This window comes from Clytia hemisphaerica, unplaced genomic scaffold, assembly GCF_902728285.1.
Source record: "Clytia hemisphaerica strain Z4C2 unplaced genomic scaffold, Clytia hemisphaerica genome assembly, whole genome shotgun sequence".
Classification (NCBI taxonomy): domain Eukaryota; kingdom Metazoa; phylum Cnidaria; class Hydrozoa; order Leptothecata; family Clytiidae; genus Clytia; species Clytia hemisphaerica.
Window position 1 is genome coordinate 270,905 of NW_027103463.1, and position 72,089 is coordinate 342,993.

The 72,089-nt window shown below is 35.0% G+C and overlaps 2 protein-coding genes and 1 long non-coding RNA gene across 7 annotated transcripts; 1 reads left to right on the top strand and 2 right to left on the bottom strand.

Moving 5' to 3' along the window:
• Positions 1 to 8,343: 8,343 nt before the first annotated feature.
• On the bottom strand, positions 8,344 to 45,080 carry LOC136798280 (solute carrier organic anion transporter family member 4A1-like). Of its 5 annotated transcripts, none has more exons than XM_067054863.1 (8): positions 44,889 to 45,080; positions 32,558 to 32,731; positions 10,915 to 11,829; positions 10,316 to 10,709; positions 9,880 to 10,057; positions 9,552 to 9,708; positions 9,202 to 9,353; positions 8,344 to 8,921 (listed from the first exon to the last, which is right to left on the bottom strand). In XM_067054863.1, the coding sequence occupies exons 1-8, from the start codon at positions 44,961 to 44,963 to the stop codon at positions 8,483 to 8,485; spliced, it is 2,484 nt and encodes an 827-aa protein (XP_066910964.1). In that variant the 5' UTR covers positions 44,964 to 45,080; the 3' UTR covers positions 8,344 to 8,482. The 5 variants fall into 5 exon arrangements, with proteins under 5 accessions (XP_066910964.1, XP_066910965.1, XP_066910966.1 ...); XM_067054864.1 differs by lacking the exon at positions 44,889 to 45,080 and adding an exon at positions 39,132 to 39,190; XM_067054865.1 differs by lacking the exons at positions 32,558 to 32,731; positions 44,889 to 45,080 and adding an exon at positions 21,398 to 21,504.
• On the bottom strand, positions 27,118 to 28,164 carry LOC136798257 (putative leucine-rich repeat-containing protein DDB_G0290503). The gene has a single exon (XM_067054837.1). The coding sequence runs from the start codon at positions 28,001 to 28,003 to the stop codon at positions 27,263 to 27,265; it is 741 nt and encodes a 246-aa protein (XP_066910938.1). The 5' UTR covers positions 28,004 to 28,164; the 3' UTR covers positions 27,118 to 27,262.
• Positions 31,123 to 31,703, top strand: LOC136798258 (uncharacterized). The gene is made up of 2 exons (XR_010845371.1): positions 31,123 to 31,301; positions 31,436 to 31,703. It is a non-coding gene; the product is annotated as an uncharacterized lncRNA (long non-coding RNA).
• Positions 45,081 to 72,089: the final 27,009 nt, after the last annotated feature.

Here is a 72,089-nt window from a genome sequence, read left to right on the forward strand (position 1 = left end):
ACTCATAATATTTGAGAAAAAAGGGAAATTCCCACGAAATCTTATAGCCGCAAACGATTTGGAAGCGCCAACTTAGGTTGGAAGGGTGTGCTGTGATACGGCGTTTTCATTTAATTTAACTAAAAACATTAACTGCTAAAAAGAGGAAGCCCATTTGGGGCTAACGATTTTTTTACCAAAAAGATCAACATGCGCAAGGAGACCCTGGCATGGAAGAAGAGGTTGAAAAGATATACTACGTAAAAAAGATAAAGAAAATGAGAAAGAGGAAGAACAAAAGAGAATGGAAGGGATACCCTGAAGAAGAAAACACATGGGAACCAGAAAATCATCTAATCATAACTAGTGCAAACTTTTCTACAAGAGGAATCAACCCAAAAATGATCGACCGGTTTTGGCTAGCATCACCGTCACCCAGACGAAAGGAATAAAACCAAAAATCGTCACGAAGATCTTCCGAGGGACAAATTGTATCCACGACGAGTAGCTCTGTTTCCAAAGAAGAAAAATAATGTGGTTGTTATCTGCAATCACTGGTATCGTAAGAAATCCACGCAATTCGACAGTTCAATTTGGTACATTATATGACTGCCAATGCCTTACTCCTCAAGGTGTCTTTCGTTTCCCATCTATTCCAAACTGCAACTAATGAGTTGTCATCAGAACATATCGGACGCAGAAATCACAGAAATCAGGATGTTGAACGTCAGAGTCCACCGCTACAGCCCTAAAGCAACGAAGTTCGAAATGACCCTCTGTAGTCTGGAGAAAGAAATACGAACGTGTACCAGTAAAGGACTATTCTCTGGCTTTCGAAAAAGCACACACGTGGTCAAACTGAAGTTGTCAGTAGAAGATTGTGTAGCAGCTATAGTAAATAAACCTCTCATGTATTCCGCGATGACACTCTCTGCAAGAGTTTTACCAAAAAATCACTTTGAGGAAGCAAAACAATCACCACTGGAAAAGCTGGGCTGTCTCAGATTACCGATGCATCAGATTGGCGTCAATTTCGACAGTCTCATACAAATTCCAAATGCACCAACACTTAGGACAAATTGTGGGAATAAATGTGGGATCGAGCCCCCCTCAAAAAAGTCTTAAAAACCTTCATACTTTCGAACTAACCACACGCGGTTGCGTCGCATAAAAGATGTCACGGAACCTAAGGATTGGCCGAACATCTATCAGACATGATCAGGGAATACGCGCAGAATCAAGAGATGAAATAACAGCACCTATCATTCAAGTGCATATTATCAAAAGACTGTTTGAACAACGAAGACAATTGGTGAACGAATGGAAGATATCTTGCTTCCTTCAAACGGAGATAACTTGCATCCACCAGTTTATGTTGGCAACAGATCCAAAAGGTGCCGCCAAGTTCATCCACAACGATCCTGGAACAATAGTACACGTAGCCGGTGATACCCTGGAAATGTCAAAGTGTCACTCCGTAAACAACTACACCATCTACTTGAACCACACGTACCAGAACGAGTGTTACCACCACTTTCCCGTTCTTGTCCACGAAAAACATGCAACTTCGGTTCTTACAAATAAACAACCGACAGTTGGTCAACTTGCCAACGAAGATTGCTTGTCGAAAAAGACCTGAACGGACGTATTTGAGGGACAAAAATGGAACGTATCACCTCGTTTGGAAAAACGGTACTACACAATGTAGTAGTCCGAGCGATGATACTTACGAGCAGCAGGAGAATGTGGAGCTCAAACCACTACGAGGGTACGACCCTAGACTTCTGACTAAAGCACCTAATACACTGGAAGCCTACATTATGGTTAGGATTTTCTCAGACATCCAAGATGGCCTGCAGGAACTGAAGTCCCTACAAGAAGAACACGTAGATGGAAATGTACTAGTGGGTATTGGAATGAGGTTGAAATTGAAACTCATCTGGTGAACAATTCACCTTAGACGTTTATGGCTTTGATGTGTTGGAAGAAGAGACACCAAATGTGGACAAAACTACTCTGTCTTTAATGAAATGAAATTTCTGACCTAACAGTCGAAGGATGATGATGATACAAAAGAAGAAAAAAATCAAAACAATAAAAAACACAAAAAATAAAATAGTAATAACAATAATAATTTTTCCAACTAATTTGTACACAGAAAATCTTTTAAGGTAAATAAACATTTTACGACAAAATTGGTGTAAAGATGATGCTACCAACATGAATTGAACAGACTCATCAACATCAATGCGATGGACTTGAACTGATGAGGACACCAGTATGCTATGATTGGGAGGAGTTTTCATTTAATTAATTAGAAACATTAACTACTAACGACACTTCCGCTAGGCCCCAGAACGACATTACATTATCACACGAAATGATTTCCGTCCGGGTCCTAACGACCATTCACCACGAGATTGCCTACCCAACAAATAGTATAAGAGGACAAAAAAATATGACAAAGAAAGGAAAAGAGAAGAGAAGAGAAGGAGACACCAAGAGTCACCGAGAAGCACCAGCTTAACATCCTTGTCGTTGCTGTCTCTGGAAAAGATTTGGTTAACGTCGAAACCTGGGGGGTGGGCACTAGGGCAAAATGGGTGACGGGGATGTGCCGCTGGTCAGGGTACCTTTTTAAACTTCCACGAGTCCCAGGTAGGGTCACAAAAACACCAAAATAGACAAATCAGTCCCTCGTAGGGTGCCCTTTTTGGAAAATTTGGAGAAAAAGTAGAATATTTGAGAAAATTTTGGAATTTCAGTCCCATTCAGAGTCACTTTTTTTGCAAATTTCGGCAAAATTTTTGAAAAAACGAGTCCCACGTACAGTATGGTCCATTTTTCGAACCTCAGCGGAGCACCCCCGTCGGTTGGCAAGGATGGTACCCCCCGGGACGTCGAAAGTATATCTTTATTGAAATATGCTGAAATTTTTATATGGTGTTGGTTTATCATTTGAATCCCATGTAGAGATTTTTCACACAAAGACTTACTAATGATCGTTGGGAAATGGACACCAGTATTTAGTTAAACCTTGACTATAAGTAGGATCAATTTTATTTTCTATTTGTGATTTTTCATAACCATTTCTATGACTAAAATATACTCAAAGTGGAGATCAATCTTGACAGTTTCTTGTGTCTTGGCCTTTCTATATCTTCATCCCGGGGGGGGGGAGGGTACTTAGGCAAAAATAGGTGCTGGGTATGTGCGGACGGTAAGGGTCGGGTTTTTCACCTTTCAAAGTCTCTCTAAGGGTTACAAAAATCAGGAAGTTTCAAAGTAGTCTCTCTAAGGGTGGGAAAAATCACGATTTTTAGAAAAAAGTTTTGATTTTGAGAGAAAAAATTACAAAAAAGTCTCACTAAGGGTAGGAAATTTTTGAAAATCAGAGAACATTTTTCGAAAAAGTCTCTCTAAGGGTCGTTTCGGAGGTCCCGTCCGCACATACCCCTCATTCACCAACCCTAGTACCCCCCCCCTGGGATCTTCATATATAGATCATGCGAAAGCTACCTGTTCGAACCCGGGTTGCATGACACCAAAGATTTATTATACACTGGATAAACGACTCATAAAACGATGGAGAGCGATCATTGTATTTTCATTGTTTCAGAAAACAATTGATGTTCAAGCTTTGTCCGCAAAGGACAACTGTCATGGCGGCTCGAAGATGTCTGATTTAAAAAAATGTTTATCAGTCTTATTTAAAAAAAGTTCTCTAGCTCTTTCTTTTTGTACATTTGCAGAAAAAAAGTTTGAAAGTGAGGCTAGCATACCAAGCTGGATACATTTGTGAAATCTGGTGTGAGAAAATCATCATTAGACAAGAAATTCAGACAAAATGCTTATAGTGACACGAAATTTTCAATTGGAAATATCTTTCCAAGACTGTCCCCAGAAGAGCTGAAATTAGCATACATAAGACTTGAGTGTCTTGGCTCCACTGTGGTATGAAAATCCTTTGGAGACACGTGGTGGCAAGGTGGTTTTTTTGAGGTTGAAGTTTGAAAATTTCCGGTGTCAACATTCAATTTCTTATACACAACACGTCTTTTGCATCTTTCTCACAGCTTGAAACGTCATAACGACTTATAGTTATCAATTAAGTGGAAGAATCTGACTCTCACAGGAAAGTTTTAAGTCTCTTTTGGGAATTGAATGAGTGGTTTTCGATAAGAAATGCAATAAAAATGCTTCGAAAAAATATTTAACGAGGGAAGGAGAGTGAACAATAATATCATTACTGCGGACATAACTAGTACACGAGAAATCGGAAAAAATCTGTTACTTGTATATCCAGTGTATAATAAATCCTTGATGACACTTTAGGAAGAATTAAGGCCTGACCATTTAGTCTTTCACTTCATAGTTCCCACCCGTGTCACAGAGCCCACATAATGATATTTGTTTTCAAAATCACGCTGAACTTTAAAATCCCTGCCATCACGTTGATCGCTCCTTAGTGAATTTCGCAAAAAAATTCAAATATGATTTCATCTGAAACTACATTTTCGATTGCTCTAAAATGTTTCAACTCCTCAAACCTCAAGTAGAAAAGCTAGCCAGTAGAAAATACAAAATCTTCCATCCTCTTTAGATTTTTATTTTTTACACGATGGCCTTAACAAATGATATTTTTTGCCAATTCTAGTGTATTTGTGTTAACGTGTTGTCATAGGGTTTTGTTGAAAGAAAATTTCATCTTATTTCATTCACAGATTACTGTATTTGCACTTCTTTAATATTTGTGAAAGATTAACACAACTGCCTACGGAATAATGTTACTGTTAAAGCTAAAACCTAACAGTCTTTCTTACTGCATTTTTGGTTACCCTTTCTTTTAAGATGTTCGAGCAAGGCTTTAGAAACCCGAAGTTAAATAAAAGGCACTGTTCACTTTAAAGGAGTCAGCAGCAATAAGTTTTTTAGTAAGCTTTGCTTTGCAAGTAAAAAACTACCTCTTTCGGGTAAGGTATCCAGGTTTGACGTAAAAAAGATCCCCTTGTCGATGGTAGCGATTTTCTACTATTTCGACCTGGTAGGGGCGGTACAGGATCGAGCCCACTTGAAATTCTTATCCGGTTCGGAGGGGGAGGGAGTAGTAGGGTTGCGAGCTGATGGGTATGTGCCATCCGAATTTCGACCCTCGGACCCTTAGCGGGAATAAGGAAAAAAAATTCTAATTTTACGACCCTTATTTGGACTAAGTTGACCAAATTTAAATATTTTTAGAGGCAAAAAGTTGAAATTTTCGATTTACGAGGATTATAAAGTATTTCAATTCATTACCCAAATGAGAAAGCAATGAAATCATCAAATCAATTATTTTTTTATTACTTTCTATAGAAGAGACAAGAAACTATTTTGGAATTCGAAATGGATGGTCTAATTACCATGATGGTCTCAAAATAATTGGTTTGAAATTCAATCAAAACATTCCGTTTCAGGCTTCGAATGAACTTTTTGAGTAGTAAGCCTTGAGTAGTAAAATGTTCTCATTTACTGTGAGTATTTTTGTGCAATTTCTTAAGAAATTGGATGTTTTAGAGTCCATAAAGGCCTTTAAATGTTTTTAACCATGTTCTTCATAATATTTTGGCGGGATTGGGTAATTTTCGCGCCTACTGCCTTCCTTAGATGTGGTAGCCGTTTCCTGAGGCTCCCTCTCCGGAATCGAACCCTAATTCTGCGTCATGGCCTCCGAAGCCTTATGTTCTTATATAGTTTGTTCTTATGAAATAGAACATATGTATACAGAACAATGAAATTGTTATTTTCTGCAGAATTGCACTTTTTCTTTATGAATTATTTTTAGAATCTCGTTAGCAAAATATATCTCGTTAATTATTATATGTCATTTTACAAAACAACTTTTTTTATAAAAAAAACTAAAATAAAAATCTCAATCCTCTGAGTTTTGATGAATTCATCGCACAAAAAACTTCTTAAAAGAAGGCTTTTTGATGTAGCTTTGAAGTCGAAAACCTTCAAGAAGAAGGTCGAGATTACAGCATGCATTTTATGCAGGATTTCTTAAGTTAAAATGCCATAGTTAAAAAATGACTCTAAATTTGTACTGGTGGTGGCGGCCTCCTTATCAAGACAAGCTCTCTATCTTAAAATATTTTCATAGACTCTAGTGAGTAGGGCCACAGCTATCCATAATTTAGTAGAAATTTCATACTGACAAACAAAGAACTAAATAAACAAAAAAAGTAATCTAAACAAACTATGAACAAAAGTCAACAACTATAAACAATATTTCTTTTAATAATATTTAATATTTTCCAAAAAAATATAAACAGGGATGTAAATAAAGAATAAATATTTCGTCTTTATTACAAATTATGTACTTTTTACTAAAACCAAAAAATAGTGTATTTGACGTGGCATTTGCAGTGATTTTCCCTCAAACAGTAATTCGAACCGCTTGTCACTTCAAGCGAGATCCCAATTCTTTACTTTACCACGGTAAGACTCATCAGAATAAGACGAGAGAACAAAGCACTATGGCTTATACTATGTTTAAACCATGGAGCTTGTTAAATATTTCCCGCTTTCCAAAAGGGAAATATTTATTAAAACGGGCTTTCTCCATAATTTCCCGTGTCAAAACGCCTTCCGTACGCCCTGACTGACGCCCGTTTTTATTTTCACAGCGAAAAATGCATCCAGTGAATTATAAGTAATGCATCATGATTCAAGTCGACTGATAAACTATATATATAATATATGTTACAAGTTCCTTACGGATTCTCAAGCCCAGTTATAATAAAACTATTACATGTTAGTAGCAGACCCGACTGGCTATTGTTATGTAGCAGGTTGAAACATGAGTATTTGCTGCTAGAAAGATGCAGTTTGTTTTCAAGTTAAAATCTTTAAAATAAATCAAACTGTGTGGGTTTCTTTACTTCCAAACAACCTACCAATAGTTTTGGAACACTCCATAATAAAGGGAGATGGCTGTTCTTGTGGATTGACTTTCTGGTTACCCCATATAAACACGATGTGACATGAAAGTGAAGAGACTTGTTGGTTTTTTGATTTGTTGGTTTTTGTTTGATTTCTTGACTCATATATCTCATGGCAAATGGGATAGCAAATGACTTTTCATGTATTGCTTGGCTTTACATATGATACATCTAACTTTGAACCCTCCAGAATGTTGAAAAAAGCATTTATGAGATAAGTGTAATTTTCATGGAAATTTTTAATCGACAGATTTGACTTGGCGTCAGTTTTGTTTGGTTGATAAATCTTTAGCTTTACCATGACCGTGGGATGATTTTCAATAAACTTTTGTTGTTATACACAGTTTTGTTTCCTACACATGATGACTCCAGCCATGATTGGTATCAGAATTTTGGAAAAAAAACATCTTACGACGACGAGAAATTGTTGATAGAAATTATATTGACTTATTTTTACAATTTTGGTGGTGTGGGTTTTGTTGTTGTTTACACCGAGGGATCCTGTTAGGGTATCTTGATTGTTGTTTGTTGGAATTGATTACCAAAAAAAAGAGAACCTTTTTTTGATAAATACTTTATTTTTTTCATGAACCGTGTGGATGGTTGACATCTTTCTCTAGTCTTGTAAACCAATGCAGTGTCTGTTTTCAAATCTTGAATTCTCTATACCTACTGAACTGAATTGAAGCTCTGACTAGCTCTGTTTAAAGCTATTTAAATGCTTTAAAACTTTGAGGCATATTCTTTTCTTTGTTGCTATTAAAGATAGATTTTTACTTTGTCCTAATGTAAATTTATTGTAAAGTTTTAGTTTTTGAGTTCAGTTCATCTGCAGTAGTATTTTTTCAGTAATCCTTAAATCTTGTGAATAAAGTAACATTTAACCAGACTTATTGCCCTCATTATATTCAAATTTTTATTTTTTTTAGGACTGATGAGTACATATTTTTAAATACCAAAACAAAGCAAACAACATGCCAGTTCTTTCTGGACAAATATATATGTATACTTTATTATGTGTGCTTTGATTTCTATTTTAATCAACCCTCTCAACTGCTGATCTTTCAACTATCATTTAGGAGTATAGAATGGGCTTTCATAGTACCATTTTCTCTAAGTATTTTTTACCACTTGCGTGGATTAAAATATTATTTTCTCACGATAAAAGCTCACCCTCAATAGGGTGACACGACATTTGTAGAGTTGTTGAACAACTTAAGACTTGGAATTGTAACTTGTAACTCTCACCTTGCTTTCTTTTACTAGGGCTAATTATCCCTTTTTATATATGTCAATAATGACCTTCATTTTTAAGGAAATATTTAGTCGCAATTTTGCGATTCTTGTTTTCTCCTTAAAACGATTGGTTGAAAAGTGTATAAAGTAGCAAATAATCAGATTTTAGCAGGACTTTGTAAGTGCCACACCACTGCAAATGTCACCTCAAAGAACAATTCAAACTAAAGAGTATGTAGAAAACAACAAAAGAATCGAGTTCGACAACCAACATATATCACCAGTCATCATAGATTATCACCATTACCACTGACCACCACATTGACAGGTGTGATCTTGCTTCCTTTTTCCTGATCCAAACTTTCCATCGAAGTTTCTTCACAAGAACTTTCAGCAAAGTTTTTCATATCATAACTACTGCTATTACTGCTATCTGCTGATTTTGAAACCCCTTGCGGCAGTTTGTAAGTTTTGTATGCAGCAAATATAAAAACAAATGAAAGAAACTTGGTAATAACACCAAGTAAGAATATATAGTATCTGAAGTTTTCGTTTTTGTATTCTAAACAGCTCGTCGTTTCACCCGTACATTCGTCTTTATGCCATAATTTACAACTTTCATCGATCAATCGTCCGAACATTGTTGGAGCAGGTATGAAGCCAAGGAAACGAACGAAAATTTGTTGGAAACCCATGGCAAACGAACCTTGGCCTTCTGGAACAACCCTGCAATGAAAACAGAGAAATTGATATAAAACAGTCAAACAGAGGTTCTGTTCAAAAAAGAGCTCCTTAAATTTGACCTGATAGGATTAATAATAGAGTTATACATGTTATACAGATTTTTAAATATCAGGCCAAATTGGCACAAGCCTTTCTCGCTTCTGATGTTATTTTAAGTACCTTTGCAACTATATTTTGGCAAATCGACTACTAGTATTTCTTTCACTGAAACCAAGACTTTATGATGAATATATCATGGATACGCATATTTCAAAGCGCTTACCTCAGTGTAGCCATCAACATCGGTACATTATTCATGAAGGTGAAGAACATCATCAGAAATGCACAAACGAAAAACAATGGAAACAAATTGCATTCAGGAGTACATCTTCCATCCTTCACCAGACTGGCGACGCATGAGCAGTTCTGAAAATGCTGGAAATGAAAGAAAATGTGTATACATTTCTTGGAATAATCTTAATAACTTTTTCGGTAGTTTCTTTTCACTTATTTGATTAAGATACCTAAACCAATGCAAGACATTGGTTATAAAATTTAGGAATTAAGAAACTTGTATAGACAAACTTTGTCTGTGAGAAGGCTGCCAGAAAAGATGGGATGAACCATTTTTACCTTTTCTCCGTCAATGGTGACAGTGTGATTATTAGAGCATCCAGCGTGGCAAGGTGAAAAATATGTCTGTTGGTCGACCACTGAACAAACTGGTTTATAATATCTTATGGAACATTGACAATATTCATTGCACCCTGATTGTAAAGATATCGTTGACCTGAAAATATGAACAGAAGACCCATGTCATTTTTATCAAAGCTGACAGATATTTACATTGGTGTAACTTTAATCAATAAGGAAACGACAACGATTTATTCTAGACTTTGGATTTACTATCTGAGAAATTTCTCACTGAACGATGAACAATAAATAAATCTGTTCCACTTACGAATTAGCATAGGGTAGGTCACCACCCACCACTTCACGCCCTTTACAACCTATCAGGGTGGACGCCACACATACTGCTGCAACAAACGCCATCATGCTAGCCGCCCGAAGGATTTGTTTACAATTCCATTTGTAACGATTGATGAGAAATCCGCCCAAAAACATACCACCAGCAGCACCTGAGCATAGATGAAAATGGGTTACGTATAGAAAGGAAACGCATAGAATATACGAAAATTAAGTAGTAAAAGAGAACGAATTTATAATCTACAAATTGAAATCTCGCCAAGTCACATGTCACAACTCTAAAACAAACGAAATGCGAAAAATTAGTGTGATTGAAAAGAAGTTAGAGGTTGTAGTCAAATTATGGAAGTTATGGATCAAGCATGGTCAGAATCTAGTCTTCAGTTGAAAAAGTAGAACAATGTTCTTACCAGGTATGATAATGACACCTGAATAAAGCGATGAAGATCCCGAAGTCACGTGAAATTGTGTTTCAACAAACTTTGAAAAGAAAGTTGAAAATCCACCAATGGCTAAACTCTCGGTTGCACTCGCCAGACAGATACACACAAATGGAATATTTTTGAGCAGCGATTTCGTTGCAGGCCAAACAGACTTGAAATTGTGATTCAAGTTCTTGTCTTCTTCAATTGTGTCTTCAAGTTCACTTTTTGCTTGTTTGACTTTCTCAGCGTTGGGGAAGAGTTTTGGGAATCCCAGCATTGGAGCAGCAGGGAGAAGCATGATGACAGCACCAACAAGGTAACCAATCCACCAAGCACCAACCCAATTCCTATCTTCAGGTGTCAAGTTTGAGTTCGCCGGCTAAATTATGAAGTTAATTCATGTTAGCATTTTTTTATAACTTAAAATTGTTAGATTCACTTTCCCACAAAGGATATGAGCAGCAATTCAAATAAAGTTTTATCACATGCTTTCAAAAATCTTAATTACATCGTAAAGGTTTAAACTGACATTGACGATGTGAAACCACTTAATATTACAGAGATCAATAGAGAAAGATTTTTACCTGTTCCAGATCCACCCATGTGTTCAAGATAGGAAGACCAATGATGAAACCTAGGGCTGGTCCCAGAGCTGCGCATGCGTAAAAGATGCCCGTATATAAAGCATTCTGTCCACGGTGGGTGATTTCGTCCAAATGTGATGGTCCCAAAACGTATAACGGAGTTGCTCCGATGCCAATCATTGCGTTACCAGCAAGAAAAATTAAGGTGTAATACCACTCCGCGGAGCCGCCGCAAATCGGTGTATGTGTCGACGTCACTGAAAACCGACAGAAGTCCGTGTCGCGTTCAGTACCTACGTCATAAGTCCCAATAATGTATTTCGGTACGGAAGTCAACACAGCTCCACACGCCATTATGATTAATCCGTAACCAAGGAAACGTGGTTTGTGGCGATGACCAACATAACCAATGAAAACGCAAAATATACCGTACGCCGTATCGTAGACGGTTCCAAATAGCGCCACGTGTGAACTTGAAAAGCCGAATTGTTTCTCAATAGAGGTCAATATAGTAAACGCAACACCGGTGACAACAAGTCCTTGCGCTACACCTGCCACACAAAGAAAAACTAAAAACCATACAGGTTTGTTCATAAATTGTAAGAGTTTGGGTGTCAGTTTGCTCCAACCATAGCGGTAGTGAGGGTTGTTGAACGACGCAGAAGATCCATTCTCAGAAGAAACAACACTTTTCTTGTGGTGGGAAGGCGGAAGGACGGTTTCCTTGACTTGGATGTTCCGCTCATCAACATCAGGACTGTCTTTGCGGTACGCTGGATTCTCCATTCGTTTCGTTCGATACGATGAATGTCGATCAAATTCGAATCGTATCGGGCTTTTCGGCGGAGGTAATCGAGGATCTGTTATATAGAAATCAGACGGTTCGTGTTCGTTGACCAATAACGCTGTGTAGTTCTGCAAAAACAGAAGAGAAACAAGGTTTATAGAAAGTTTGGGAATATAGCAATGCATCGATATTAAATTAACAAAACCTCTTGAAGATTTTTAAGGAGTGTTCAATTTTAACTTGTAAAGCATTCCCTTAACAGTAGCACTCTTACTGAAAGAACAGTCATCTAATCATGAATGGTCATTACACTAGCTTACAAACTTGCTTGGATATTTCTAGCTATTAAGTTCAAAACATTTGTGAATAAAAACTCTACTTCCAATCCCAATATGCAAATTTAGTTTCAACTGTCACCCCATCAATATAACACTCCCATACAAATGAATTATCAATCGTACGAGCCATACATGACAAAAAAAAAACTGATAAAGGAAGTTTTTGATGTAAGTTTTAATAAATGAAAGGGTTTTACATAAGAAATAAGCACTTTATTATCAAAAAGAATCTTAAAGCACAAATCATTCGAATTCCGCAATCCTGTGGTAAATTTGTGCCAAACGAATCAAAAACAAAAAAAAAAATGCTAAAATCTTTCTCTGTATAAACCAAGACTAGAATAAGAAAATGATAACATTTGTAATAACGTTGTAAACTCCGTGGTAAATTCAAACAGCAAAGCAGCAAGACCGTGTTATACTATGTGAGCGGTAATACATTGCTCGAAGTATGTGGTATTAAAAAGAAAAGGGAGATTAATTAATTCGTCATTTTTAATCACATACTAATGCTTTTGTGTCACAAGTTTTATAACTGTCATCATGCTGATAAAAAGAGATGTAAAATACAGAACGAAAGAAAGTGGCAGCTTCGTCTCTCTTTCTGATGTTCGGATGTTGTATTTAACACTTCTACGAAAGGACGGAATTCCATCATGGAGGTTAGACGTAAACAGAAGAGCTTGTGCTGTACATCTTTTCTTACTGATTTCGCAACTCTGAAGTCTACAGAGCACTGTCTTATGGGTCAAAGATTGGGTGAAGGCTTTAAAGATCTAATCAAAAGTAATATACTCCAGGGTCAGTCCTTACATCCAACAAACTACATAATAAAGTGTCATCCCTGTATCATATTCAATATGACATTCCTGTGTCATTTTCAATATGACATCCCCGTGTCATTTTCATTAAAGACACCCCTGTATCATTTTCATTAAGATGGCATCCCTGTGTCATTTTCATTAAGATGACACCCCTATATCATTTTCAGTAAGATGACACCCCTGTATCATTTTCATTAAAGACATCCCTGTGTCATTTTCATTAAGATGGCATCCCTGTGTCATTTTCATTAAGATGGCATCCCTGTGTCATTTTCATTAAGATGACACCCCTATATCATTTTCATTAAGATGACACCCCTATATCATTTTCATTAAGATGATACCCCTGTGTCATTGTCTAATCTTACCTCATATTCTTCAGTGTCTAAAGAAGACATCTTGTATTCAAAATATTATACAATTTCCAAAAATTATCCGAAAATCTTTAAAAAGTCTCGACTAGTAATTTAACAGTACAATCCGATCGAGCCTTCCTTCAAGGATTTCAAATGGATAAATAATCACTGCCCGTCAATTTTGTTTTTGCTTTTCTTTTTCTTTCACCGTAAAAATACTATATTTCCCATGCGTAAACAGGATGCAAACATTTCGTGCCCAAACCCTCTTTAGGTTGAGCCTCCCAACACATCAGAGGTTTAAGACTTATTTTGTTTTCGTGAAAGTTTTAGAGCTTGGTTTCCTAAATAATTCATTTTTTCCATTTACTTTTCTTTTAGTCTTTTTCTTGCTCGCGCTATGCTGGCCTTTTTCCTTTCTTATCTTCGGGTAAATTTCATTGTGAAAAACTTGCTTTATCTTTTTGAACAACAAAAGTACTATTACAGGCTTTCCAAATTAGCCAAATAAGACCTCCCACGAAGCTTTTCAAAGCAACTAAACTTTTGATAAAATTTTCCCTTTTCCGTCAGTTTTTTTACCGAATTAGGACAGGGAATAGGATCAAAGAAGCGAACTTCACTGCGTGACTGTGTCGTTATCTTTGCTGTGTTAGCGTGACTAATTGAGCCGAAAGAAATGGAGAGCGATAAGAATCTTGAAAGTTTGGCTTCCAATGGAATATGGATTTGAAATAAAGAAATAAAAAGCTACTCCAATTAGCTAAGTGAAAATATCATAGAGCAGAAGAGTTCCGACTCCGAAATAACTTTAAATGGCTTGTACAAGGAACTAATTCTCACATTTGAGATTCAACAGAAGGATTTGGTAAATAAGGGTAAAAATCCACGCATTAGAAACTTACTTATTTTTTATGGTGCAACCCATTTCACGACCAAAACAAAATTCAACTTTCACTAAACAACTTTAACTTCTTCAATAGAAATGTCCATTTTCTTCAAATTTAACAACCTCATCGAAAAATTTGGCCATCAAATAACTCAACAAAATCAATATTCCTGATCAAACATCATCGATAAATAAATCCTTCACGTTTTCCCTCCTCTATATCTTTTCAGACAACCTTTCGTATTTTGACTTCTTTTTCACATAAACATTTAAAAACTATTTCAATAAATTATAGAAATTTCTATTTCAATGAAAAATGAAGTTGTCATAGCAACAAGCGGAACGAAAGTTATGAATCGATTGGGAATCGATGTTGCAGACATGACATTTTTTACTCAATTCCCAACTACACGTCTTTTTATAAGAACAAACTACCGGGTGACCCACGAAAAAGTTCAGACGTTTCCCGACGTCTTGAGGCCGTACAAATGTCCCAAAGTGCTTGGAGTTTTGATATTTAGAAAGTAGATATCCTAACTTAAAATTTGAGCTATCACTTTTTAAATTTGACCAACTTGTTCTCTGCTTATGAGCTTTTAAAGTCAAAATTCACTTTACGGAAAGTGTAAAGAACACGTAAAAAAGGGGTATCAAATTTGGTATTTTTAGACGTTTTTGATATACAGTTTTTGAAAAAAATCTATGAAAGCGCCAATTTTTATAAAAACTAGCCTTGTTTTAAACAAAAACTACTTTCAAAGGTGTTTTTATTAATTATTAATGTCATAAAACTGGTTAAATAAGTCAATTTGTAAGTGATTTTCTAATTGATTGCATGAATTTAATACCTCTTTTTTACGTGTTTTTTACACTTTCCGTAAAGTGAATTTTGACTTTAAAAGCTCATAAGCAGAGAACAAGTTGGTCAAATTTAAAAAGTGATAGCTCAAATTTTAAGTTAGGATATCTACTTTCTAAATATCAAAACTCCAAGCACTTTGGGACATTTGTTCGGCCTCAAGACGTCGGGAAACGTCTGAACTTTTTCGTGGGTCACCCGGTATATAAGAACATAAGGCTTCGATGGTCAAAATATTAAGAACAAGTTAAGAATATTTCATGGCTTATAATAGACTATATAACACCCGGTTTCTTAGGTGAATGTTAGGCTTAAAACTCAAAAAATTAAGAACATCCGAAGGCTTCAAAAACTTTGGTTGTACGCGTTTTTGTATACACGTTTTTTTTTTCAAGCTAATCAAGTTTCTAAATCTCAAAGAAACGCTGAGACGGGTGTAATTCTCGGACGGGAGTTTTATACACTATACGCATCCTCTATAACAAAATATATCAGAGGGGGTGCATACAACATAAGAATTTACTGAACCGGCTTTGAAGATTCTATGTAAACGACGCAATTCTCAAAGTTTTTTGACATTCTGACAAAATAACGTATAAACATCAAGTTTCAAACTCGAAACGTCTCTCTATATAAGGAAAAAGCAGAATTCAAGTAATTTGCAAATAAGTTTTCCTAGGGTATCTTTATCACGAAAATTGCCGATGTTTTTTACAAGAGGTTCGATCACATTAAAACTCAGACCCCTGAAAGCTTGCCCATTTTACGCTAAGAGCTACCCCTTTTACGCAACACCATAGTATAAGAAAGCCGCGATTTTCTTATACTATGGTAACACACAATATTTCACAAAAGTATTATTTATTGTAAGACTTTTTTGTCTTAAATGCATTTAATAAAAGAAAGTACTCTGACCAACGAAAAATTCTTGAAAGTCAACTCACCTATGAAAACACCTTCTCTTTCGACTAAAAAGGGCCTATGTTGCTGTATCGCACACAGAGAATATGATGTTATGTGCCCACTAAATATGATGTTTGCTTGGATAAATATTGAGATTTCACGGGATGACTTATAAAAATCCCTGATTTACTTTTATGTTCGATTGATAAAAAGGCCAACTATTGTTAAACGTATCGTCTCACCTTACATTTAGTGAGCGAGTCAAATATCAATTTAAAAGAATATACTTGTCCCATTTCGGGAGGTTTTCAAGCCGCGTCTGAACTCGTACTTATCAGTTAGCTGCTAAATCAAAGAAAGGCAGCAAGATTAGACTGGAGTCGTTTATAATGCATGTAATACTAATAATAAACACAAATAATGATACGGGATTTAGTTTGTATAAACGACTGGAAGAATCCGGTGTTCCAGCCTTATAGATACCGGGCCTAGCTACGCAGAAACTTGCGTAGCGAGAAAACAATTTATTAAGCAACAACAAACTCTCAAAATAAAATCAACTCAAATGAAACATTTTTAACACACAAATCCACACACATTTTATTTTCAAGAATTTTTTTTGAGCGAGAAAAAATTTTAATTGCGATATTGACACTTTTTTTTTGTTTGGAGTTAGTGCACAAAGGTTCCTAGACGACTAAAATTTACTTTTTTGCTTTATTTCTAATTTATGTCTGAATTAGTCGTCTAGCTTGCTAGACTACAGCAAGATATGAAAAGAACGATTTTAAAAATAAAAAAAAACTTTGGAGCAGAAAATAAACAATAACATTTTTTCTCATCCCCATTACTTTTTCAGCACCAGGTCAATGGTAAACTTGTAGGGGTAATCTGAAATCAAATGCCCGAACACATTTTTTCAAAGCAAAAAAGAAAAATTTACTAATCAAGCCAAATTCAGTTTAATAATCTTAAAACAGACCTGTTTTAGAGGATCTAGAAATGCTAAAATTCAAAGCCAACCATGGTGGCGCCTCCTTAGCCAACTTATTGTGGCCCTATCACTTTCAAAAGGGAGCCGCGGCCCCTGGAAATTGCTTTAAGGAAAACAGAACCTTTCGCCACGCCCTAAATGTTCCTGATCCTTTAAAATCACGCTCAGGGTCGATGAAATCACAAAACTTTCAGTCCTTTAAGGCTTAAAAAGAGTCCCGATTTTTTTCCTTTAACAGAACTGCTACCATTGGGTATTACCTTGGGTTATAAGGAGGTTTAACAAGTGGTCTTACAAGTTAGCAAGGCAAAAGGTCACAACAAAACCTTCACATTTTATTTGACGTTTTTTTCCTCTCTACTATTCTTCTTTAGGGGAACCGCCCCATGCCTGCTCTCAAGACGTGTAAAAGGTTGTTAGCAATTACTTGACATCGTGCAGTCAGAAATGAAAAAGGTCAAAACTTTTTTTACTTACCTAAAATCAAAGTAACTTTCAAAAAATCAAAAACGTTTCTCTACAGTTTTAAAGAAATACAAATTTTTACTGAACTGACACTTTTTATCCTTTATTCCTTCGAAAGCAATAACACAAAAAATGACAACAAACTTTTTTTGTTTCGATGAAACAGGAAGCAGTATCGTTGAAATTAAAAATACAACCAAAACATTAATTGCTTGCGTTGTCATTGACGACCATTCAAAAGACATAATGATTTGTATGGATTAGATCATTAAGATTATTCGATAACAAATTGACAAGGGGATTAAATTTCTAAACGTTATACTGTATGAATTCCCTTGAGCACGTCAGTAAAATCAAATTTATCAGTTATGAAACAAGGGGCAAAAAAACCATGAATTGATACAGCAGATAATTTTTTTTCTTAAGAATAACAAGGAATTTTTCTGATCAATTTAAAGGGGTAGGTGACAAAGATTTTTCACGTGATTGGTGAATTTTTCTTCAATAAAAATTCTACTTGATGAAAAGTTGTTTCCGACAAAGTTTAAAGTTTTCTGATAAAACAGTACCATTACCGTTAACTATCCAGAAATCTTCTCAACAATCAAATCACTGATTGGTTGATTTGGCTCAATCATAATTTTGTAATTGAACCAATCGGATCGATTTGATTTTTGAGCGAACTTTTGGATTGTTGACGGTAAGTACTAATAAAACAATACTGCTATCACCGATAAACATCTTTTTCTTTGCCAAAAAGGTTTTTAGTTTTTAGTTGCGACTTCTATGAAAAGAACGAATCAGACAAAAGAACTCCACTGTATAACCGACATTTTGTATTCAAAACATTGTGTGCCCAGAAAGCTTCCCTTCCCCACAAATTTGAAAAAGTTTCAAAATTATTGTAATCATTGAAGGAAGGTATATGGAAGTACCCAGGCATTTTTGATATTGAAAAATGCCCAATCCTTACCCATTTCCCTAAAAATTCTTTTATTCTGCGACTTACCTGAAAAACGTATAAACATCAACTAAATCTTTTTTACCACAACTATTCCATAGCACGTTTTGTTATACATCATCATCTCATCAAGACAAAATAAATAAACAAAGCCAGTCACGTGACAGGGTAAGGTATTTCAGGTATGAGAAACCGATGACGCTGCCGTAATTGACACTCCATTATTATTGATAAACTTGGTAAGGAGGTATAATCAAATTAATAAATGCTCTAATTAAAGAAATTTATCTCAATTCTTTCCTAGTTTCGATAAGGAGTTTCGATATAGTCTTCCGTAAAGCAATAAGGTATGTTGTTCCCCAAAAGGGTTTTCAACCACCCGCCTTAGGATTATCTGTCCAATATCATACCCTGGTCTTCAAATCAAAAACAAAACAAAGCACACCTTGGGAGCAAAAATCCCTGGATATCAGGGATAAATTGGAATGTACTAAAATTGTACTTGATTAAGAAAACTCTATCCAAAGTTATCATTTATTGTACTTAGCTTAGATTTTACAAGATTGGGCTGCTCCAGATTGTCCAGATTGTCCATAGTCTATATCATTATTCTTAAAAAATTAGGGATAACCAAGTGCACCTTGGTTTTCCATAGTGTACTTAGTTTTGTCCTTGATTTGAACACCAGGGTAGGCTTTTAAAAGGCATTACCGTAAGTTGGTCTAATATCGACATCCCTCGTCTAATTTCGACACCCTTCTTTAGAGAAAGGAATAATATGAAAGCTTGAATCATTGATTGAAAAAGGATCATTCCTCTCTGACCACTAAGCAAAGAAAAACAGTTTCGACCTTTCTATAAATTTCAGCTGATAAAAGGGTGTCAGAATTGGAGGAGGGGTGTCGACATTAGACCAAGTTACGGTACTAACGATCTAAAAGAAGAAAAGGTATATTATAAAAGGAATTTCCCTTCTTTGGATGATGGGGAAGGAATAAACCCCACCCCTTCTCTCCTTCACATCTTAAAAGATTTCGGAACACGCGTTAACGTGTTTCAAAAAAAAAAAATCCAAACGTACAGCTTCATTTTGAAGCCATCAATCATTAGCAATACAAACGGTGGCAAACAGGGGTGATACTCTTTTAAGCTGATAAATTTCTTAGTGATAATAGTGGTATTCCTCTAAAAGGAGCTGGACTTATTCGCACTTTTACAGCTAGGTTTTTCTGATATTTCAGATTAAATCAAATACCTTAAGTGGATAAATTTTCGCATGGACCGCAAATTTTGGCCATTTTCGCGAAATTTAATCCACGCAAAAATCTTAAAGACCCTTGATTTGCGAAATTTAATCCACGCGAAATCTTTAAATTCTCGTGTCGCGAAAATTAGTACACGCGAAAATTAATCCACTTAAGGTAAGTATTAAACAACTACTCTCTCATCTGCACTAATTTTGAAAAGTTGCATAATTAGCAGCAATGCAAGGACGACAGATCATTGACAGATATCCCAAACCACAAATATCCTTTTTCTTCAACGCGCTATCCGCCCTGCACATAGTTCACTTTCCGGTGAACTTCAGACGAGTAAAATGTAAAAGTTGTGTAACTAATTCTTATATGCATATAAGTCTGAGAAATAGTCGGTTGAATGGGTGGCCCAGGCACTATTACGCCAACAATGTAAGCTATGTTTATGCCCATAAACGTACATTCAATTGCCGCTAGTGTTCCATAGCGTCAGCCCCCCTGCTGATTGGGGGGGGGAGGGTGGGGTTACACCCTTAATTTTTCCCAAAAGAGGGGGCTGGAAGTACATCACTTTTTTGGGGGACCTATGTACTTGGGGGAGCTAAAATCTTATCACTTAACGTGGGGGCTAAAATAATTCAGCTTAAACCCAGGCTGACACTATGTGTTCCCTACTATCAAAGAAACACCCAGATCCGTAAGAAGGTTGGGTATTTGAAAGGAACCCTGCTTATAGGCTATGCAAGACAACTTAAAAAGGTGTAGATGTCAAATAAGTATAGATTCTTCTAATAAAGACTAGTATTTGAGAAGGCGCTAGGTGTGTTCTGTCTTGCGCAATCTTTCACCAACATCAATTATACCTTGTTCATTAGAAGGATCACGAACAAAGCTTGTGGTCTCAAAAATACCTCCCCTTTTATATCATGTCTAATTATGTTATCATTTATAGTTGCTACAAAAGAACATCCCCCTGGAATGGAAAAAGGTAGCACGCGAAATTTCTGAAAACCATACTACCAGAAAAGGAACTGACAGATTTTTTACGAGACGGTGAAGGCACGCGACATCAGACAACCTTGACAGCAAGTCACACATTCTCATAAAATTAAATGTTTCCGCTTTGACTCCATTAACGTAGACAGTTAAAGAATGCAAAAGCTCATGAGCTCTCTGGTGTACGCTTTTGGAAATCATTTTATAAGAGTTAAATGAGTTTTTTAAATCTATTAACTCTATCAAAAGAAATTATACGTTAGTTCCACAAAAAGTGATCCGTCTGCAAAGAAATTGCCATTTGTCCAAAAACCACTATGCAGAAAAAAAGCAATTGAAACTCACTGATGATTAGAAATTAAACTCCTCAAGCTATATTCAGAAAGCTGAACGACCAGACTTCCTGTTTTCTGAGGAGAAAAATGTACTAGTAGGAAATAATTTTGGCATCCCTTCAGACGCTCTATTGAAAACTTCAAGTGGTCAACAAAAGTCAAAAGTTTAGACTGTAAGTAAAGAAAAGGAACTCCAGTCTATCTATCTATCTATCGAGTACGAGTAGTTTCGAAGAGAGTATCTGTGTTCAATATGAATAGTTTCACTATAAGAGAAAATAGAGTAGTGCCCTCATCAATTAACCTGGCAAAAGTGAAGTTTTCCAACGGAGATGTAATTTTACGGTATTTCTCTCGCTGAGACGACTTTTTAGGCGAGTATTGTGACGCGGTCATGTCTTTTCAAAGTCCTAGCTAGCGAGAACTTGTAAGTTCTACCTTATAAATGTTGGTAAAATGTATCGTTGGTGACCCCATTAAACAACGGGAGAGTTTGTCGGTGCGAGTGAAAATAACTTACATCAGATAAATGATCATCTTCTTCAAAGTCCTCCATGTTGCTTCGGTAACAAGAACCCAACGTCATTGATCCTTCCAATCTTTCTCCATTTTTTATACTTTTTATTCAGCTCTATATGTATGAGGTCGATTTGATGGTTAGAATGATTTATGAGAGGTTTTGTTGACGAAAAACTGAGGAGAACTGAGGTCAACTAAGTTGAAAAGGAATGAAACTTTTGTCAAACCCACATCAGAGATCAAAACTATAAGATTAAAATCGAGAAAAGAAGTTTTCGTCTTAGTTTTATGTCTGCTTGATTTTTATGGGATTTTGACCACAATTTTATTGGGTCGTAGGCAAAAAGTTAAATTTCTTTGCAGAAGCTTAGTCATTCTAAGAATTTAGAGACTCCACAAAGTGAGGTCATAAATTTGAAATATCTCATGAGTAAAAAATCCCAAAAGTTGATGTGGTATAACAATTCCAAAGAAAATGCGAATCCAGAGTAAAAATATCCGTCCCATAGTCCACCAATAGTACAAAAAATCTTCTCATTCCAGAAAACGCTAATGTGTTCAAAGTTCCATGCTTTTAGATTATGTTGAGTAAAACGTTACTATTTATTCGAACTAAAATATTTGACACCCTATTTTCCATACGTTGAGACCACCCCTTCCACCTCATTATATGAAATTTATCCTATGCAAACTACGATAGTGGCGGCTGAAATTCTCAACAACAAATACTCATGGAATAGTGTATAGCAAAATCATCTTGGCTGAATGAAACAACGATATTCACTTAACACATCAAAGAAGTAGATGAAAAGAGTTCGGCCCCGGGGGGGGGGGTACTAGGGTTGGTGAATGAGGGGTATGTGCGGACGGGACCTCCGAAAACCGACCCTTAGAGAGACCAAATTTTAGTGAAAAAGTGACCCTTAGAGAGACTTTTTCGGAAAATTTTCTCTGATTTTCAAAAATTTCCTACCCTTAGTGAGACTTTTTTGTAATTTTTTCTCTCAAAATCAATTTTTTTTTCTAAAAATAGTGATTTTTCCCACGCCCTAAGAGAGACTACTTTGAAATTTCCTGATTTTTGTGACCCTCAGAGAGACTTTGAAAGATGAAAAACCCGACCCTTACCGTCCACACATACCCAGCATCTATTTTTGCCTAAGTACCCCCCCCCCGGATGTTCGGCCCACAATTTGAAAAACCATTTTTAGAAAGAAAGAATCATTTAGCCATTTTTAGACAAGCGAAAAAGAGACTTCCTATATCCATAAGCATTTCACGCACATAAAATTTCTCCAGTTATCAATATTCATTAACCAAACAAATAAACAATTCCAACCAAAAAATCGTTACTCACAAACAACAACATCCCCATTTTCAATTGGTGGTAAACAAAAAGTGACGAAGTTGACCTTTCAAAGAATAATTTATCATTTTCAAGAAAATTGATGAACTTCACACTCCAAACTCCCACGGATTTGACCAGCTATGGCGAAGTTCCATTGCTTGGTAAGTGTTCACCAAATAAGTCGCACTGTGGGCACCATCTGAGAGGTTTTCAAATACGTGAGAAGCGAACTGGATATTTAAAGGATTTATCCTCACCTCATCTTACCCTCAACAAAAAGTTGTTCGAGTTTGAGAGCGAGAAAAAAAAGGTTTTTAGACACTATTAGTAAGGCTTTGAATAAGGGATTAATTGAAGAGGCTAGATGATGGTGTAGAGCGAAAGTAAACCACGACATCAACAAACCAATCGGTTTTGGATTATTTGGAGAGTGAAACGATTGCTCAATTCTGTGATTGATTGATGTGATTTATTTGGATGAGGTCAGGTCAAAGAAATTATTTTCCGTTCATAATAAGCAATTCTTAGAGGTATTATATAAAAATGATTCAGCTAAAAATCACAAAAAAAAAGTCGATAATCTTCTCAAATATAAAAGCAAAAAAACACCTTGAGTGCAGTCAGAGCATTCTTTTTTTCGACCAATCAGCCGCAAATTGCAAAAAAGACCAATAATCCTTTTCGAATATGAAAGTGAAAATACACCTTCAGTGCATAGACTTAGATTTACTTAACTTTCCATTCATGCTATCAAGGAAGAAGGGGAATCTCAAAAATGAACAGCAACAGCTCTGTGAGGAAGCCTTTTTCACTAGAATATCCAGGTTCCACAATTCCTTGTCTCATCCAACCAACCAGTATAGAAAAATGTTCATCAGAAAGGGCAACAGTAACAACGAGTGGAAAATATATCAATTGTTTTTATGATTCAACGTCACGATAGCAACGTTCGAAAATGTATCCATGACTGAAATCCTAATCAGTTACAAATTAGCTCTTAATTGAAACATTATCAAATGAAGCCTTAGAGAAAATCCAAACATCACAAATTCCATGTGATTCATCCACACTGAGCTTCATGTAGAAGAAGACTCGACGACCACCACGATAAAGGCTTTTGTCTCATATTGACATTCCCTTCAGAAGTGACGACTCTCTTATTTCGACACCATTACATAAAATATTCCAACTAAAACTTTCTTAATCAACGCAAGTTAAAATTCCACTTGTTGCACTTAAACCTTTCTTAGACGTTTAAAATCTCAACGTGGATTTGAATTCTCTCCTCCCCATTTCAATACTAAAAACAAATAAAGAGATCAAGGGAACCATGAGGCTTGATGTCAGATTTAGAAAAAACAACTCATCCACTAGTAATCCGCTATAGCATAATTAGATTGAGGCCTAATTACACACAATGTCAATAATCTTGATGGATAAAGAAAGTGGGCGGTGCACCCTTGGGCGATGACAGAAGAGATTTAAACAGCTCTTGCTCTTCACAAAGAGAGAACGGTGATTAATGTAACAACATTAGGCTTCCGACACATTATGACAACAACAACACTACAATTTCATTTTGGGAACACTTATATATGCGCCACAACTACCTATTCTATAGGATGGAATCCTAAAGCTCGTTAAATCAAATTACTTCCTCTTTTCATTCAACGAATAGCGGTTTCCAGCCAAAGACAAAAATAGGATAGATTTTCAGTAGAGTGTCACTCTCCCTTTACTTGCGTACTCTCTGAAAAATGCTTCCCAAGCAAGAGGGCGTTAGAAATGCCTATTCCGTCAGTTCTAATTGAGCCAAAATGCTAATACAACGGTACATCCCTGATTCCCTAACTAAATACCACTGATACGTTCAGAAAAAACTTTGATATGTGAAAACTAGCTAGATTAAAACAATTGTTTATCATTTGTATAAATTAGCATGCTTCGAAGACTGAACAAACGAAACGCTTTAAAATTGGATCACAGAATGAAATTCTGTCTATATTATTTCAAAATAAACTCTGCTAACCTCTTGGGTTTGATCCTCAAACACAGACACCCTGTTGAAAGCAAAATTCAAACAACTAAACCAAAACATAGACCAGATTAAATAATAAATAAATTTCCAAAATTTCCAGATAAAAAATAACAATATGCAGATCAGAATCTTCAAACACACGCAGAAGCATCACACATGAAAAAAAAATGGCAAAGAAAAAACGGACAGCTTTCAATGACAGAAGACCTCAGCACGTTAATAAAAATAACAGTTTAAAAAGAGCCTTGAAAAAAGAATTCCTTAAACTTTAACCCGCAGCAGGTTTTTGTAAGTTGATCCTCTCAAACACTGACAAATCCTTCAGAAATCACACAAAGATTTAATCCCTAGATTATGCAGGACGATCAATTTGCGTGTTAATTAATCTCTAAAATCCATTAATTATAGTCCATCAATTTTCTGCGTGAATTCACAGTTTGAGAAACCACAGGACCGCTTCTAGCGTAAAAATATTTGCATCTCGAGGGAATCGGGAACCGGGAGTTCTCTGCGTTTTGTTCCGGTAACAGCGGTACTGTGCTTTTGAGGACTACCGCTTAACGGAAAATGTAAGGTATGATCAAACACCGTCCACCGCCTTTGATACGTATCAAGTGAAGACTTTAATCGAGCTTTTCATTTTAATATTACATATATGATTCTACATGGACGACTTTTTGAAAACAGTTTGTATATCGTATGAATTTACATAAGTCAACTTCAAGCCTCATTCTTTATATAAAAATGTAGCCTGCAAACGATCGGAAATATTGTATTTAACAGTGCCTACAGCTATAAACGATCTTTCTAATGTACTCACTCCTTCAGTGTAACATCTATTACATCCATAGTTCTCCTTGAAGGCATTTAAAACCAGCTTCTTTCCTCAAAGTTATACTCTTCCTCCAATAGTAAGAACTAGAATTTCCGAAAATGATTGCAGTTTCTATGAGATTTTTTGTTAAAAATGCGACAGATTTTGGTTGTATTGCATATAATTACAACTTAAACAGTTCTTTAACGTGCTGACACATACATGAGCAGAATATCCATACAACTTTCTTAATATTTCAAACAATATCTATCATAAGGCTGAAAGCACATTCAAAAGATCAATGATCGATTTAAAATTCTCCCTTACATCTACATATCATTTATACGGAGAGCAAAACTTCATGATTCTTCCGAATTTCAATTTTATTCACGTCTTTCTTATCGACATAGAAAATTGAACAGACAAGCTATTTGACATGATGATGGCGCGACTGTCAATCTTGATTCTCTTATCAAGGGAAAATTGAATTGTCGTTCGTTTATCGGTCAGATTATTATCAGGTCCACTGATTCGTTCACAGAGAAGAGATTTTTTATCAGTTCAATTTATCGATCTCTTTAGCGAGCAGGCAGAATTGCAAAACTATCTACATTATCGGGGAAAAAATGTCAGAGTTTTATTTAGTCGGGTTTTTTTTTTTCGTCTCACCTAGAGGCATTTTCGTCACTTTCCCCCAACCAAAAGTTCAAATTCGTCACTTTTCCCCGACGAAATTTACAATTTAGTCACTTTCACCCAACTAAATTGTCCAAATGAAATGGTTTCCTTCACTAGCTTTGAAAAGATCTTGTAATTCGACGTTTAAAGCACTAATTTCGGTTAATAAAGGTGTAAAAATTTAGATTTTAATTTTGGTTGGGGTTTAAAAAATCGGGTAAAAGTTTTGGACGGGTGATACAATATCGGGGAAAAAATCCATCGGGCGAATATTTCGTCACCCCCTCAAAATTTTCGTCACTTCCCCCGACATTTTTTTCCCCGATAAGGTATCAATTTTCAAAGCGTCCGCTGTATTTGAGAGTTAGTTTGCTGTATTTTGATAGAATTTTATGCTCATTTTTTTATTTGATACATGAATTTGAGCTTTTTGTGTCTTCTTATTTTCTATTTCGAATTTTCGAGATTTTATAGGTGAAATTCTATAATGAAGATTTTTGGTCAGGCAGAAGAATTTTCGAGTTTCAAGTTTTTGCTGCCTTTTTAGGAGATTTTATAGGTGAAATCAAATCCTTGGAAAAACTACCAAAATGAAATTTTTTGGAATTTCAGGGTCGGTCGGGCCCGTAAAACAGTCAACTAATCAAATGAGGTCTTGCCTTAGTATATTTTTAGTTTGTTTTATCGTCGCTAAAGCAAAAGAATTATTTTTGAAACATTCTGAGACAGTGTTGTGAAACCTTTGAAAAGTTCAATTCTAAGATTTTGAGCTAACATTGAAACCCTTTACTTGACTTGAGACTGTAATTTTGCAACATTGAAGTATTCTTAAAGTTGAGTATGGCAAAATGTGAAGTGGGCCTAAAATTCATTGTAATTGCGATCGGGGTTGAGGAAAAGGGACGACAGTTAATTTTCAAGGTTGGTTGATTTAAAAAGTCATACTATTCGTAATGACTTGTACGGATGGCACATCCTACAAAAAATCCTATTTACAACAGGTGTAAATGTGAAGCTCAGCGTACGGTCCATATTGACCACATGATCCATGACACTTGATTTGAGAATTACCGAATGTCATTGCTTTGATGTATCGATTATCAGCCGAGTATGTTCGGATAGCATTGATGTAGCCGCCTCTTGCCACAAACCCAGGAGGACAAGAGCCACTTCTGAAGATGCAATAACTTCCAGCAGGCCATGTGGACGGTTTGGAAACCTCAGATGATAGTCTGTTGATCTGTTGGTTTTGCTGGGAAATTTTGTTTTGGAAGACGTTGGCTTGATTTTGAAGTGATGATTTGAAGGATAATTCGAGTTGTGTTTTCATTTGTTGTGAATCTTGTTTGAATTTGTTTTCCAACTCATTGATCTTCTTCTGGAAATCGTTTCGAATGTCAGCATTGAGGACCACCAGTTGACTTTGAAAAGAAGACAAATTCTTTTTGAGTTCAGAGATCGCCTGATGTTCATCATCAAAAATGTCCCACACTTCAGCCAATGCTTGATTCATCTTTGTGGATAATTTCCCTAATTTGATTTTCCAGCTTGTAGCATCTGTTGTGTTGCTTCCTTGTTGGATTTTCTTGTTAAAGTCTTGTTGCTCTTCTCCAATCTTTTCTTTCAGTTGATCGAACTTGGCGTTGACAGCACCTTGCAAATCGTTGACATCGTGACAAGTTACAACGACGAAAACGCAAACAGCGAGAAAAACGTGTAACGTATTCATCGCAAGAAGTTAAAAGTAACTGTTGCTCAAAAGTGAGAAATCTTTATTAAAATCCACGAATTTAAATGCAATTTTAAGACCAAACGAAGGAGAGTTAAGTTCACCAAATGACGATTTGAATTTCAACATTACGCAAATCAGCTCTCCTAACCCGAATTATTTTTGCTTCATTTCGAAAAAAAGGCTGGATCAAAAACAAGTATTATAAATATTAGCTTGAAAGAAGTTTAGACAGCCTGCTTTGAAAGTTGGTCAGCTTTATAGTATCAGCAAACATTAACCACGAGCTTTCAGCAATTGTCTATGGAAACGCGTGCGCGAATTAAGCGAATGGCTATCGAAAGAACTGGTAAAAATAAAGGTCAGCTTCTGATAAATCACCATCCTATTGAAGAAGCTAGTATGTATTCCAATAAGAGCCTCTATATTGCAATTCCATACTTAACTTTTACCTAATATGCACCTATGCTGTCAAGAATACAAGAACAAGAATACGCTTTTTTTATAAGAATGGTGTAAATCTATTTCATCATGGATAAAATCATCCTAAAAATATTCTTACAACATTCTTAAGTTAGGGTTGAAAATCAACCAAAATTTAACAAAGAAATACACACCTGAAGCAGAAAATGGCATTTTTGTGAAAATTTTGAGCCTCACTGGGGAAAACTGGCAATTTATATAGATTTTGTTGCCTAATTCCACACGATGGCAATATCCTTACGATATTCTTAATTTATTTTCACCATGGCCATTCTTATGAAGTGTATTCTTATATAAAAAAAGCGTGTATCGACTTGCCTTCTCATTATCAATGTAGACTATTTACTGACGTTATAGTAGAGGGCCAAACCTTGGAATCCGCGACAACTTTTTTAGGACGCAACCACATGAATTCCATTCGAAAGTTGGATGTATTTGAAGACATTTTCGCGAGGGGGGTCCGCTGCTAAGGCCTGGCAAAATTTTTTAGGGCCCAAATTGGGAAATTGGCCCCGTAAAAAATTGACGTTAAGGGCGATGTTCGAAAAACACGGGTTATTATATATCGTTGGAACGGAAATCTTTCGCTGATCAAGAATCGATTCACAACTATGGCCTGAAAATGAACGTATCTCGAGCTATGACTCTATTTGTGAGGATAGGTAAATTATCTGCTTGAAAAGAATTGACGTCAAAACAGAGAAATTCTTAATTGTCTCTCGCCCAGATAAGGTAGCTTTACTCAAAAGACAGAGCTTGCTATTGCTTTTGATTTCTAAAGAAAAGAAGCCCATGCATTGTATTGCAATGGCATTGCTTCTTTTAAACGGCTGCATCGATTCTCAAAGCTCAAGAAGTTTTCTGAAAAAAGCTCTCATTTCTTTGGTGAAATCATTTTCTATGAGATGGACGGTGTTCCGAAAGACACTGACGTTCATCTTTGTGTAATATGCAATGAATTGTGCACTGAGAAACAAAAAAAACCTTCAGAAGAAACGTGGAAATCTTTTGAAGAGACTGCAAAACTCTGGCAAGATGTTGAGAGTGAGTATAGCGAGGTTCACGACAAAATAAATTGGGAAAGCGGTGCGATAAGGTGGTTTTGGGCATAAAAACTGCAAGTTGTCTTTGATGAACAGAAAGTCGTTTGAAAAAGCAAGCCGCAGACTAGAAAACTTGCAAAATAAACAAAATGAAGAGCCACCACCAGTTCGTCGTAGAAGAAGAAAGAAATACAACTTTGAACCACGAGACACAAGAAAGAGTAATGGCGTAATCCATAGATCAGATGTGTGTATTTGGTGTGGCAAAGGTAAGTGTTTTTGCATTATTATACGAGAACTATGATGGATAAATACTCTAAAACATCTCCCGGCTTATGAATCTTAAGGGAGGCATATTTGTTGAGATTCGCAAAAACTTTGTAAAATGTTTTTCGTTTACAGGTCATGACCCCAAGCATAAAAGGGTTTTACAACTGATGGACACGCCCGAAATGTGGGACCGATTTAAAAATTGTATTGCACTGGATAAGGTAAAAGCAGTTATTACATACGATAAAGTTATGAAATGTTCTTGTTACAATTCAGCAATTAAGTATAGTAATAATAGATCAACAGATTCTCAAGCATCCCTGTGATGAAACTTAAGATTTGGAAAAATACCGACCAATCCCAATTATCAGTATAATCTCTGATCCAGTATTTCTTTAGTATTTTTTTTTCTCAGGATACCACCGTATAACCGATTATTGTCTACCAATATTCAACGTCAATGGTACCATACGCAAATGCCAAAAATCCAAATTAGTTGACATGTTGAAGTTTGTCGAAATAAAACCCACTTATTACACCGCCATCATAGACATGGGATTCATTTGGAGGCTAGCTATTCCTAATAACGATGAACGAGATAAAGGTGATGGTGCTGTATACACATGGTAAATGTTTTTTTACAGTATAGTATCTCACTACTTGTTTTCTCTCATTTACTAACCATAGTACAATAAAAAAATAATCTGATTGACCCAGTTTCACCTTGGGTTTCTTTTTTCTAGGTCTGACTACGCGAAAAGAATCTTTAACTTAATCAATTTGCGACGTCAGAACGCCAGAACAATAATTTGCGTGAACGATTATTATGGCTCAGATATCATCAATACCAAAGATGGAGAGCATGATAAAAGGAAAAATTTCATAGGAGGAGAAGCACCAAATGTTTTCATCTCGGCTTCGAAGAACCTTCCTCTGAAAAATGAGCTCCAGAAATTTTTCAAAAACAAGGCAAACAAGACAAGACTTCAGCAATTTATCAAATCTCAATTCAAAGAGCATCTGATCAATACTGAAAAGAGGTTCTTTTACAGCACAAGAAGCGAATGCTGTGAAATTACAAAAGGTGGCGAGGTAAGTGTAGTTAAGAAATTATTGTTAGAGAGGGAAAGACAGAGGGAGAAAGAGAGCGTGTGTGTGTGTTTAAAAGAGGAAAAAATGAAAGATTTATATTTTTCTTGGTTTACAGACACGAACTCCAGATTTCGAATGTACGCGCGTGGAAGCGGATGTTATAATGTTTTTCATATATTCTCAAATTCGCAAATCTTCTTCTGATATAACGGTGGTAATCGATGCAGAGGACACGGATGTTATTGTTGCAAGCTCTTATGTATCGAACATCTTGCCAGGTACCCTTGGAATCATACGGAAGAAAGCAATCTTCGATGCAAAATGCTTAACTACTCCTGAAATGTCAAAAGTTATAATTCGATTTCATGTGATGACTGGTTGTGATTCAATTTCGAGCTTTTTCGGAAAAGGTAGGTATAGAATGTTTTGTCGTTTATGAGAGACATGGTTAAAATAAGTTTCAAAGCCTAAATTGCGAGTAAAAGGTAATAGGTTGAATAGTGCATAGAAATTTCGATTTTTGTAATAATTTATTTTTTTGTAGGGAAAAAAGCAGTTTGGAAAAGAGTCGATGGATGTATCGAAGCAATAAACCACTTGCAAAAAGCAACACCTGATTCACTTGAAAAATTTGTCATCAAGTTTATATACAATGACAAGAAAAGCAACACTTTAAAGGAAATGAGAAAGAACATTTGGCGGAAAACAAAACTTAAGAACAAAAAAACACTTGCGAGAATCGGACCTGAAAAGTCCTCGAATGACCTTCGAACGACAAGAGTCTTGTATCAAATAAAAAACCTAGAATCATTTGCAAACCCTTCAGAAACGGGAACCCCTCTGGATAACGGCTACACTATAATAAACGGCGTATGCCGTCCAAAAACAAGTCATGAGCCTGCTCTTCCAACGAAGCTGAGAATGTCTGTGGAAGAAGGCAATAAGGAAGAAAGCAAAGTGGTCGAAGAAAAAGAAGAACAAGAAAGTAGTGATGAAGAAGAGGATGATTATTTTGACGAAGAAAATGAATCTGATTCGAGCGATGACCATTCTGATGCTGAAAATTAAAATTTACAAGTTCAATTTATAAATTGCTAACGAGTTTTGTTATTTTTTTCTTTGAAGTTGAAGAAAATATAATTGGTTGGTTTAAAGATGAGAAAAGTTCTTAGAGTATTTTTTGACGTCAATTCTTTTCAAGCAGATAATTTACTTATCCTCACAAATAGAGTCATAGCTCGAGATACGTTCATTTTCAGGCCATAGTTGTGAATCGATTCTTGATCAGCGAAAGATTTCCGTTCCAACGATATATAATAAGCCGTGTTTTTCGAACATCGCCCTTAACGTCAATTTTTTACGGGGCCAATTTCCCAATTTGGGCCCTAAAAAATTTTGCCAGGCCTTAGCAGCGGACCCCCCTCGCGAAAATGTCTTCAAATACATCCAACTTTCGAATGGAATTCATGTGGTTGCGTCCTAAAAAAGTTGTCGCGGATCCTAAGGTTTGGCCCTCTACTATTACTTATTCTAGCTAGATCTAAAAAAATGAAGTTAAAAGGACGTAGCGGTAAAACAAGATAAATGGGAACGTTGGCCGCTAAGTATGGAGCTGACCGTCAAAGTCAAAGTGTGAATGCAAACACCAGACAAATATGAAACGTACTTGTCCGAACTTGCCACTGTCTGTCGCATGTACCACTATATTCATCTTTCGTTTGTTTTGTGGTGCTTCTTGACCATCGGTGTAAGCCATCATAATGTTGGAACGGTGATTTTCATCCAAAGTTTCCTCAACTTGGTGCAAAGTCATAAATTCTTCGTCACTTTTGTCATTCTTCTGAAACAACAAAATTAACTATGATGAATATGAAGAAAAATGACGTCTTTCCATCAAAACCCAGATTTAAACTTGTCCATCAATGTTAGATGGAGGTTAAAAAAAAGTTTTTGCAATCATTCTTTGTCGCAAAATGATGTTGTTATTTTTAGTAAATTTTCATATTTCTTGCCAATTTCTTCATGATAATATCCTTAAGGGCTATCTTATAATAAGAAACTTGTAACACTTTTTATCTCTAACTCCAAATAGATAGAATGCAAGCACTAAAAGTCAAGTAAGAGAATTAATGCTCTTAGCATACAAAGAAAGTATAACAACAAAAACTTTACGATTTTTTGTAATATCGAGAACAAGAGTTCCATAAAAAGAAAACTTTTTTTCAAGAAACTCCCTGACAGAAGAAACACATGTAGGAAATGATGTATTCATTACGTTTTCCGCTGGTCGTGAAATTGAATTGAAAACAAGTTATACTATCCATACAATAATAGTAAAAAGCGGGTTTTGAAGCAATAAATAATTTTCAAAAAAAAATCTTTGTAAAAAGCTACCACACAAGCATACCGATGACGGGAAAATAATATTTAGCCCTTTCAATAAAAATATGACGATTTCATCGCAATATTGAAGGGAAGCAAAAATGCATCGAACATAAGTAACCACTGAAACCAATCATCAGAACACTTTGCTAGTTATAACACACAAACTTTCAGAGATTTCTTTTCATATCGGCCAATCAATTTTTAAATCTACTAGCTGTGGAGAAGTATGAGAGAGGCGTAGACAAAGCCAAGATCCAGCCTATCCAGCCTCCCTTTTGACGTTCAACTTGTAAGGGAAAGATACATACAGATACACGCTTTTTATAGAACGCGACGTGAAAAACCTTTCGGCAGACGTATAGGGAGGCCATCTCACACAGTTGGATCGCTGTTATAACATCATTTTCTTTTATAATAAAGACTTCCTCTTGCTAGCACCGAAATATTTCAAATTTCACTATATAGAGATCCCTGCGACAAAATTTAATACCTCTTTGCATCAGAATACCGATACGTTACCAAGCTTAAAAGCTCGCTGTGACCAGCAACTATTAAAGGACACAGGACACATCCCTGTAATTTCAATCAATTTTTTAACTTTCCGAAACTTAAACTCCAGTAAAAGGGAGGGGTAAACCAACGATAGAAAGAAATGTTAAATTCTTCTAGATGTGTCAGAATATAATTACATACGTCTCGTTCCCAGACCTCATATATTTAAACGCGTTATCAGAAAAATCTTGTTGAAACAATAACAGTCTTTGTTGAATGAGGTTTGAATTGACAGAAAATGTTACCACCTTTTAACAGAAAGAAAAATTTTGATGTCTGCAAAATATCACAACTCGATCTCAATAACAGCTTAGAGAAGTCAATCCAATTGGCATATGTAACAAATCGTTCCTTTGTACGCTATAAATGGATTACCCAATACAAATGTCTCTTTTTCTGATCATCACCAAAATATCGTTTTGATTTATTACCCTGGGTAAAAGGTCGTCGTCGCATTGAATGTTCATCTGCTTATAAAGTATTAAAACTAAAAGTAGCAAAATCTCCAAGAAAGATGTGGTATGGATTAATAAAACTGGACATTTTGTAACTCATTCTTCTAAAGGTTATGTGTCGGAATTTCTACCTTTATGGGCCTCTTCTTAAAGGCTCAGACCATAGTCAAAAGATTGGTTATATGAGCATTTGAAGATAAAACTTGTGTTTTGAAGCTCCTTATAAGTTGTTTGTTAATTTATACTGTCAAGAGTAATTAGCAATTTCACTAAAAAATGATGTTATGAACCTTAAAAAGACTTTAATAAAATTTTATATTACCCTCTTTACAAAAAGTGTTTAGTTTTAATGGGTAATTAATCTTTTTGTTTCTATTTTTTTTGATTGTCTGCAAAAGATTGAACTATCTAAAAATTTTCGGAAATTTTTCTAAATTGATGTATCAAAAGTTACGACTCTTTTTGTACGAAAAATTGGGATGAAAAATTGGGATGAAAAATTGGTTAAAAGCCACTATTTTCAAGATTTTGAGACAAAAAAGCTTTTTAGAAAAATTTATTTTTATTTTATTTTAATAAAATCTATTTCTTTCTTTCCGAAAATCTATTGTTAGTTTGGTTAAAGATACACTATCTAGCGCAAAAAATATTTTCAAAATGTTTTTTTTCGCCGAAAATAAGGTCCTCAAAGTTGAAATACTTGTCTTCGCAAATGTCTTCATTTTCTTCTTCATCGAATTTATTCAATGCAATTTTTGAATTTTCATATTCAGGAATAGTTGGCCTAACAGAAACTGTATAACATGCCAAATTTTTGTTGGTTACATCAGTCAGAAAAACACATTTTATTTTATACACGACAATTATGAAAAATTCGCTATGGTCAGAGCCCTCTTAAGGTACAAAAACCTTCTTTTTGAAAACATCTCTCTCAAGGTTATTTTTGATCAATAATATCTCTCTAAGGGTCACTTGTTTGCAAAAGCTTAAAATCTCTCTAAGGATTGATTTTCGGAGTGCTCTACAATACCTGACATTCTATAAACACACCTTTTTATTTAAATGAAAAGAAGGCAAGCCAACTACTCCTCTTTATGTAGAGCTTCATTTTAGGCAAATGCCACGTCCAGAAGGGTGTTCACCAAGCACTTTCTTACCACCGTTAATCGGTTGTAAAAACTCAATTTCAGAGTTCAAACTCAATTTTGCGAAATAGAAAAGTTAAAAGTTAAATGATGTAAAGTAGAGAAATGACGATACAAAAACGAAGGAAAGAGACTCAACTAAGGTAAGGATCCTTACACCATTCACATCAGAATCCTCCAAAATATTTCAAATAAAGGTTATTTTCTCATAATCAAGTTTGAATTTTGAGGCTAAGATGCTTAAGGACGTTTAGAGGACAAAAATCTTATTCGTTGCCCAACCATGGTGGCCGACATTTAATAACGCTCCATTTAAAGTTAATTTTTCAGGCCAAAACGGTGGTAAGGAAAAGTGCTTGGAAAATAACCTGCTACGTAAAATATACATTGTCTACATTGATCCCTTTTTGTCTAGAACTCAGCGCATTCAGTTCCAATAATCGTTCCAAAAACCAATGTAGTGAGAATGCAGAAACGGTTGGAAAAAGATGTCCCCTCTCGCGATTTCCATTCCCGTCAGAAAAAAAACTAGAAACTTTGAAATACGATATTTCCAACAACCATCGAGCGAGACCATCTTTTCTTTTGCTAGAGGTGCGAATGAGACATGAGCTTTTGATGAAATTCTGTAACATTCCGTTTGACATCATAAAATCCACATTTCATCAAATTGAAAAGAGTTTCAAACAACTGATTCAATTTAATGCTTGAAAGTTTCCAAAAGGTTAAAAGTAATAATACAAGGTAGAAAAGAAAGAAAAAGTAATAAATGAACGAAATGAGATGAAAGGAGATCGAGTTGAGGGATTTAGGTGCGTGAGCTGTGGTTTGCAAATCTCTCGTTACCTTTTGTAAACAACTGACCGCAACTGTTCTCACAAAGACATAGACACAAATCAACGAAGCTAAATCGATTCGATAAGTCTCCTCTCTCTTACAAAACCAACCTTCCTCAACAAAGGATTACATTTTTCAAGTAGGTGATGTTTACGTTTTCAAGCTTAATCCTTTTCACGCGAAAAACGAACGTTTGACCAATCCACCTTGCTTACAACAAACTTAGAAAATAAAGTCAAAAGTTCCACCCTTGATTGTTATGCATGCTTACTCTCGGGTACCTAATAGCCGGGGGGTTTGGAATAAGCGGGGGGGGGGGGGGGTTGGAATAAAAATGTCCTGGGTGGAAAACTTTTGAAAAGGAGGCTAGAATACAGCAGAATTAGGACAAAAGAGGGAACTTTCAAAAACATTTTCCCAAAAATTAATAAGCGGGGGGGGGGGGGGGAGTTGGAATAAGAATGTCCTTGGTGGAAAATTTTCGAAAATTAATAAGCGGGGGGGGCAGCTATGAGGTACCCGAGAGTAGAAAGTGAAAACTCCTTCACTTCCTGTAATACAAGGAAGAAGTGTCGCTTGCTTTACACGAGATTTTCCCTTTAAATTTTCCCATATCAAGGTCTGAATCTGGGAGAGATTGATTGCATCACATAAAATCACTCAATTTTTCCAGTCTTAAAAAGGTGGACGTTTTACCTAGGAGCACGGTCCGCCACCCTGTTTTTTTTTTGCAGCGCCACAATTACGGTGTGATTGCAATCAATAAATTAACGAGTTAGCATGACTGATATCGTTGTGAAAATAATCAAAAACTGCTTTGACCGAATCTCCCTCAATTCAAAACATCAGAAACACAATAGTACCTTCTTTTGTATCTGACCTTTTTCTTTTTTCCAAAGGACTTACCTATCTTACTTGACTTTTTCAAAAATGCTTTTTATATCCCCCATCATATCAATGGATTGAAAGTAACCTTGACAAAGTGTTTGATATATTTTGACAATAAGAGTGTGTGACATGAAAAGTGAAATTGAATAGAAACAACAAGTGTTTTTCAAATGTTTGCTCAATTTTTGTCAATCCCTTCTGTTGGACAGTTTGACAGAGAAACATACTTATATTTTGTACAGGATAAAATAAACAAATAACCCTTAAAACGAACAACTGCCAGGTGTCAAAAAGTCACTTTGTTTTTATAACGGAATAAAGTCATGTGAGAAATAATGAAGCATTTCTAGGTCAAATAAATCACCAATCAAACTCAAAGCCTAAGCAACCACAACTTTCCAATGTTACTTCCGAATAAATCTCGAAGTCTGAAAAATTACTCATCGTCTTGGTTTATAACCAACACTTGTATCCTGTACCCAAACATTTTTAATATGGAGAGAAAGTTTCTTTCTGATCTTCTATCTTTCCTTAAAAGCCATACCATCTTCTTAACAAGAATACAACAACCGACGTATATTAGTAAAGGGAAAATCGAAGAAAATATTTTTTTGTTATGAAATCTCCGAGGAGGTACACATACGGACACGAGATTTGTTTGAGTTTGTTTTCTTTACTACGTTTGGATCATGTCGTGACTTTCTGCCAAACTTCTTGAAGCACGCGCACCCCTAAAGGAAGAGCGCCGTTAAAGTATTATGACAAACTATGACGTCATGTTTCGGTTCGATATTTCATATGACAGAAAGGTCAAACAATAACAAAGGTTGGGGAGGCATCGAAAACAAACAAAGTTCAAACAGAGTCCATATTAAATATTTCATCAAAAACTAACCACCTCATCACGTAAAGATATAAGGCGCATTCTCAGTTGGCGACGCACTGTGCTATTTTAACATTTTTCGTTCATCTGACGTTATTGAGACGTTACGGATGCTAGATAGCGTTATTTTGGTGTTCTGAACCGGTCGGGTTATCCCTGGGGCTGAGTCTGTTCTATAATGACTTTAATACCGCCAATATCTCTCAAAATGTCAAAAACTCTATAAATTATCTATTTTGAGATTACATGCGGGAAACTGTGGTACCTTATCGGCCCTTTTTACGCCGGCCCTTATTGGTGTTATTTTTGGGCTCGTGGCGTAATAAGGGCCAGTGTTAAAAAAGCCGGCGTAAAGGATTTTAGGCATGATTAAAGGATGAAAACTATCCATTTTTTACTCTATATCCAAAACATCACGAGAATCAATGATTTTCGCGGGGCCGCCGTTATATTAGGGCCGGCGTAAAAAGGGCCGATAAGGTAATTAAAGAGACAGCAATGGTAATGATGATGTCATAAACAAACAATCGAGCGCATGAACAAGTTGCTTCAGAAATAAGGAGTGTCTAAAAAGATATTCTTAGCCGGCGTGTCATGACAAATCTGGTCATGAAAAGATATCAAAGAAATCTATTTGCTTCAGATGTATTTTAAGGGCAATGCAAGTCAAACATTCCAAGAATTACTAAAGGAAAATATAAAACATTAAGCCCCTTTTTTGGGCATTTTAGTTGAGAATTCCTTCATTTCAATATTGAAGCCTGAAAATCTTAAAAAAGAACGTGAGAAATTGAAAGGCCGGGGATGCGAGTGTGTGAAGAAAGAGTGTGATCAAAGTACATTTAGCAGTGGACCAACTCCAAACCTTTTTAACAGAATAAAAAGCGGATCAACAATTATTTATTAGTCAAACTTGTTATGTCAATATCAGGAATAAAAGCCGAAGTGTCATTCCAACTTTCGTTTTCCAAGGTATTGTTGATCAACAAAATTCGAAAGTTTACGAAAAATGAAATCAAAGAAAGATCCATTCCTTATTTCTTTATTACTTTATGTTCATAAATCTTTGAAGACGTAATGTGATAAATAGCTCACCTTTTTGAAGTTTTTCTCGCCACACCATATGCTGTGAGAGACCCCTCTGTTTACTTCAAATCATTCGAAATAGAGAAAAAATAGAAAACATCCCCTTAAATGGAAGGTATCAACGAGGGGTCTGGGAAAATTTCCAACAAGAAAGATGATGTGTTTTTCCCATCTTGTGCAAGAGTAACAAAATAGCTGTGAAATCTGGTGGAAAGCGAAATCAAAGTAAATACATTGGGAAAGTTTGAAACTAACAGGTCAGCTAACCTTCGAAATTTGGAATATCATATCGCTCCGTGGGACAATAGAATATTTTGAATTCGTAAAAAAGGCAATATCTTAGCTCGCAATATGCCCCCTTAAAATGGCTAGTCCTGCACATAGATTTATAAAGCCCTAAGGGCTAGATGTCGTGCTTTAAGCTATCGCAGGCAAAAAAAAGTGAATATTGTAAAAAACAAAATAGCTGCTATTGTTTTCGAAAACCCACGAGGCTTCTGATTGGTAAAGCGCTGAAATTATATTGTTATGTCACGTGACTTAGGTAGGATTTCCTACTTAACCACGGCACACTTTTCAGCAAAAGTACGCCATTTAGCCCATCAGGTTTTACAAATCTATGGTCCTGCAGCTTCATTCTTCAAAATTAATTTACTTAACAAAATTCCTATAACAATGGACCCATTATCTCACATCAAGCAAATCTCAAAATATATTCCCAGGACTCCTGAAATTGACGAGACTACCAGTATCGATGTCAAAGAAATGAACAAGCTGTCAATCATAGAAATCAACACATATCTGTTCCAGTTAAAGAAGTTTAGTTACATCTCATCCTGATAAAAAGATCTCTTTCACACTTCAAATGCACTAATCAAGTCGGTTTCCTGTGTCAAAAAGATTAATTCGGACTTCCATGTCACTTTGCGTGACGTCGTTTATAAAATGTGAAACGTCCAGAAGTTGCATGTATTTCGGGACGAGATGAAGGAATTCTATTTCCTGAACCTTTCAAATGATCCCCAAATGATGTATTAGTCTAAAATAAAGTAATAGAAAGACAAAACTTGAGCGCACATAGTAGCATAGATTTTATTCTCAGCTCAAAATTTTTAGAAGCAACGAAGATAATTGTAAAGTGATGGAATTTTTACCAAAGGTATTAATTAATACGACGAAATATTACGAGAGTCGAGAACATCTCAAGAACAAAACCTAAATTTCGTTGGCCCTGAAATATAAATTTTTATGCTCTTTTCTACCGACAAAGTCACCGGCTGTAAAAAGCTTTTAGATTTGTCGGCAGAAAATGACGTGACCCAATTACCTGCAATCAAGCACAATAATAGATATTTTCCAAACTGAGTTTTGCAGAGAAGTGCAGTAGGTACAGCACCTAAACTACACATCAAATATTCAATCAAAGAACTTTTCTCAACAACCAAAATATTGAATTTAAAACCAGCTCACTAAAATTTACTCTTAAAATTTCTTGAAAAAAGATTAAAGTTTAACCATGTAGATTTAGCGTCTGTTATCTATTTTCATTAATAGTATACCAATTACGTTTAGAGTAGGCCTTTTGAATAAGTGTGAAATGTTTGCCATTGATTGCCAATATTTTCACGCCTTTTCGAAAGAACAAATTTGACCACGTGTTTCATCAATACAATATTTAATTATTTAGAGAAGGGGAACTCGAAAACTGATACAAAGTGAATAAATTATGTTTAAATTAGATTTGAAATAAGCGCCAGTTATAAGCGCATTAAGGACAATTAGCACTGAAAGAATATTTACTTTACTACTCAATATATCTCAAAAATTCCCCAACCATACATATGGTATCAGGATCGTTTCAAAAAGTAGTTTCAAGATATTGCGTTTTCTCGTATTCTCTCAGTTGGAGCACTGAATAAAAACTCTACAAAGGTTTCGAACCAACCAAAAAGATTCACAGAAAGAGTTCAGAAGCACAAAAGGTTGAGATCAATCTACAGGTTTTGTTATAAGAACATCCTTCGGATGTTCTTGGTTGAGTATTTTTGTCCATTTTCCAAAGAAATCAGGTGTTTTAGAGCCCGCAAAGCCTTAAAATGTTCTTAATTTGTTCTTAATATTTTGGTCATCGAAGTCTTATGTTCTTATATTGTTTGTTCTTATAAAAAAACGTGTCATAATACGAAATTAATATTTACCAAGCGATGCCTCCTTAAATCCATACAGTATGTGGCCCCCAAAACGGCGATCAAATTTGAAATTTCTCTCAAATCTAGAGGAAAAGAGATTTTACACAAATATTTGCTGCATTAAAACCTTTAACATCTCTACTTTATTTCCTGGAAGTTCTTTTTCAAAATTTTCAAAATCAAAAATATTTTTCAATCGCTTAAAGATAGGTAGCTTTTTTCTAATGGTCCCCAAAACGGAGGTTTGAAATTTTAGCGATTTCTCGAGATATCTTTGAGATATGAATACAAAATTTTTACAGTATACCCCTGGTTGTCAAAATGCAGGTTTTGGGCCCCCAAAACGGAGGTGTAGTTAAAATCAAATTATTAAGCCCAGTGGTAATGGGGGGAAAAACTATGAACATATTTGTGTTTTCCCTTAAATTTTCGACCCAATGGATGTAAAATTTATGATTTTTATGAAATAATTCAAGATTTTCGATATTGCAAAGTCAAACTGAAAAATTAGAAATTTTCAAAATGACAATTTTGATTTAACAACGTCTTAATTAAGTTTTTGAAAACAAATCTCTTTTGAAAATAGTTCTATTCATGTATGGAATAAGTTGTGAAAATTTTAGAAAATAAGCTTAACTGAAACTGAAAATATTAAGCTTTAAAGATATTTTTCTCCTATATTTTGCAAAAAAATGACAGAATTTGCCGTTTTTGCTGATTCAGCGAAAAATTTTATGTATAATGTTAATTTTTTGTTATAAACTATTAACTCAAGGTGATGGGAATGGAATTCCAAGATTTTTTGCTTTTTCTCATATTTAGAATTTTCGGTTTTATCAATGCTGATTCTAGGGCTCCAAAATACTGGTTGACCTTCAAGATGCTATATCTTTTACCCAGCCTCTAAAGTCACAGATGTATTTGCATTTTCGGAACGGCATTAGGTGTAGAAAGTTTCCTATACCCCGTTTTCATAACTTATTTTCAATATCCAAGGAGCTAGAGTGAGTTATATGCAATTTTTATCTAATTTTGGCGTTAAAATATTTCCTTTAGACGCAAATATGTTATTTTGAATCTGTATCAAACCGGCAAAAACATGCTCATTTTTAAGTATAACCATCATTCTTTCAAAATAAACAAAAATCGTTTAATTCTGATAAATCTACAAGTCAGAATCTTTATTTTAATGAAAACCTCCGTTTTGGGGGCCGTCTCCGTTTTGGGGGCCACATACTGTAAGGATTAGAAAACTTCAGCTTTTGAGCTTTCCACGAACTGAATTTGAATAACATTCACACTTTTTTATAAGAATACTGTAGTGTTTTTCATTTTATCATCTTATCACCTTAAAATATCCTTACGGTAGTCTTCCTGGTTGTTAGCATATTCTTAATGTTAAGCCAATACTACTTTCTTTAAAAAAATGTGATATATTTAAGGTCCCCCAGCAGTTTGCGTGAATGCGTGAAAATTGAAAAAAAAAATGCGTGAATGCGTGAATTGAAAAAACTTGCGTGAACGTGAAAATCCACATTCTGATTGCGTGAATGCGTGAATCTGGGTTATTTTGTGCGTGAATACGTGAATCTTCCCTTTTTTAACCGATTATGTGCATTTTCCCAAAAAATTTTCCGTTATTGCGTGAAACTCGAGGAAAATTTGCGTGAATGCGTGAATTTCGAAAACAAATTGCATGATTGCGTTAATTGAGGGTCCGCTGGGGGGGGGGGCTCATTTAAGATAAATAGAAATGGCAAAGAGACCAGGAATGGGGGAAAATGGACTCACCTAGCCCCTTGCATTCAGATTGTCTGAATCCTCATGCGAGGAAGATAGCCGCAAGTTTACATATTTCAACCTTCGACTCAAAAAGATAATAAGTATACTTTTGTCGTGCATCGATATCTTTTATAAGCCGTACATTAATTTGATTCTTTTCTACTGGAAAAACCAGCTTTATAGCTTTTTTCACCACTGATGATAGTGTAACTACCAAACGGAGGAGTGTTGTTATTGCTTATTTTGGGAAAAGCAATGCTCTCCCCCTTTAAAATGGTGCATGATATTGCATGAAAATCCCCACGTTCACCAATAAAATACTTGACCGAAAAATCGAGTAGAATTTTAAAACAGTTATGATACGCTGATCGAAAATTAATTCGACTAAATTGATATAAATACTGTTGTTAAGAACACACAATTGTCCGAGATAAGCAAAAAGTTAAAACTATGCAATAAACAGCAAAAAAATATCTTTAAAAAAATGTTAGAGGTCATTACATTTTCTAATTTCAAGTCACTTCATTTCAGTCTGTGGTACACGCTTTTTTAATAAGAATAGTGTTTTTTCAATTCACCATGAATTTTCTTAACTTTTTGAGAAAATATTGTTACGGTATTCTTAGGTTTGGATCCAAACCTAGCCCAAATCTAATGTAATAAATTCCTCAATCAATAATTGTGCCCTCAAAATGGCCCTCAAAGGCCTCAAAGTTCTATTGTAAAGCTCATTTAGGATAGTGGGCAATAAAATCTGAAAATCGACTTTCTAAAAACATGGTCATATTGCATACCAAGATGGAGATTTAGAAAAACATTAGTAACATACGTCAAAAATGAATTGAATAAAGATTTTGTCCCTTCAAAGCCGTTTTTTGACAAAACAAAACAGGCGCAATTTTGCATTATGACATTATGGGCATGAAATTCTGAAAAATACGAATATTGTTTTGGGAATGAATTTCTAGCAAGTATTTGATCAAGTGACTCACCACCTGAATTGCAATTTCACAGTTTCAGTAAGTTGTGAGCAAGGGGTCAATATGTTTGTAGGTTTTAAGGAGTAGTGTAGGTTTTAAGGTGTAATTTGATTTTAACGTACAGTTTAGAAAGTACCATTTAGGTACTAATGATCTAATTGTAGCATTAGTAACTTTGCAGTGAATTACTGTTCAAAATTTGTGACCAAAGGGACTATTTTATAAAAAGTTATTCAAGAAAACTATTATGTAGGTTTTAAGGGGTAAATACACGCTTTTTTTTATAAGAATGGTGTAATTCCATTTCATCATGGATATTCTTAACTTTTTTGGGAAAATCATCCTAAAATATTCTTACAGCATTCTTAGGTTAGGATCCTAATTCAGACTAGACTTAACATTTAGTACATACGTCTCAAAATTCCATGATGATGATATTCTTAGCATATTCTTAATTTTTTCATCATGGACATTCTTATAAAGTGTATTCTGATAAAAAAAAAGCGTGTAGCTAAAATTGCATTTTTTCACAAAGCAATAAAATTTTTCTTAGCAGCTTAAAAAAAACCATACCCAGGGAAGACATTCATAGGTAGCCTAGACTCACCAGGAAAAGGGGTATCCACTGGTATTCTTCATTTTTTGGCCAATCTTATCATATTCTTATAATTTATATTCTTATAAAGAAATATATACGCGTATACGTCTTCTGTTACTTGAAGATAAGGTCCCTCTTAAAATGAGAAATGGTGGAAGTTTATGGAAATACAGTATATAAAAGAACTGGTTGTTAATCAAACAGAAAATATTCTTACCACTGAATTATTTGATGTTCGTTTTCCCTCGTCTTTCTTTTCTTTTGCCATCTTCATCAAAAGATTTTTCGTCATCCGTGATCCAGAAAATTTATCAATGAAATTGCTGATGATGGTGACAAAGCTTTTGTGATGGAATTCATTCTTCCTGATAACAGCACTCCATCTTTATATGTTTTTCTAGCTTTTTTATTTGCTGAAAATAAAGAGACAATTATATTTCGTAGATATGCAGTCAGTTGAATTTCTTTTAGTTGTCCCTTGTGTGTGTAATTTATGAGGTCGAATAATTTCGGTCTAAGAACTATCTCAGCCTCAGATTGAAAAAAATGGTTAAGTTTTCGTCCCCTTTTTTAAGTCAATAAGTGAATAATGCAAGTAAATTAAAAACATTGAAGAACAACAAAGCCTGAGATTACAAAAAATAGCCGCTTTTAGCCAAAACTAAAAACTATTGCATAAAAATAACCTTAACCTAAATATAACTTTTCTTTCTTTATCATATCATACTCTTTGAAATCTACACAAAAAAAAGAAGAAGAAGCACATTTTCTGAATATCCTATTCTTTTGTTTCGCATATTTGGCTGTGCAGAACAAGCCTTTTGCAACAAACAATTCACGGTGCAGACAATTCACAGTGTGTTTCCAATGCTTTTATTTGTAAATATTCCCTTTATCCAAAGAAAAATGTTATTCAAGAAAATTTTAGAAATATTTCATTGAGATTGAATGATTTTAAATAACAGCTTGTGAAGAAATCATCAAGAAAGTTATTTGGAAATTGAACACAAAACAAAAAACCGTTAAACAAGGCTGTGGATTTTCTACTCAACTGCAAAGATATATTCAAAGAAAAATCAGCTCAACTTCGACTAATCTAACCTCAAACTAACTTTGTACAGGTATATCATGTCCTCAACAGTATAAACAAGCTAATCACACCAACAAATTTCAAGGATCACTCAAGATAAGATAATAATCTTTAACATCATGGGCGCCATTTTGATTTCATGCGAGTGTGAGCGGCTAAGTGCTCATAGCAATAAATATCTAATGTTGCATCACTTCTGTTTTGTTTACAAAAGTTTGGAATGTTCCATTGACCAGCATACAAAAGAAACATCCCCAACACTTTTTAAACGGAAAAACATTTTAGCAAACTTTTCGCTTTAAGCGCGTTTTAGAGGACGCTGGATTCTCAAGCCAAGAGCATGAGCAAAGACAATTATTTGAGAAAACCTAATACCATAGTACTCCCTCCCTAAAATCTAAAGTTTTAAGAAGCAATTTCTTTAGCAAAGATTATAGTTATTTCACATAGTTTAAATATAACACCTAAGATTCAGAATGCTGGGGCAGCATCAAGCTGAAACAGGGTTTCTGGCCAGTGCTGTACTGAAAGTCTTGCTCGTCAATACCCTTCCTTTTTTTAATTGAGTAAAATAGATATTTTTGAGAACGAAAATACCAAATTTGATATTTTTTTAGGATAAAAACTAAGATGAAGATAAAAATGGTAAAAAAAATAACTTGTTGAAGGAGATTCTTCTTTTCACGAAAGACGTAGGTACACGCTTTTTTTATAAGAATGTCTATGAAGAAAATGGCCAAAAAAATAAGAATATGGTAAGAATATCACCATCATGGGATTTAGCAACTGAACCTAAGAATGCCATTTTTAATGCATTTTAACCTGTAGAATGTCAATTTCGATCTTAACCTAAGAATATTGTAAGAATATTTTTGGATGATTTTCGCCAAAAAGTTAAGAATATCCATGATGTAATGAAAAAACACCATTCTTATAAAAAAAAAGCGTCAGTATCTAGAATGTTACTTGAGAATTTATGGTTGAATTAATATGAGTCTGCTAAACCCACCCACTTTTAGAAAAAAATTGTAAAATAATTTTTTTTTGAATCCAAACAAGTTTCCCATTCAATTTATCAGTATGGACCTTAAGATTTCAGGAAATGTAAATGTGAGAGCTTAATCATTTCAGCTTTGTCTTGAAATTTTCTCTGGAATAATAACAATTGAAAATTTGGCCAAAAATACTATGTTACAAATTGGTAAATTAGTGGAACAATAAATCCTATTCATACTTCTAATAAATATTATATGAGCCAACAAACATCCCAGTTGAAGGGAAAATAAAAATTTTCTTGGTAAATCAATTATTTCTAAATATTTTTGACCCATTTCCTGAAAAATTCCAAAAAAACTCAAACTTTACCACTTAAAGTTTGCTCTAGCTGTAAGAAAACTTAAGCTTTACTTACATATCATTTTTGGTTCAACTACAGGCATAATTTAGGAATCAGACTTGCTTGCCACCAATATCATGATCATTACAAAAAATAGGTTCGACAAGATTCATAAAAACCCATGAACTTATCAAGAAAATTAATGTTTCAGCACAATTTTCAATAGGCGTTCTCCTTATCTTATCTTTATCAAAGAGCAAGCAACTTATAACAACCCTTGATACTATCAAACATTATAGTACTGGTGGATAATGCTTAGTAATATTGAATAACACATAAAGTTGCTCAAATTTCTATGCCTTGTTTTTTCATAAAAAGGGGATAATTTATATGATTTTAGTTGAAATTAAAATTGGAAAAAATATACTATAAAGTAGAAAAATGTTTCTAATCGTGAAAGAATGATATAAAAATTAAATTGAATTGAAATTTATGTTTCAAATAAAATACGTATAACATAACAACAACAACGTAGAACTATGAAAACATTCTTAATTTTTTTTGGTGAAAAGAAATCTTTTTAAAACACTTTTGGTGTACTATTCGTTTTTAAGTGAAACCTGACTTCAATTTTTTTTACAAAAACAGTAAAATTACATGAAGAAAGAGCTTTGTTGCGGACATAACTCACTGTCATAACGCAAAAATTTTAACAAACTTTTTAAAGTAGAAACTGAACCTCAAAGTGGAACAACACATGAACTGGAAACAAACATTAAAAATATACACTAATGTACACTAATAAAAATATTTCCAACCTCTTCCAAGCTTTGTAAGTTTAGGGACTATTCCATCGTTACTATATACTTCAATATAAAATACTGCATCTAACTCCAAGTCTTGATGTTTTCGGATGCCAAATGGTAAGTTTAGGTATCTTACCTCGGATTGACCATTTTCAATCTTTTTTTTTTTGCCAAGAAATACCTCCCTTTCATAAAGAACTTTTACCCACTCGATGACTTTTACACTGTCCAAATCTAACACTCTTAATAACTCTGCAGCTCTGTTCGACTCTGAAAATAGATTAAGAGCTTTGGACATACCCAATTTTTCAATTTTACACCAACTTAAATGGCAGTTTCTGCATTTTAAAAAGATTAATGTATAACTTTTTTTATATGTCCTGTTAAAACTACCTTTTTAGAATTAAAAAAATCGAAAAATTGAAATGAAAAAATTAAATGAAGAAGAAAACGAAGAGTTTTTCGAAGAAGAGTATTTCACCTTTCAAAGCCCTAATCTCGGTAAAAATCAAACATTTTGGAATTTTTTTTGATTCAGGTGATGTATCTATTTAGTATCTAACAAGTGATACTTTTATGGACCTACCTGGTTATGCATTTAATAACACATATATAATTGATATGTAATAATAATAATAATAATAAAATTTTACAATCTAATCCCTATATAAGGATGGATTGGCTGTAGGGCTACCAAAGACACTGGACGATTATTGTCTGTGTTGTTGGGAACCCTAGAGCAATCTCACACCCTCTCATTTAATGATCTATTACAAAATACATCAATTGAAACATCTTTATCAGAAACAACTTGGTCTAACAGTGTCTTGGAAGGTCGACCACGTTTACGATTTGTGTCATCGTTAAACATTTATTGTTTCAACGACCGTTCGTTAGGCATTCTTATTACATGTGCCACATAGCTCGCTTGTTGACTTTTGATAAAGTCAGTGACGTCACGAGTTCCAAAAAGTGCATGCAAATTCTCATTCGTGATGACTAGTCGATAGTCATTGTTTTCTCTGTCAATTTGTTTAAACCCATTGCATATCATTCTTCTCAAGAATGTTCTGTATGTGATGTCTAGTCTGTTTAGTTGATTCGTAGTTAGACACCAATTTTGACAGGCGTAGGTAAGACGGCTACGCACAAAACAGTTCAGAAATGAAATGCGTGTTCTCAAGTTGATATGGAAATTTTGCAAGAGGTTTGATAGTTCTGCAAATTTTTGACAAGCGAGTTGGATTCGTTGATTTATTTCACTGTCTCCTGTACTAGGCTCGCAGCAATTAATGTAAGCTCCAAGGTATCGAAATATGGAGACATTTTTGAGGTCGACACCTCTCAGGGTTGCAATCGATGTTGGAATTTCGTCAACATTCAGTATCATTGTTTCTGTTTTGGAGTTATTTATTGCAAGTCCAAAACAGGTGAAGATTTCGTCTAAGAGTTGGATGCTTTTTTGAAGACCTTCAAGTGATAGAAGGTACAGCACTAAATCATCGGCATATCCTGACCATGGAATTTCTGACGTCCCCCAAGATCGTTGGTTCCTGTCTCTCATTTCAGCCCTTTGTTTTCGAGAAACGGCTCTCGTGTTCAAACCATATTTATGGTTGAAGAATTTAATTTCTTCAATCTGTCGACTATTTTCAAGAAAAACCCTCATTACGAAATCAATGTACAGGTTGAAAAGGTTAGGGCTTTCTGGTCCTCCTTGACGAACACCGCTTATTGTTTCAAACGTTGCTTCCTCAAAATTTAAAGAAGTGTTTTCATACAGTTTCTCAAGGATGTCAATCAGGAGTGAGCTTTGATCATCTTTGAAACGAAGTTTAATTGAATCAAACATTCATTTGCGCGGGATGTGATCGAAAGCTGCCGAGAGGTCGACAAACACAAGGTAGAGTGGCTGCAGTTTTCGATTGGAGATCTGTTGTATACGTTTGATGTTGTAAATCCCATCTGTTGTTCCCCGGTTCTGTCTGAATCCGTTTTGCTCGTCTGTCAATTGTGCCTCGTACCAAGGCTGGAGTCTACTCAAAATAATGTTCACGATCAATTTACATATACTTGAACCTATGCTCAAGCCACTATACTTTGAGGGGTCTTTCTTTGACCCTTTTCCTTTCCACAATGTTTTCAATCGGGAATTTCCCCAGGCAGTAGGAATGTCGAAGTTTTCCCATACGTTTGTAGTCATTTGATGAATAGCATCGAGAAGGATTGGACATTCACATTTCTTTAATAATTCTGAATCAATGTCATTGTTTGCTTTCTTGTTTCTAAGTTTATGTAAGTGTTCAGTAATTTCATCAATAGTGGGAGGTTCATTGTTAATAGTGATCGTCGATGAAATTTTACGAAGTGATTCAACAAAATCTGGTACGTTATCAAGTTCATTGGGTCTCATGTTATCATTATTTGGATTGAAATGGAGTTTGAAATGTTTTAACAGTTTTTCAGGAGGACATGAAGAGTTGCTACTCGAGGTATTTAAAGTCGTAGTTTGTCTTTTAGCAGTGGTGAATAATTTGTCAAGTTCTCTTGTTGCAGCAAGTACGTCAAGTTTCTCAGCTTCGGCCTTGAAGTGTTCATTTCTGAGTTGCCTGGATCGTTTTCGAATTTGTTTACGAAGTTTTTGCAAATCTTTTGGATTAGCATTCTTTTTGAAGAGTTCATCTTTTTTACAATAAAGTTCTCTTAATTTTAATGCACGTGAGCATAACCGTTAAACAATCATTCAGAACACAAATAGTGACGAACTATTAAAATCAGTTGTTTGTTTCTTACAAAAAAAAATCGTTTGAAAACCAAAATTTCATACTCTTGAAATATTTTTTTTTATTCATGACTTCGTAAGCAAAAGAACATGTATCTCATCTCAAAATTCAGTAATTTGGCTAAATACATTGATGTATGCTTATCAATAGTTATTCTTACAGATAAACATGCGTTTTTTGAGCTGAAAAATTATTTTTACAAAAATCTGCTTGAGCCATCTTTTATCTACTTTCATGCAAAAAATCAGTAAAAAACAATGATCCAGTAATTCACAAAGTCCAAAAAACCTTTTTTTAAGCCGTTTTTAGCTGAATTTACCCAAAAAAGTTTTTCCCAAAAATTGAGCTCCGTCACATTCGAGGGGTTATAGTTATGCATCTTTGTGCAAAAAATCATAAAGAATAAAACAGCCAATCTCGAGAAAAGCTAATACCTAAGTAATTTATAATGTGCTTATAAAAAAAATTCGAATTTGGCCAGTTTTTCTATGAAAACACGCCAAGCAACCAAAATTTCATGTCTAAACACACATATTCTTCAAAAGTAAGCCCTCGTGAGCAAAAAAAAACATCTATCTCATAAAAAATATCGAGTAATTTGACTAAGAACATCCGGATGTATGCTTATTAATAGTGATTCTTATAGATAAACATGCGTTTTTTGAGCCAATAAAATTTTTTTGCTAAAATCTGCTTGAGCCATCTTTTACCTATGATGGTACCCTACTTTCATACAAAAAATCGGAAAAATTTAAAGATCCAATTTTTCACAAAGTCCAAAAAACCCGTTTTTTAGCCGTTTTTTGTCCCAAATTTGCCCAATATATTTTTTTTTCGAAAATCGGGCTCCGTCGCATTTTGGCCACCACCATTTTGCACCTTTATACCAAAAATCAAAAGATTCCTATGATTCAATCCTGAGAAAAGTTGGTAACAGACGAACGAACGAACGGACGAACGAACACAGGTTAATTTATAGGACCTCTACCCCACCGGGATAATTCAACAATTTCGGAGAATTTTTGAGGAAGTATCGTTTTATTAAGGTCCATGTCACACTTATTCATTTTTTCAAAAGTTCTTAAACATGTCAAAGAAGCGAAAACATAAGGTTTTATCTTCAAATTCTGAAATTGATTTTTCACTATGACCAGAGCCCTTAAATGGTTATTAATGTTTTTTTCATTCTAAATAGTTATAGGTACAAGCATCAGAGAAGACAGAAGAGATAAAGAGTTTTACTTTACATTAGTTATAGAGAAATTTTAATTTAGATTTTTCTTTTATTTACAGAAAAAAAACAGCTTTTAAAGATTTTAAATTTCTGAAAGTGGGTGCTCTTCTAGAACATTTCTGGCTGTATTGGCCAGTGAGAAATTAGAAGACATTCAGTTTCTGCTAGTAATTATTGTCTCATTAACCTTAAGGTTAGCTGTTTCGATGCATTCCTGATCTGCACTTTCACTTTCTTTTCCTTCTGGTCTTGGAACCACTGACCTTTATATACCCTTTATATAAAGGTCAGTGCTTGGAACCTGTTTGCCTGTAAAGATTGAAAATGTTTTAGTAAAAATTCCCCCTAGCTGTAAAAGAAAATGCTGAAAGCCCTTCTCAAACATGGTAATGACATACTACTTTTTTGTTTAAAACAAATCAATGCTATAGATAAAATAAAAGTTTAATCAGGAGCATACTTTTCTTTTTCTTTGGCATTATTTCTGGTTCTGCAGACTTTAAACTCCTCTTTTTTGTCTTGGTCTTTGTGAAAACTAAACAGTTTTTTATTGTTAAGGAAAGTTAAAATCTTTCATGTAATGTCAAACAAATTTCCCTTTGATTGTTTCAAGGTCGTCCCTGATTGGGCAGTCGATATTGTTAACCACGTGAAATGTTCGAATCGAAACCACTTCATCAGCCCTTTTTTCAATTTGGTAATGCCTACTTTTGATACATTTTTGTCACCAAAATCCTTGATGTCTGATGCTGTTTTTGAGTTATTGGTATATCTAAAAACATGAGTTTTCAGCTCTAAAGAGTGTGACTTATAAAAATATGTTCTAAACAAAATTACAGCGTGATCGGCCGCACTGGCCACCCCATTAAAAAATTCTTCCAAAAATAGCCCATTTTCCCGCCCCACTAGACAAATCACTCACCCACTGGTACATGATGTTGTTAAAAATTGAACCCATTGAAAATGATAAAAAAGTTCACAAATAGCTCGCTCGAAATCTCCGGATTTTAACATACACCAGTAGATCTTTTCTTTCAAAAAATCACCCAACTAGAATCTTCTTCTACCCCCATAATCCATTATTTAAAGGTGTATTCGCTGGCTATGAAAATGTATTACTTCATTATGCTGCCTGTATCAAGAGATTTACACCAACATAGATTAGATTGGAAACTAACAAGAGTATAAGCTAAAGAAATACCAAAGGCAAATTTTCGAAAGTTTGAATTTTGCCATCCCCTTTTAAAAGTGGAATAACTTTGTAATAGTCATGCAAACGAAGCTACAATCAGGGACAAAATACTTGGCACAAAAGGGAAATTCACCGGGGTGTTTTAAAACCACACACGATTTGTAAGTGCTCTAAAGTAGGTTCGAAGGGTACAGTTTTAACTCTGAGTTTTAACGCTAGACTTAAGACTTAGGGCCTTAAGATCTGAGGATCCAAAAGTTCAAAAATGGTCCAGTAGGGCTTGAAATATAGCCTAGAAACCAATAAATCCCTCCCAGATCGAAATACTCGATGAAATCAAGTTGAAGGCCTAAAAATTGACATTCTTGCTCGAATTTCAATTTTCGAAAAATTGTAAATTAGCCAAAAGTGCCAATATATTATGATACTGATTGTAGCACGAAAAATTATTTTTTCTCTGGCTGAAAAACTGCTAATTCTGAGGTGTAAAAAGCGAAGGGCGCCGTAATTAGTTATCAGAGGCGCCTTTTTTTACCCCCTTGTCTTTTGGCACCCCTAAAAAAATTGGCCACTGGGGGGGGGGAGAGCAGTTGAATATTACCTAGGGTTAACCTAATCAGGAACGATCAGTATTCATAGTACAAAAAATAAATATTAAGAAAAAACAACATCAGCCATGTACAGGATTTATTTACAACAACAAAGGTGAGAGTTACCTTGATCAAGTTCAGAATCCCAAGACAATACTACCATGAAAATTGAAAGCTTAAAAATAAGAATAAAACGACCTACTACTGATTAATACTTAATTTGTTAGGCCTTGATTAGACGTTAAAGTAAAAATCGTTGTAATTAGTCAAGAATATTACCACAGGTGTAAATTGGGTTTGGGGTATGAGGCCCAGCATGGTCTGGCAGAATTGAGGATGTCTCGTCATAAGAGAGGTATATTTCTCGTAAATTTTTCCTTTAATTAGTTTTGCAGGTTGACATGAGTCAAGTTTTTAAATATAAAGTTCAAAATTTGAAACAAATAAATGACCGCTCTGGATCATTAATAACTCTGGATAATTTCTAATAACCCCTCAGATTGTGAAGGTTCTGTTTAAATTAACTCAGGATTAATGCGAATTGGGGCAGACCCAAGTATGAGACTATGAAAAACTATGCAAACATATGCAAGATAAAGTTAATGGTGAAACTTGCTTACATCACATCAAAGTTAAAACTTGTAGAAAAGGGTTATAAACTGCTTCTTTCGCAAACTAAAATTAATTATATCTTCTCATCTCTAACCCTATATTTAAATACTGAGTTTTTATAGGCGGTTCAGGACTAGGACGGGCTTTTCCTGTACCACCCCTTAACTTTTGATCTACAATCATGGTCAAAATCTATTGAGAATTTAGCTTATTTCCTCGTTTTTCAAAATTTGGAGTTCAGGCGAGAAAGTTGCTTTAGGGCAAGTTGATAAATTTATTCAAGTATTTCAATTCGGGAAGGGTTTATAGACTTCCAGGCTATATTCTGAGCCCTATTGGACCATTCTTGAACTTTTGGATCCTTAGATCCTAAGCTCCTAAGTCTTAAGACTCGGAGTTAAAACTCTGCCCTTACAACCTAATTTAGAGCACTTCCAAATCGTTTGTGGTTATATAAGATTCCGTAGGAATTTGCCTTTTCTTCTCAAATATTACGACCATGATTATAGTTGGTCTTTTTGGATGAAACTCAGTACACAAGATCCTAATCATATAAGGTAGCTTTTGACAAAAAAATATTTTGATGATGTCACTCATTATGCCCAAAGTGAGAAAAATTTCTTTCTTCTTCTAAATAGCTATTGTATTTTAACCAACAAATGCTATAGAAAAAAGTTCCCTGAGTTTAAAATGTTTAGTTTATCTTTAATATTCAATAAATTATGTTTGATGACGATTTATTTGACATAAAAAATAAACAAGTCTTGGAAGTGTGTCAATTTTCATTACACTTACTGTCAGAAATGTCATCATGCTAAAGGTGTGAAAATGTTAGTTGTAAAAAAATTTTGAAGCCTAATAAAAATTAAGAACTTACAGAAAATTGCATGTCAAAAGCTCTTTTATTCCAGGAGTTATTAACATTAGTTTTTACTACCGAACAGAAAAAGCCCCCCCCCCCCTAGTACAAATAGAGCTAAAGAAGCCAAGACAGAACAATTATATGATCTTATCATCTCGCGAAGTTCTTTGTGAGAGCCTAGCTGTACACAGGGACCAAGAATATCTCCAGCAGTATATTGTCTCAGTTCAGGAAATTTGGTAGATCCGTGGCACTGGGAAATTCATCAACTTTTGCATTGTTGTAAAACGCTGCAATGTTATCAAATTTTACAGCTTTTCCGCTGTCAAATTTGACAATGCTTGCCTTTGAAATTAAAACAGGGTTGTAGGGTGACAAATGGTAGCTGGGACTGCAAAAAATACTGTTTTAAAATGGTACCCTAGGAGTGAACAGCAAAATAGAATCTGAAGTTGATCAAATTGCTGCACGAACACACGTCTAAACAGTGGGTCTTCGGTTTTAAATGTTTGTTTTGCTATTAAATGGAAAGAAATTTAGTTCGAATGGTGACAGAAAAGATCCTCATCATTCCTTGACTTTTGAAAGCAAGTATCAAGTATCAAATAAGGTCAATCAATGAGAGGCTTTTGCAAGTTGCGCGGGCTGGCACAGGTTGGCGCGGGAAGAGTGCTTTTTTAGTGAACTAAACTTACCTTGCAAAACCAAGGGGATAAAGAGATACTGTAAAGTCGGGTAACTTGCATCAGTGGAGGGAAATTTGCATAGCCATCAAATAACTGACAATCAAAGCAGAAAAATTTTAATTTATTCTACCATTTTTGTTTTGATTTAACTTTGTATTTTAATGACCAGCCAGGTTATTCGTTTGAGGGCTATGCATGTTAGCCTCCACTGATGCAAGTTTCCAACTCTCACAGTACAGAGGTAATCAAATTTGTCAAATATGTCAAAAAAACAAATCAGAACTGGCCAAGAGCTAACAAGCCATCTTTGGAGATTTTTGTTTTTGTTTTGTTATGTTTTGATTTTGACAGACGATTGGAATAGAAATGCTAAACTGATCTGACTAACTGCTACAAAAAATCACTAGCAGCTCAAAATATGCATCCAAGGAACATCTGAACAAATACTATGTGCTCTTTACCTACCTGAGGAAAGACACACTGCTACAAGGAAACCAAGATTGGCTGAATCAAATTTAATCAAATCTCACGTGTTAAACTGAATGAGCTGGATAGAATAGATGAATATCATCATTGAGGTAAACTGAACCAGACCCGATCAATCGAACTTGTCAAACCAATCAAACAATCGAACTAATCGAACTCCATCGAACGATTAAAGTTCGATTAAAAAGATTAATTGAACTCTAAGATTTTTTAAAAGATTGTGAGTGTTCGTTCGATTAAGTTCGATCAATGGCTTTCCGTTCGATCAGTTCGATAAACCAATTTTGTTCGACAAGTTTGTGCTGCTCCGCCACCGTATATTAGCTTCTTTTCAAAGCCAGATACAGAATGTAAATCGGGAAATTACTTCCGATAACGGATTACACACTTTTCCTGTATCCTTTTAGCGCCAGAGGCGGTTTGTTGGGGCGTAGTATTCCGCCACTCGGCCGCGCGCCAAATTGCAACAGAGGGGCTACAGACTTTATTCCTGATAGACAAATAATCCGGGTACAATAAACGTCAAGCTGTTAAGTCCGGGAACTGTCGAAATGGCAATCGTGTGCCAGGACAAAGTTTTTGCAAGCGAGGGAAGATATGAGGATTTAATATCATCGTACTAATCGAACTTTTTACTAACCAAACTAATCGAACTGAATGCTTCAAAAATTGTGAGTGTTTGATTAGATTCAACTATTTTTTTAATCCAACTTTAATCGTTCGATGGAGTTCGATTAGTTCGATTGTTCGATTGGTTTTGACAAGTTCGATTGATCAGGCAGTTACATCAAAATGCCTCGAAAATGTCAAAATGAAAATTGCGTAATCAGAGACCGTATGTCTCGCTCATTTTAAAAAGGCCGAGAAAAACTTTCAATAATTGGATTGTAACATCGAGTTAAGTCTCTTTTGTTAAGTCACCAGGGGGTAAATAAAACAGACCTTGATACATTTATCGTTCGTTTCAACTTGACGATTCGTTTAAAACTCAGCCTCCTAAATATTTGGGGTAGGTAAAATATGTACAAAGAAATTCATACTTTTCCAACCCGGCGAATCTTTAAAAAAGAAGCAAACAATAAAATATAATTACCCTTTCCAAATAAACCTCTTCGGTGGCGAGCGTAGTCTACTCTGACGTAATTGTAAAATAGACCTTTTTTCAAAGAGGCCACCCTGTTGAATAATTATGTAGTCCAGCAGATAAACAATGATAAAACCATGCATAATTATTACAATATGCATGGATACAGTAATTATACATGACTCTATCATTGTTTTTATGGCTGGACTACATAATTATTCAACAGGACGTCCTCTTTGAAAAAAGGTCTATTTATGTGATGGGAGTTTGACATAGTAATGTAATGTTGTTTGGGGAATTATGAAGTTCTCTGGAATTTCGATTGCATTTATTCAGGTTGATTTTTTATGACTTCTAATGATACTTTTTCTAACGAGTTTGATTACTCTGTTCTCACACTTATGTCTCTTTTTTTCGCGTCCTTTTCCGTGATTACTTTTATTTATATTTTTAAAGACAGGTAAGAAGGCATATTGATGTAACTGTCAGGTCTGGACTGAAGTACAGGTATCCTGAATTTACCTAAGTTGAAATTAGAAAGGTAATAAAAACTGATTCATCCTACCCAATCAAACTCTTGCTTCAGTAGGTTGCAGCTAGGTATTGGATGATTTAGATGGCCCAATCCTTTCAAAAGTAACCAGGTATGGTTCAATGATAACGCCATGTGCAGCAAACTTTATTTGGCGCTGTAAATGTCTACCATCTTTGAAAATAAAAGAACCCGCGCAGTCTTGCTCCACAACACAGTTACAAGAAAGTTAATTGTGCGGGGCATGATTTTCCCCGATTTCAGAAAGTCGCCGCGTGGTGGGTCATAATCCATTTTGGTTAGATAGAAAAATTATGTGCCTGGTCCTGCACTAATTCACTGTGTGTAAAATGTAGCGTTCTAAACAGTGTTTTCCTCAAGAAATGAACGTAATCAGAATGTCTAAATATATTTCTTTTTGGATTTTCGGGGTTTTTTAAAGAATTCAACAGCGCTATTGATAGTATACTTAAAGTTTAAAATAAAATTTTTATTTTGTGACTTCGGTTACTTGTTTCATATCCAATTTGAAACTATTGAACTTCAATTTGCTAATCAAAACATGACTGATTTGGTCACTCTAAATATTTTTTGCTAGATTTCACACAGGTCTGGAGGATGGAATTGAATTGAATTCTTCCCTGCACAAGGGTCTCATCACGATTTCAAAATCATCAAATACAACAAATAAAAGTTTTTTGATGGGTCATTTGCTTTAAGACTAGGTTATTAGGTGTTTGAAAGATTGATATGAAAAGCTATCGTATTGTTGGCATGGTCATGGATGAGCACAAACTGAATGATAGGTTTAATATCTCATTTAGTACTTTTTCCTGTTCTAAGTTTATTTTGCTGAAACCACTTTTTGGAAAACGTGCTTTTAGAGTTTTTATAAAATAGAGACCAGAGACTCCCCTAACTACACAATCGAGAACATTCAGCCTTGTCTAAGAAAATAGCCATGATACAACTGTTCCCATCAGCCTCGATCTGATCGTTTATCAAGGCTATGAGTGGTGAAAATACTGCAAGTACTGGTTTGCTAATTCTGGACGCAACTCCTTAAACTACCTTGGCACTGCTCAGAAAAGCCTAAACGACAATAACATAACTGGTTTAATAATTTATGACTTCGTTGGATCTCTTTAAATTTTTTTTTTATTATACATAGGTAAAACGATTGTTGATTAGCTAAATTAGGATTTTATCCCTACAGTTTGGATTGGTATGATTTAAAAAATATTTTAAGTGTGATGCCTACCTAGCAGCCTAGATTTGATGACCAATTTTTTGTTTCAAAATTATAGTCTAGGGAGAGACAAATTGAAAAATTAAAAACCACTAATGACAGCCTGACAAACTTGTTAGGGCACTGAAATATGTATGTTTTCTATTGAAAAATGCCCACAAAACATTAAGTCGAGGCTGGTAAAAAGCTTTGATACCAAATTGGAACGCCAAATTATTCAACAAAGTTGGTTCATTTCATGCTTAACTCGTGCCTAACTCGTATCGGGGAGAGTACAATTTCGAAGACATTACGTAATTTCTGGGGCTTGACTTTCTTTATCTGCAAGCTACAAACTGTCTCTAGCCGATACACGGCTCTTGAAAGAGGGTTTACCGACTATTAAGCATCCTCTATAAAGAAGCACAAATTCGTTAGAGGATGCAAGCAGCTTACATCATATTTAACCCACTTTTCTTATTTTTCATGGGACCCCTCAATTATGCAAGGCCTCTGACGATCCTGGAATTTTCGTGAGACCTAGGTGAGCTTTTATTGGACTCATGGACTTTGAAGATTCAGTCTGTTTATAACATCGTCGACTCTGATGGCAATGATGAGTGTTCAAAGCACTCAGATGAATTGAATGCATTTTCAAGCATGCAACGACCGATCTAGGAAGAAGATATTCTTAATTACATTAACGTTCCTGTGGTTTCTATCTTGTCTCTCTATATTACAGAAGAATTCCAAAGTATGTTTTCTAACCTGGTGACTTCTTTATTTATTATGTTTCTAAGATGGAAAGCAAAGGGAAATAGTAATTAGTGATTACTTTAGAATCGTGAGAGACATATCTTTCCATCAATCTATGAAGAATTATATTCATATGATCTTCATTTTCACAGTTTATTGAGGAAAATCACTAAGCTATTTCTTGTTCCTGGGAAGCATTCTTTATTCTAAATTATGACCACACAAAAAGTTCAGTTAGCTAATTTCTATATATGTACAACTATTGAGATTTGTCAGTACTGGACCATTATGTAAAAATGTCATTCTCCAAAAAAGGAGAAAAAAATATAGTTTTTAATAATTGCACTGACCTTAAGCAGCAACGAGGTACTCTGCTAAATCTCGAAAATCGTGCGCAATAAGCTTTGATCCCACTTTCATCAATCTCTGACTAGACTAGAAAAATGGCGGAAGTATTTTACGCAGAAATAATGTAGGGTTGCGCTGTGATCCTTATAGTCAGCTATGAGCCCTATGCTTTTTTTGGGTAGGTTTAGTCTCTTTCACAAGCATATCAATTTCAGGGGAATTAGATGTGTCGAGGCTTAAAAGACATAAAGTATGCATTCATGGATAGATCCAGTTTGACTCTAAGTCAAATGGAGTTATTTGTGGAAAGCATGTTTTATTGATCCTGCAGTCTTGTCAATCGTTTTCCTTCCAAATTTTCTTTGGTTTTAAGTAATTGTAATGGTACCAAAATGGTAAACCTAGCCCGCCTTTTCGGGTTCTTAATGGCCTATTAACTATTGCTCAATAATTATATTGGTACGTGGATGGCACGTCCTCTCAAATACAAAATTAGAATTCATTTATTCTATGACAAAAAATCACAATACAGAATCTCCGAATTTCATTACTTCCCATGTCAGAATAGTATGGCGTCCCAAAACGTCTTTTAGACATTGCAAAAACATAATATACATCATTCAAATGTGAAAATATTCCATGGGACGTTTTAGAGCAGGAAGTCTTAGATTAAAATTCAATCGAATTTTTTGCTATACCAGAAACACAAGAAAAGGATCTGCAACTTCTCATCTGTATGGAACATTTTGCAATGATTCGGAGCAAATTGATGGATGATGATAGCCAGGAAACAGTAATGGCTTGTTTCATTTCCTGACTAAAATGATTTGAGTAATCGAAGAAGTTTTTGGAGGTTTGGAAGTTTTTCGTCCTATATTGGATCAATCTCCAGGGAGGACCTTTAATATGAAAATTCTAATATTTTTATGAGACTGTTTTCCTCTCCAAGTAAACGACCTTGGAAAGGAAATTATGAGATTAATGTGGAGCCGTCTTGTTCTTGTTACCAGGGCGAGTTCGCGACTGGAGAAAATGCATTGATGAACTCAATATAAGAGAAGAAACTCTACACTCTACACTCTACATGAAAACTATACTAAAAACTTTACTGGCTGGTATTATTGGGAGAATATTGTTGTGAAGATGGTAACCCCAAAGAAGAGTGTCATGTGCTTTGTACAATACCTTATCAGAATCGGTAGGGGTGGTACAGTCACTTTTCGGTCGGGGTTGTGGATGGCCAAAAGTGACTTTTTCGACTTTTCCTTTTTGACCTTTTCGATATTTTCGATTTTTGATTATTTCAATTTATCAGTTAGGGTCAGGGTTGGAGCTGGAAACATTACGTCATTATTTAGATGATCTGTTAAGTGTAGAAGAGGCGTTCTGGGGAAAATTTTATACTCTTCGGAATAGGACCTTTCTCCCTCTTTTATTACACGAAAATTACTAGTCATTTTTTAACACGAATTGAAAAATTTCGTGTTAATAAAAACCAGCCGCTGTTTCCTTGAAAAAGCAGAAAAATTCGTGTTAATTTCAGATCATGCAAATTTCAAGGCCGTAGAATACTTACCTAGTAATATTCGTGTAATGAGGTAACCCCGCGTCAAATTTTAAAAAGTTTTTTTCAAGCACTAAAACCTGATTAGAAGCTTTTTAATTTATCTTAAAAAAAACTATTTTCAGCTTTGTACGAACATCTTTGTTCTAAACCCCCCACCAATTATTAGGCACATGAGAGAAGTACAATATACAATATACACTAGAATTAATCTTTATGTTTAATGAACGACATTCCACCCACCCTTTAAGGTAAAATCCATTTCCAGCAATCAAAGAAAGGAATTGTTGCGAAATTATACGAAAAACCGACAAATTTAATTTCGAACTTTGGAACTTTCTCCAAATCAATATTGAAAGCGGGGTTGAGAAGTTGAGAGAGTAGGTTCAAAAGAGTGAGATGTCAAGAGGACAGAGATGAAGTATAGATGTTTCCGAACAGACTGACGGACTTATTCTCCATTGATTTATGTGAACCTGCTAGCGTAGGTGTTAAGTTGCGAAGATATTGCAATTTGAAATTTACACAGGCGTAATATTTTGTTTGCCTTGACTGCATTTTAATTAATCTGGCGTAGGCTGCGATTTTCTTCTCCATTTTCCGATTTTGAAATCAGACATTGAGTGAAAGATAGAACGTATAAATGCCTGAATGATACAGGTATGGATGTTTTTATTCAAACAAAGAGTCGCGGGAAGCATTTTTATCAAGAAACATTGTGGCTTACCCTTCCACAACTAAAAAATGGTAACAGAACCCTTAAGTATCATTGGTCCAGCGCGCAGCAGAATGGACCTTTAAAAAGCAACTGATCGAAAATATTTTGTCTTTGTCGGGGCCTGTGCGGGCAATAAATTGACAAGTCCAGGCTAAACCAACCACCGATCTAGAATTTTCGCCCCGCCTACACGCGCGATGTTTGACCTATGTTTTGGATTGAATTGGTAGTAGAGTCAAACTTCCCGGTTAGATTAAAGGATTGTTTCAGGTAGGGTCAGGTAGGGTTAGGGCTAGGGTTGGGGATGGAAGTTAACCCGTGGTTAGGGTTTTAGCCCCCGGGTAGAGTTTGGAGTAAATATTTAAACTTTAAACTCCTTAACGCAGTTGAGACTCGATGGCCGAGTGGTTAAGGCGCTGACGTTCTAATCATAGATGCTTTGTATATAGTGGGTTCGAATCCCATCAGCGGCAAAAGTTTCGAAATTTCGGGAAATGCATCAAAAACATTCAAAACTTATAGCAATAAATTATTAGCAATACAAAGAAAGTGTCATAGAATAGAAGCTCAGAGTGAAGAATGGAAAGGAATTTTTTTTGCGTCACTTAAGGAACCCGGTACAAACGACATTCGGTTATTGCCACGTCAGCTGGACCCTCACGCCGCTCCGGCTTCTTGTTCTTATTAGAGATTTCATACCTCTGTTTTACATTCCTCTGTTGAAAATTAAACTCAAAAATGGATTTCTTATAAGCAAAGACTTGTGAGTGAAAAAGTTTACCTTATGTGCACACAGAGGGGATATCCGAAACTATCGAAAAAGTATATACCCAAGCACCGTTTCCTCGTAGATAAATCTAAATTCACATTCTGTTTTATAGCCACAATTCACTCCACTTTTTTTCAATATTCTGGCTTGGAAACAAGGTAAAAGGTTGTGAGATGATGGGTATGTCCTAGCCAAAGTTAAATACGCAATTACAATGACTAATAAGGAACCACAATCATACTTTACGGTGACTGCGAAGAAAATGTTGAGTCTTTGATTTGCTTACAAATGGCTATATTTCATGCCTGTTTTTAGAAAATAAATGCTTTTGAAATCCTGAATCATTAAAAATGACTTTCGACATCCATGACCTTATTGGATATTGGCCCTATATTAGTGCATTAGCGTTGGAAAAAGTGCTAGTAAGAATGTAAAGATTCTTCCTTTTTAATATGTACTAGTTAAGTTATCGCATGGCTTCAAGTGCAATCCATAAAATATTTTACGAGTTCAGAAATGTTTTGCTTTATTTTTTCTGAGCTTTTAGGTGAGGACTGCCAACTGAATGGAGTAGTTTCCAGAGATGCTTTTTTAGAAATTATTTCATTAAGGAAAGTATGGAAAGAAGTTCAATGTAGTTTCAATGTTTTAGAAGACAACTTTCTGTACTTGATGACGCCCGAACTGTTTGATGTTTATTTTGTTGATTTTGAATGGATGGATGGTGTATAACTCTATGTTTATGCAGGTTCTATTTGCAACAGCAAAACATTTTGAGCAATCTTATGATTAAATATCGCAACTATTTCGATGATCTCAACCAATTAAAATGCTTTTTGGTCGACAATAATGCTAAAATCGTAAAATACTTAGGAAATCTAGGAGACTTTGCCGTTGCAAGAAAAGTCTATGTAGATTATGCTAGTACTATCTAAAGAATCAATTCCTAAAAACAATCTCCATATGTTATGATCGAAAATTATGAATTAACCGAAGTTAAAAGTTGTTCGGAGAAATATGAATTCCTTTCTTCTTCAATTTTCTTCTTCATGTTCAAAATTATTTAACATTTCCAAAGAACTTGAATCGATATTTTCATCATGGGCGATGTATGTAGCCTTCATCTGGCTATTGTCATAGTTGCTTTGGTTTTCGTTGGCTGACTGAGAAGAATATCAGTATGTTATAGGGTAATGTTTGACCTTTGATACTCACAAAAATTGTAATTTAGTCTTTAATTTGGTGGGTATTATGACTATAAAACCCGGGCCTCGTTGATGGAATATATGAGAGCAATAAATTGTTTTCTTGAGTATATAGTTTAGCTTTCTCTGAAATTGAACCTGTGGAGACGGACAAGAAGAATTTGGAGAGTGCATATCCTCTTGTTAGGCTCAAGCAGATTATAGTTCTTTTTTTCCGATGTCTCTTTTTCATTGAATCTTTTTTACGTTTCTTATTCGTGATTTGATTGGTTCGGCCTTTAACCAAGATCCTAGATGATGGCCCCCGATGATGGTTAGTTTTGTTGCTCTGAATACACATTGAATAGAGTCAGGATCTCTCTTCACAGTGTTTCTTCGTACGCTGAGATAGTCACGTGTGATGTATAGAGTATTAGTGCAACTCAATTATTCCTCTGAAAAACATAATTATTGATACGAAATGAGACAATTTTCATTAATTTCGTTATTTATTTCTATTCAACCGAAACAGACTTTTCAAATCTATAAATATCGAGCATTTCCAAATTTAGCTAATGGTAATGACGTAAAACATATTGGCACAAAATATTTACCGAATATTAAAGCCATTAGCATGTCTGTTTTTATGAAGACATCAAGCTTCTGTTCACTGCTGTTCGTTATACTCCACAAAACAAGAGGAAAGTTTCAGGGAGTTCTAAATTTCTCATCGAAATTTTCTTCAACTCGGTTAAACAGTAACAGAATATTACGAAATATAGTATTTCGAAGATATTTTTTACAAATTCCGAAAACCTGCAGTTCCTGAAAGTAATGTTTTACTTGTTAAAAACACCCCCTTCTCACAGACCCGTTGGGATTTTATCGGCTAGTGGGGGTAAAAATAATGGACCAATACTTGATGGGGATTCATATTTCTATGTTTTTTATGGCTATTGAATTGAATTCCATTCTAGCCAGAAAATTCAGTGGGGATGGAAACAATATTTTGCAGTAGGGATTCGATTATCTGATTATTTTCAGCGGGGACAAAAAGGAGAGTATAATCTTCCACTTGGGACGATATTTTAGCCAATCTTTCCAGTGGGAAGGGTTCCCAGTTAAACCATTAAATTTTTTGCTAAACAGGCAAATCCTAAAGATTGAGCTTAATACTCCTTAGTCCGCAACAGCCTATAACTGAGTTTCCGTCAATGTACGCTGTAAATAATGCATAAACCTGGAAAATCAATTACCTTTACAAATATAAATCTCGATTGGCATTAAATGTTTTTACAGCGACAGAGATGAGTTCACAGACTTTCGAAATTTTGAAATTTTATGCCTTGTAATAATTTACAAAATTATTGATATAGAAATGTAAACTCTTTAACTTTAAGATTATTTTCTAAATATTTTCTCTCAATTGCGTCATAAAGTATTCGTTATTGGTGACAGTCAGCGCGAAAAAAAAATTGCCGTCCGCCTAACCTGTGAATACTCGCGGTACCTTTCGTCACACAAAGTCATCACAGGGTAAATCACGATAAAACTTTTTTTTCCTGGTTCAACTCTAAGTCATTTGGGCTTTAAACCACTGAAATATCAGAAATGGTAGTCACTGAAAATGACATAATGAAAGCCATTGACGAATTATCACCATCCTCAGCTGCTGGTCCAGATGGTTTCCCAGCAATAGTCCTGAAACAATGTAAAGAAGAATTAGCCATCCCATTGTGCCATCTATGGAAAAACAGTCTGGAAAAAGGAATTGTTCCAAACAAATTGAAAATATCAACTATAACCCCAATCTACAAAGGAGGAAACAAATCACTGGCTGCAAACTACCGACCAGTTGCCTTAACATCACACGTTATAAAGACATTGTCAAACACATGGACGAAAATAACTTTTTCAACCCAAATCAGCATGGCTTTAGAAGTGGAAGATCTTGTCTGAGTCAGCTCCTTGAACAACATGATCTTATATTAAACTTACTTGACAAAGAGACCAATGTAGATGTTGTTTACTTAGACTTTTCTAAAGCTTTTGATAAAGTGGATCATTCAATTGTTCTGTCGAAATTCAAAAGGCTAGGAATAACTGGTAAAATCTATAATTGGATAGAGTCCTTTTTGAGAGACAGGCAACAAACTGTAGTGGTTAATGGTGTGAAATCAAACATCCAAGAAGTTATCTCAGGTGTACCACAAGGAAGTGTACTTGGACCCCTGATTTTCCTGATACTCATTGGAGACATAGATGAGAATGTTATCCAATCTATCGTCAAGTCCTTTGCAGATGACACTCGCACAACCAAGTCAATAAAGAATGCTGAAGATGTAAAAATATTGCAACAAGACCTTCAGATTTTATATCAATGGACAATCGCAAACAATATGAAATTGAATGATGCAAAATTTGAATTGCTACGTTATGGCTCAAATACAGAAATCAAAAATGAATCTCACTATACCTCACCATCAGGAGATAAAATTGAAGGAAAGGAATATGTTAAAGACCTGGGAGTTCTTATGTCCAATGATTGTCTATTTAAACATCAAATTGAATCAATAATTGAAAAAGCCAAAAACATCATTTCTTGGATATTACGTACCTTCACTTCCCGCTCTACACATACCATGATCACTCTCTATAAATCACTTGTGATCCCTATACTGGAATATTGCTCAGCGTTATGGAGCCCCAGTACTATTAGTCTTATTCAAAGACTTGAAGAGATCCAGAAATCATTCTTGAAACAAATAAAAGGAACACACCAAAATTATTGGGAAAGTCTAAAGAAGCTTAGAATATACTCACTTCAAAGAAGGAGAGAACGCTACAGGATCATATACACCTGGAAAATATTGGAAAATCTTGTGCCAAATATCAATGATTGCTTCAAATCTAAAGACCATCCAAGATTAGGACGAATGTGTTTTAGCAAATACGCCGGTCCAAACAATTCAAAATTACGCGACAGTACCCTGACTATACAAGGAGCAAAACTTTTCAATGCAATGCCAAAGAGCATTAGAAACTTGAAAAATTTAACTGTTGACAAATTCAAAAATGTACTTGACAAACACTTGCAAAAAAATCCCGATGAACCCCAAATCCGTGGTTAAACAGGGTGCAGGAGAGTTGACTCAAACTCAATTTTAGACATGAAATCTCTCTGCTGATCCATTTCTTCCTTCAGGAATTATGGATTGAATGATGATTGTGGTGTGGATCAAAAGATTCTTGCCAGAGCGGTACGCTCAAACACATCCAAAAGTAAAAGTAAGTATAACGAACTGAGTTTATATGGTCTGTTTTTGAGATTTTACAAAGGAAAAGCAGGGTGGGGGGGGGTTTTCACTTTTACGGTATGACGGTATTGGGCCTTTTTACCCCCGGTAAATCGGTATTACGAGAAAAAAACGACGGGATTACGGTATTTCATTTCCTACCGGTATCGGTAAATTGCCTGTTTTTTTGTCGGTATTTCGATATTTTTATCAATAAAAAACGGTATTTCGGTATAAAACTATTTACTTTTTAGTTTCTTCATGAGTTTCATGCAAAAAAAAATTCAAAAAAGATAAGTCTATTCCACTATTTTAACCAGTAAAATTTTCTTGCTCGCTTCGCTCGCACAATCTTGGGTGTCCTATTGACTTATTGTCATGGTGAGGTTATTCAAAATAAGCAAAACTTTATAAAATCTAAACAAATATTTTTCAATATTTTTCTGCGGGCGCATTTTTTTAATGACAACTTTTGTGATGCAAATACTGCATCCAACGAATGAGTCTAGATAAAATTTTCTCCGTCAGCACTAAATGATATGTTCGTCTCTCCGTATTCACTTATATTGCTACTACAATACAATACACTGATACTGCAGTAACTTAGAGACAGTAAAGGCGGTATTTACTCATCTTAACTTTTCCTCCTTATCAGTTATCAAAAGGATTCAAACAATAAATTGTAGACACATGTCATTTCTGGAGACATTTGGACTATCTTCGTAACGCAAGGTCGGTAAATACAAGTCAAGTAATAAATTGACAAAGTAATGATAAATATATAATAAGTTATTGACAATAATAAATAGTCGTACATATATACATTCATATTTATGTTCCTCTGGTACTGTGTGTTGTATCATGAGATTATTAATTTCGCTTAGCGAAAGTATTACGATAGCCTTTCTGCGGCGGCGGTGTCATCGGAAAAAAAATTAGAAAACGAAAGTGCTTGATACGGTGGACGAACTCACTAAATTTAATTTACAAATTACACGCTCGTATAACCACGGACGATTTTCGCGGGTTTTCTTTGGATTACATCATATATCTTTGTGTCTTTAGCTCCACAGTTTTGATTTTTTCTTTATTTTCTTATAAGCATATACTTTATAAGAATCAAATCAATAATTCTTGATAGAAGGTGATATACCTTTCGGTAATTAGTTCTTACAAAGTAAACAAGGGATGGCGCACAATATGAGCATATTTATTTTTCTTATAAGCATATACTTTATAAGAATCAAATCAATAACTCTCGATAGACGGTGATATACCTTTCAGTAATTAGTTCTTACAAGTAAACAAAGTATGGCGCACAATATGAGCATATTTATTTTTCTTATAAGCATATACTTTATAAGAATCAAATCAATAACTCTTGATAGACGGTGATATATCTTTCGGTAATTAGTTCTTACAAAGTAAACAAGGGATGGCGCACAATATGAGCATACTTATTTTTCTTATAAGCATACACTTTATAAGAATCATATCAATAACTCTTGATAGACGGTGATATACCTTTCGGTAATTAGTTCTTACAAAGTAAACAAAGTATGGCGCACAATATGAGCATATTTATTTTTTTATAAGCATATACTTTATAAGAATCAAATCAATAACTCTTGATAGACGGTGATATATCTTTCGGTAATTAGTTCTTACAAAGTAAACAAGGGATGGCGCACAATATGACCTTATTTATTTTTTCAAATCAATAACTTTTTATAGACGGTAATATACCTTTCGGTAATTAGTTCTTACAAAGTAAACAAGGGATGGCTCACAATATGAGCTTACTTATTTTCTTATAAGCATATACTTTATAAGAATCAAATCAATAACTCTTGATAGACGGTGATATACCTTTCGGTAATTAGTTCTTACAAAGTAAACAAGGGATGGCGCACAACATGAGCATATATTTATTTTTCTTATAAGCATTTACTTTATAAGAATCAAATCAATAACTCTTGATAGACGGTGATATAGCTTTCGGTAATTAGTTGTTCCAAAGTAAACAAGGAACGGCGCACAATATCAGCTCATTTATTTTTCTTATAAGCATTTACTTTATAAGAATCAAATCAATAACTCTTTATAGACGGTGATATACCTTTCGGTAATTAGTTTTTACAAAGTTATCAAGGGACGGCGCACAATATGAGCATATTCATTTTTCTTATATAAGCATATACTTTATAAGAATCAAATAAATAACTTTTGATAGACGGTGATATTACCTTTGTTTATTAGTTCTTAAAAATTAAACAACAGTTGTTCTTAAATTGGTCTCTTTTTTTAGCGATTTTAAGCCTCGTTGTTCTTGTAAAATTGTTTCATCAAGGCTCGATGTAAAGTAGATTTCAAATTGGCTTCAATCTCTACTTCTTGTTTTTCCTATGTAGTTTAAATTCTAGGCGAAATTTTCGACTTTAAGTCGTCTTGTTCGATTTTATTAACCCGTTCGCGAATCTCGTATCATCTCAGTATTCCAGTTCAGTTCTCTTAGTATAATTACGATATTCTCCAATGTATCTTTGACTTGATGAGTGACGGTTCTTTAATAACTTTATTGGTTTGTCGATCCGTTCTTTGATTCTTCTGAATAATTATAAATAACTTAGAGGACCCCTGAACTAATGAGCCTCTTCCCCTGGACTAAAAACCTACCTCCCTCGAGCTATAGGGGTCAGCCTTGTTCGCCAATCTGACTGATCTTTTGGTAGGACAAAAAACCATGGGATGTTAATAATAAGTAATAAATCTGCTCGTTCTTCATTTCAGCTGGTTGATGATTGTCATCGTCCGTCGTATTGGAAGTTTATCATGAATAAAAAACAAAGTAATCATTAGCATAAGTAGCTCAAGTTAGAGAACGCGACCTTACGTTTGATGCGAGATGACACGAGTGATAACTTCTCCCCTTTTATGCGCATGCTCAATAATTCGCATGCCGGAACATTCGTCCGGAACCGATAAGATACTAGATTTCTGACTATTTTTCAAAACATCAGAAATCCCGCCTTCAATAATTTATTTAGTAAAAGTAGGTAGTTCTAAAAACATCTTGTGCAGCATCGAACGATTAAAAAATAATTCACATCATGATGCACATGATGCGTTTTCAGGCAATCTAGGCATTCTAAATTTTATTTTTTTTCTAGGGCGAAACTCTTGGAACGCCGTACCGGGTACGGCAGGTACGTCGCTCGCCGTACCATATTTTTCTTTTTGCCAACAAATGGTCAGTGTTAAATAAAATCAAAAATTGTGTGACCAAACAAGGCATACTTGGCTAACAATAGCGTATTATAGCCGTTTTTCAATAACAAAGGAGAGCGAAAATTGTCGAAAAATTTTCGCGCTCGCTTCGCTCGCGTTCTTATTTTCCATTTATTTTTATTTCCTCCGATAGAGGGGGTTAAACTTTAGAAATTCGCGCATTCTAGTTGTACCACAGCACCACCTCTATGAAGCCTGTGTTGAAGTCTACGGATTCTCAGACCATGATTGGTCCAAACCTCGATTTTAAATTAATTCTCAATATAAAAGACATCTTACGGGTCTGCAGGGAAGAAATTATTGGGGGAAAGGCTTAATTTTGCATTTGCCTCCCGTAACAAGCAAGTAACCTTGGCGCGGCAGACCTAAAATATTGCTTTATGAAAGCTCAAATAGCTGTAAAAGAGGCCTTAAAAAGTCGACGATGTCGAGAATAAGGTCACAAACCTAGCAAAAAATTTTATATATTGGCGATAATTTTTTGGTATAAGAATAGGTCAATCTGTTTAAAAGAGACCATAAAAAGGTTAAATTTAGCCCAATAAGGTCACAATCGTTTAACCAAAGATGTAAAAGCAAAATTGGTGCGTGAACGTGAAAATAGTTTTTTGTGTGCGTGAATACGTGAATTGGCAAAAATTTGTGCGTGAATACCTGAATTAAGGGTTGACTGGGGGGCCTCATAAAGTACAAGACTTGTTTGTACAGTTTCTAATTTGTTACTAACAATAGATTTGATAACTAAATATTCATTATTTTCGAGAAAAAAAACATAAATATAATATCGGTATCGGTATTAGGCTTCCTTCACCGACGGTATTACGGTATTTGACCCAAAATTTTGTCGATATGACGGTATTTAAGACCCCTGAAACCCCCCCCCCCCAGGGTAGGCATGTAGGTGGTTTGTAAAGTAGATATATGAACATGCTTGAGAGCTTCAAAAAGTTACAAGATGATAACAAGCGAAGAGG

What these genes read in the sequence shown, in the direction of transcription:
- LOC136798280 (XM_067054863.1), bottom strand. Translation starts at nt 44,963, where the DNA reads ATGACGAAAAATCTTTTGATGAAGATGGCAAAAGAAAAGAAAGACGAG. An exon ending in AGGTGTCATTATCATACCTG is followed by an intron (nt 10,058 to 10,315) that starts GTAAGAACATTG and finishes ATCTATGCTCAG; the next exon opens with GTGCTGCTGGTGGTATGTTT. An exon ending in ATGTTGATGGCTACACTGAG is followed by an intron (nt 8,922 to 9,201) that starts GTAAGCGCTTTG and finishes TTTTCATTGCAG; the next exon opens with GGTTGTTCCAGAAGGCCAAG.
- LOC136798257 (XM_067054837.1), bottom strand. Translation starts at nt 28,003, where the DNA reads ATGAATACGTTACACGTTTTTCTCGCTGTTTGCGTTTTCGTCGTTGTA.